General features: G+C 39.0%; 5 protein-coding genes across 5 annotated transcripts; all 5 read left to right on the top strand.

Annotated features, from left to right (window-relative positions):
• Positions 1-2,091: 2,091 nt before the first annotated feature.
• Positions 2,092-3,644, top strand: LOC147282620 (uncharacterized). The gene is made up of 4 exons (XM_086249033.1): positions 2,092-2,143; positions 2,274-2,400; positions 2,577-2,649; positions 3,294-3,644. Exons 1-4 carry the CDS (start codon positions 2,113-2,115, stop codon positions 3,540-3,542), a joined length of 480 nt encoding a protein of 159 aa, XP_086105159.1. The 5' UTR covers positions 2,092-2,112; the 3' UTR covers positions 3,543-3,644.
• Positions 3,645-5,724: 2,080 nt separating this feature from the next.
• Positions 5,725-9,748, top strand: LOC147282619 (phosphatidylinositol 4-phosphate 5-kinase 5-like). The gene is made up of 8 exons (XM_086247436.1): positions 5,725-6,905; positions 7,315-7,482; positions 7,775-7,940; positions 8,053-8,172; positions 8,352-8,545; positions 8,737-8,867; positions 8,978-9,050; positions 9,457-9,748. Exons 1-8 carry the CDS (start codon positions 5,725-5,727, stop codon positions 9,746-9,748), a joined length of 2,325 nt encoding a protein of 774 aa, XP_086103562.1.
• Positions 9,749-11,038: 1,290 nt separating this feature from the next.
• LOC147282618 (large ribosomal subunit protein eL13z) lies at positions 11,039-13,555 on the top strand. The gene is made up of 5 exons (XM_086246700.1): positions 11,039-11,147; positions 12,014-12,129; positions 12,260-12,393; positions 12,899-13,057; positions 13,163-13,555. Exons 2-5 carry the CDS (start codon positions 12,021-12,023, stop codon positions 13,382-13,384), a joined length of 624 nt encoding a protein of 207 aa, XP_086102826.1. The 5' UTR covers positions 11,039-11,147; positions 12,014-12,020; the 3' UTR covers positions 13,385-13,555.
• Positions 13,556-15,750: 2,195 nt separating this feature from the next.
• On the top strand, positions 15,751-46,026 carry LOC147282617 (ferredoxin-dependent glutamate synthase 1, chloroplastic/mitochondrial-like). The gene is made up of 33 exons (XM_086246703.1): positions 15,751-16,151; positions 18,859-19,171; positions 22,198-22,640; positions 22,745-22,876; positions 23,118-23,216; positions 23,791-23,861; positions 25,137-25,233; positions 28,371-28,463; positions 30,492-30,637; positions 32,123-32,282; positions 32,555-32,665; positions 32,795-33,010; positions 33,900-34,057; positions 34,698-34,827; positions 35,638-35,696; positions 35,911-36,016; positions 36,824-36,920; positions 37,237-37,352; positions 37,481-37,678; positions 37,786-37,896; positions 39,330-39,569; positions 39,663-39,761; positions 40,969-41,064; positions 41,170-41,367; positions 41,667-41,741; positions 41,932-42,060; positions 42,157-42,255; positions 43,062-43,204; positions 43,310-43,403; positions 43,860-44,098; positions 44,189-44,267; positions 45,126-45,209; positions 45,426-46,026. The coding sequence occupies exons 1-33, from the start codon at positions 15,876-15,878 to the stop codon at positions 45,585-45,587; spliced, it is 4,869 nt and encodes a 1,622-aa protein (XP_086102829.1). The 5' UTR covers positions 15,751-15,875; the 3' UTR covers positions 45,588-46,026.
• Positions 46,027-49,542: 3,516 nt separating this feature from the next.
• On the top strand, positions 49,543-55,364 carry LOC147282616 (uncharacterized). Its single transcript, XM_086248239.1, has 3 exons — positions 49,543-50,171; positions 50,243-53,218; positions 53,297-55,364. The coding sequence occupies exons 1-3, from the start codon at positions 49,543-49,545 to the stop codon at positions 55,362-55,364; spliced, it is 5,673 nt and encodes a 1,890-aa protein (XP_086104365.1).
• Positions 55,365-59,680: the final 4,316 nt, after the last annotated feature.

Here is a 59,680-nt window from a genome sequence, read left to right as displayed (position 1 = left end):
TGGGCGGAGCGGGGCTGAGGCTGGGGCTGGGCGGGGAGGGGCAGGGCTGGGCTGCGTGGAGTTGGGGATGGGTGGGGGCGTGGCTGGCATGTGCAGAGAGAGAGAGAGAAAGAGAGAGAGAGAGAGAGAGAGAGAGAGAGAGAGAGAGAGAGAGAGAGGAGGAGGAGGGAAATGGGAGTGGGTGGAGAGGGAGGGGTGGCCGGAATGTGCAGTGGGTGGGAAGAGAGGGTGGCCGGCCTGCGCAGTGGGTGGAGAGGGAAGGGTTTGGTTTGTTTTTTTTTTTTTTAATTTAATTGAATTTTAAAGATTTTATTTTTTAAATATTATTTTAATTTAAAGTTTTATTATTTTATTAATTTAAATATTATTTTAAATATATTTTACGGTTGAAATGACAAAATTACCCTTCCACGTCAGCATTTCTAACGGGGTTATTGACGGAGTTGACGGAATCGGGTAACGTGGGAAACGGCATAAAGGTTCAGGGGGTTATTATGTAACAAATAAATGTAAGGGGGTAAAGTGAGAAAACACCTAAAAGTCAAGGGGCAAATGTGCTAATAAGCCTATATATATAATCCGAAACTGACAATTTCTAGGAACCATTTTTTCTTTTCATCTATAAACATCACAATTAGCAGTCCAATCTTTGAACTCATAGAGGACTTGATTTTTTCAACAAGCAGAAAATCTCCTAGAGTTGTACCACATATTTTTTGTATCATCTATAATAATGTTACTAATGTATGCCACATTTATATAAGTGGATTTCGCTTCTATTAAAAATGAATGTAGTACAAATAATTTGATCCGTATACTATTAGTCCATTGCAAGGGTTTAAATTTCGATTTGAGAAGGGGTTGAAATCGAAACGTATAATCGTCGATTTTTCGTGATAATTTTTCCGAAATTATCGAAATCCTCGAAATTTCGCCAAAATCTTCAAAATTTCAGCGAAATTTTCGGAGGGTGAGATCGAGAAGGCGGCGGCAGAGGGGCCGGCATAGGGGAGATGAGGGAGAAAGAGATAGAGGGAGGAAGAGATGGTTCAAACTTTATGTGCATCATTCAGTGGGTTTCGGCGGCAGGGAGCGGTGGCAGGGGGGAGATGAGGGAGAAAGAGAGGAGGAAGAAAGAGATGAGGGTGAGGGTGAGGGTGGTGATGGAGAAGCAGAGAGAGAAATATAGAGGAATAAGAGTGAGTGTGAGAGAGAGAGAGAAAAAAAAAAAAAAAAGTCACAGGCAGCACTGCAGCAACGAAGAAGGAGAAGAAAGAGAAGAAGAACGGAAAGAGAAGAAAAAAAAACAATAAAAGATTTTTTTTTATTGGAGTTTGAGACTTTTGGGCAATTGGAAAAAAAAATAATTTGGGGTTTCGTTTGGCCATTTTGGGGTTTCGTTTAGTTGTATTTAAACCTTAAACTAATAAACTCTAATACATTTTTATATAAAAAATAATTAAAAATATCATAATGGGCCTAAACCCTAATATCCTATATTATATCTTAAATGATATAGAGTATAGATTATAAAATATATAGGATTTAGTATATAGATTATAAAATATAAAGAATATATTAATTTTATTTATTCATTATACTAATTTTATTTAACAGTATTTGTCTTCAGCGCGCATTATATTTATTTTATATCACATGAAACTTACTATATAATTTGCTTTCTTCAATATTTTTTTATCAATGTAGTAGATAATATGTTAAATAAACATATGGTAAAATTTCATTCAAAATTTCTGTATTTTGATAGTAATTTCCGTCGTTTCCATCTAATTTTTGTTGAAATTTAAAAAATCTTCGAAATTTCTGTCAAAATTTCCATCGAAATTTCCTCGAAACCCGAAATTTTATTCCTTGGTCCATTGCAATATTCGTTGCTTAATGATAATATATAATGCTTTGCTATTCCATCTATATATGTCGTCAAAATGAATACTTGTCAAAGGTTTGCTTCGTATGCCCAAAGAAGCATATATACTCTTTTCCACTCGGCAAGTCATCTTGATCCTTTGCATCACATTAAAACACGTACATAAACCTCCTTCATCACCATCACCATACTAATTTGCCAACTTTCCCAAGGAACAGATTAAGATGGGCCAAACCCTCAAGAAATTAACTCCCGGTTCTCTCTCTCTCTCTCTCTCTCTCTCTCTCTCTCTCTCTCTCTAGCTTATCATGAATCCAATTAAATATTTTCTTATAATTTAATGGGCCAAATAATTAAGTTAATTTTTATACATCTATATATGCAGGAACGGAGGAGAACAAGATGAAAGAAATTTGTCCGATAATAGAGAAGTGCTATGAAACCCATTTTGCAGACGCCATCAAGGAACCAACCCTAACTCACTTCTACCGAGCAGTATGCGAAACTGTCGAGTATATCCATATATAATTAATTCATTACCTCCCAATTATTTTACAGATCCAATTAAATATATCTTTGCATGCATATTTTATTTAAGTTAATTTCTTGCATGCCATGCATTGGATTGTAGCATCGGCAATTAGCCCCACTAATAGATCATGTGTTAATATTTATCCCATTGTGGCAGAGAAATCAACAAACAGCTTGGTAACACACAATTTTGTGTGCCACAGGAAAGCAAACTCGAGCAAGCATTCGCAGTACGTAAGAATATATTTATGATTTATTCTTTTGCACACCACCTATATATATATATCTCCTTTATGTGATGTTTCCTTTAGATTTTTTCTTCTTTTTCTCTCTTTTTAAGTTTTGGCTTGTATTATGAATACATCTCTAAAATGGGGTGAGACTCATTTTGGGTAAATTATATTTTTAGTTCATGTGTTTTGGTCCGAAATCATATTTGGTCTTTATGGTTTAAATTTTATCAATTTGGTCATTGTATTTTATGTTGTTTGAAACTTTAGAATATTTTCACCAAACATAAAATTTTTTCTCAAATAAGATCGAACTAATAAATTGTTCAAACTCGTGAGTTTTACTAGACCGAAAATCGTGTATGTAGTCTTAAATCTTAATAATTTTATGAGCCTCAATTTCTTTAGCAAAATAAACACGAAAATAGAAATTAAAATTAGTTTTGGAAAGTCCATAACATGTTTTCTTTCCTCAGCAAAATCATTCTTAAAAACAAATGAATAACTTATTCCCAAATTGAAAATTTAGTTTTAATTTAATTAAACTAGCTGACATAAAATGAGTAAAAGATGTATATCAAACCAACATCGACAAGAATTAATTATTCAACATAATTGTATATATATATATATATATGTTGCAGATTCACCACCAAAACAAAGGAAGATCATTGACGAGGGAAGAGTTCCAAAAGATTTTCCAAGATGTGATTATTGGTACAGGCTTTACTGGTGTTGGGGCAAAGGACACACTCATATACATCTATGGTGTTCCATTAACTGCACTTTTTATCAAGCAACGAATAATGCCACGTGCGATTGGTAATGAGATTTTCATTCCAGGCATCACTTCTGCTACAGTCTTCGTGCTTGCCAAACTTAACAAGATATGAATAACTTGGGCTCTTGCACATTATTATACATGGTCCACGATCAAAATCAATTATTTTAATTACCAATGTATCAATGATTTGTTTAATTACATGTATTTTTTAAACTTGTGTGAATTCACGCTTTCTAATTAGTCTTCAACTTAATTGTGTGAATTAATTAATATACATATCTTTCTATTTTAATTGAGTCTTGGGTTTTTCACCCCATTTAAAATTTGGAGGTCGACATTGCAACCCAAAAAACAAAATGAACTACATTGATTCCTTTCTAAGGGATATTTTTAGTTTTTTAGATACATTTTACAACTTTTTGCTTTATTTAAGTTTCGTTTTGCTGATTCTTTGAAGACGAAAATAGTTAATGGCTATCTAAAGCTGTTTACTTTGATATTGCATGAATAAAGTCACAGTTTCACCTCAAAAAAAAAAAAAAAAAAAGACAAAAATAGTTAGGCATTGGTCTCATTTTGCCACAAATATTTTTAATTTGAATGAAAATGTGATTTTTTTTTCCTAGGTGACACTGAAAATTTAGGTAGTATAATAAGCGTAAAAAACCTTTTTTAAGTCGTTAATTTGCGAAGCTAGCTTAGTACCTTTTATCAACAAAATCTCTAAACATAAGTTTTTACAATATATCCTGATGTGCAGAATATATGCATATTCATCTCCCAAGATCGAATACTTATCATGACCAATTGTATGAATTTGCATAACAATCAATCACGTATTTTCAACAAATTTCTTAAGGCGTGCCATCAATATCATATATATCCGGCCAATCAATATATGAGACGATCTTAACCCTAGAGACTGGAGGCCTATCAATACAATGTGATGCCCTCATTGCAGTTATATATGAGTGAATTCCTATTCCAGAATCCTATAAAATATACATCCACATCTCTAATAGTGTCAAAATATTTTTCTCTTTTGCCTATATTACACTTTTGGTACTTGTAGTCTTGATTTCATATTAGTCCTTATTGTTATAATTTTTTAAAAATTATACTTATATATAGTTTGTAATGTTCTCAATGTAATCCCAATTTACATTTTGGTCACATTAATTATGGAAATTTTTTTGGTCAGACATTAATTTATGGAAACGATTACCAAAACCTTGACCCCACATATATTGCTATCTCAACGTACATTTGACTTGTAAGTGGTTATGAGAATAGGAGAATGACTATATCTCCTCTTTTTTTTGACTCAAGGAGGACTATCTATCCCTCTCTTAGACAATTATTAGAAGAAAAACGGAGAGAGAGAGAGAGAGAGAGAGAGAGAGAGAGAGCTGAGCTATGTGACATGATCGATCGAGTAGTCTAAGGTTAATAATCCACATATATTATGCAAGGATTAGTGAAAGGCTTAGAATTAATGGCAATGATATATGGATCACATTGACCAAATGTGATATATGGTTCTTAGAGGTTGTAGGAGATCGTGAACATTGAACGAGACTCTCTCTCAACCACAAAGCAACAAAAAACATATATAGCAAAAACAGAAGTTGCACTCTGACCCATCGTTGAATGAAAGAAAATTCCCAAATGAAATTAATTACTACCAACCACAACAAAATTAATCAACTTCTTTTTATTCTTTTATTAATTAATGTAATTATCTAATTCTAACATTTAATCTGGACAAGAATAATATTAATTATAGGCTTTATAGCAACATATATAATCTGATAAAATTAATAATAACTACATCAACCATTTTTTGACAAAAAACCTAATAACACATACCATTTAGCAACCATTGTTTCCTTAATCACTTCTCTTGCGACAACCTCGCCCGTTTTTAGTGTTGATTTTAGGGAATTAATTTCACCCACTTGTCAAAAAAAAGCATAATTGACCTCAAATTATTGAAGAAAAAATAAAATTGACACACACTTAGTTTCAGAAAGAAAAGGGGCACTTCTTTTGTTTCAATCGCTCTTTTCGCTTTCTTCAGAAAAACAAAGAAACACAAATTCATTTCCTTATCATCATTTTTCATCATCATGTTGCTGCATGCATTGTTGATTTGATTCATTTTCTTCATCTGGGTATTGATGATTTTTCCTGCACAGCCATTATTTGATCATCTTGGTTCTTGTTAGTGTTATATGGAAACCTGAAATTAGAAAAAAAAAAAAAAAACATATAAAAGTTGTTGCTGCAGAATGAGCAAAGAGAGCAGTAGTGTAATTAAGGCATGGGAGGCCACAGTGCGCAAAACACAGGCTGCTAGAAAGCGAGCCAACAGCATCTTTGGGATTTCAGTGGACCATGCAGCAGACGAGGACGACCATGATCACAGTAGCGATGACAGTGACTGTGGCCCTGAAGAAATGATATACCATGCAGACAAGATTCTCCCCAATGGCGACTACTACACCGGCCAATGGTGCGAAAACTTCCCCCACGGCCAAGGCAAGTACTTGTGGACCGACGGGTGCATGTACGTGGGGGAGTGGTATAAAGGGAAGACAATGGGAAAGGGAAGGTTCAGTTGGCCTTCTGGGGCTACATATGAGGGAGAGTTCAAGAGTGGTTATATGGATGGCGCGGGCACGTACACGGGGTCTAATGGTGACACTTATAGGGGATCATGGGTCATGAACTTGAAACATGGCAATGGTACCAAGAATTACTCCAATGGGGATTGGTACGAAGGCGAATGGCGAAGAGGGTTGCAGGAAGGGCATGGGAAATATAAGTGGAAGGATGGGAATCATTACATTGGGGATTGGAAGAATGGAGTGATTTGTGGGAAAGGGTGTTTTGTTTGGAGCAATGGGAATAGGTATGATGGTAATTGGGAAGAAAATGTGCCTAAAGGGAATGGGACTTTCAAATGGCCTGATGGGAGTCTATATGTGGGGAATTGGAGTAAGGATCCAAGTGAGCAAAACGGGACTTATTACCCTTCCCGGTCCTCCCCAGATGCCAATCTTGAATGGGATCCTCAAGATGTGTACAATGTGGATTTGAAGGACTGTAAAATCTGTCCCGGCGAGAAGGTTTCGATTCTGCCATCACAGAAGAAGCTTGCAGTGTGGAGATCAGCAAAGGGGGAGAGCGTGAAGCCGAGGAGAATGTCTGTGGATGGGAGGGTGAGTGTAGGCCTGGAGAGACCATTTGATAGGATGCAAATGTGGGATGGTGGTGGTGGTGATGAAGCTTATCATGAGCATAGGGCTTCTACTGTTGGGGGAGAATTGGATGAAGATTCGATGGGTCTACATATTGAGGAAAGGGGATATCATCTGAAGATACCTAAGGCGGGTAGGAGACAAGGGGAAACAATCAGCAGGGGGCACAAAAATTATGAACTCATGCTCAATTTGCAGCTAGGAATCAGGTTTTAATTATTGACTTCATTAAGATTTTTTTTCTTCCTGTCATATATTTTTTTGTTTTTGGTTGAACTGCTTTTATAGGGTGACGGTCCATATATTTTCTTGTTTGTATGTCTTGGTAATTGAACAAATTAATAAACGGAGAAAAATAAGGAAGAAGAGTAGAAGTGTACAAAATAGGAGTGTGAAAATCGCTACCTAAATCGAAGTGTACAAAATAGGGAGAAGAGTAGAAGAAATTCATCTTTTACCTAAATCTATGCACAATGGTGAATAGGAGAACAAATAAATTGAGCAAAAAATTGCAATATGTGATTTGGAAACAGTTGTGTGATTTGTTTGATGTTTTGGATTTGATTCCTGTAGTTTTATGGCACTAATTTGATGTATGTGGAATGATTTCATGCACAGGCATTCTGTTGGAAGACCAGGTCCATCTGGATCCCTTGACCTGAAGCCTTCAGCTTTCGACCCCAGGGAGAAATATTGGACAAGATTTCCTCCAGAAGGGTCCAAATACACTCCCCCACACCAGTCCTGTGAATTTAAATGGAAGGATTACTGCCCATTAGTCTTCAGGTCTGCTCTTGTATATATATATATATAATATCTGTTGTTGTTGCTTGTTTGTTATGCTTCCAAATACAGCTAATAGGTAGTCTCTTAGCATTTCCACAAAGAATGGGGAATGTTTAAGTAGTACTCATTTTTATCTTGCTAGCCAGTGTTAGCTTGGTATACATTGTCGGTCCATTTTTGACAACTTAAGTTTTTAGGGTACATCGTTAGTCCATTCCCCAACAACTTAAGCTTTTGGAATTCAGTGATTGTCTAACAGTATGTACTGGTTATCATAATTTGCTCTCATCAGGACTCTTAGGAAGTTGTTCAAGGTCGACCCAGCTGACTACATGCTATCAATATGTGGGAATGATGCTCTCAGGGAGCTCTCCTCTCCTGGTAAAAGTGGCAGCTTCTTTTACTTAACCAATGATGACCGCTACATGATTAAAACAATGAAGAAGGCAGAAGTAAAAGTGAGTTAGTTCTGTTTTGTACTCTACTCATATATATTTTGTTTGAATTCAACACTGGTGGTTCTAACTATCTACTTGGTTTTATTTATTTATTTTTTTCATGGTGAATTAGGTGCTTATGAGGATGCTTTCAGCCTATTATAACCATGTTCGAGCATATGACAACACTCTAGTGACTAAATTTTATGGACTGCACTGTGTAAAGCTAACTGGCCAACCTATTCAAAAGAAGGTATTTGTCCAAGTATTGCTAACACCTATAACTTTGCATTAATGTGTCTGACAGTTGGAGCAAGATGTTATCCTATTGATTTTGAGTTTGAGACCTCGGTATATATAGTTATTAGTTAGTATTTGATTTTAGTAGAAATAGATAGTAAACATCTTTTCGATGACTGTGTTATGATCCAGGTGCGATTCATCATTATGGGGAACCTATTCTGTTCCGAATATACCATTCATAGACGTTTCGACTTGAAGGGATCTTCCCTTGGTCGCACAACAGATAAACCTGAGACAGAGATTGATGAAATGACTATCCTTAAAGACCTTGATCTTAACTTTATATTTCGACTTCAGAAGTCATGGTTTCAAGAGTTTTGCAGGTGAATTATTATTTTTGTTTCGCTTGTTTTGCTAACATATTAGAACAAATATTACGATCCCAAATCATGGTTTTATGAGTCCAATGGCCTTTTGTATTTGTCAAATAAGTTACACATTAATGTCTTTTTTGTTGTTTTCTTTTCCTTTGTTGGCCTTTGTTAAATGTGCATATGTGTGTATGATTTTGCAGGCAAATTGATAGAGATTGTGAGTTTCTTGAACAAGAGAGAATAATGGATTATAGTCTGTTAGTTGGCCTTCATTTCAGAAATACATCAGCTGCTGGGGATCTCATTCTCTCTGGAGCCCATACTCCTACTGGTTATTAATCTTTATTGTCCTAAAAGATTTTGTCTGCTCTTTTCTTCATTTTGGATTTACAATTTGCTCACCATGCCAGAGGCTGCTATGTTTTTTTTTTTTTCTCACAGGCGAGCAAGAGAACGAGGGAGCTCCACGTCTTTCAAGAGCAGACATGGATCAGCTTCTTTTAGACCCATCCAGGTGAAATCTCTCTCTGCATTAAATCATTACTTGGTGCTTGGTTCAATGTTCAGTCTGTTATACCATGTAGTTTTTTGCTTTAAGTTCAACTATGTGGTATGAAAATGTAACCCGTGTATCTTGATCTGAATTTCATAGTGAACAGCCATTGAATTTGAAACAGAGATAACTTGTTTTGCTTATGATTTATAATTTGGTTCTATGTGATTAAAATAAAGCTAGAGGTTGAAAATGATAGTACTTCAGGTGTTCACTTTAGCAACCATTACTATCTTCTCAAGGAAATGTTTTCATCTTTTACAATCTTTCAACAAGGTAGGAAGTGATTACTATTAAATACCATCAAAACATCCTTCTATCAATACCATTTTAAATGAAGATTTTCTGTTAAATTACATTATTGCAGGTGGGCTAGTATTAAATTGGGGTTGAACATGCCAGCACGCGTTGAAAAGACAGAGAGAAAAGGTGAAAGTGAATTTCAGCTTGTCGGAGACCCAACTGGGGAATATTATGAAGTTATAATGTTTTTTGGCGTCATAGACATACTTCAAGACTATGACATTAGCAAGAAGCTTGAGCATGCATACAAGTCCATCCAATATGACCCAACTTTGATATCAGCCGTTGATCCGAGACAATATTCAAGGCGCTTCCGCGATTTCATATATAGAGTATTTGCTGAAGACACTACTTGAAAGCATACTTCTGGTCACAGTACCTCTGTAATGTTGTATTTCACAGCAATTCCTTGTTTCTAATCAGCAGGGTCTTATGTAGAGTAGTTTGTTGTGAGCATAAACTTTGGGGAGCTCTATGTGGTTGCCAGTGTTGAGCTCCACATAACTTTCATTTCCCTTCAACTTTTTGTTTTTAATTCCTTCACCATACATACAAGGCAATATAGGTAGATATATTACATATTTCATTAAATTATAGAAGAGGCTGTGAGCAGGAGCAGCAGTAGTGCATTCAATTGTAAACTGTATGTATGAGAATCTATGATTTTTCTAATCAGTCTATTCCTTTTTTTCTTCTTTCCTTGGGCTTGACAGATAGAGAGAGAGGTGTCTTGGATTTCTAGCATCTGTATTGTATTGAATTGTATACAGGAAAAATGGAATTAGATATGATGTTTGTTATTTCATTTGTCTTCTAACCTCTTCTTCCTCTTTTTAATTTTTTTATTTTTTATGTGAACTCTTTTATTAATCCTAAGTTTCTAACCAATTTTTCTACTTATCCAGGTTATCCTAACATTTTTGTTGGTGCTCATAATATAGATTTTGGTTATAGTCCCTAGGTGAAAGATTTCTATTTTTATTTTCAATAATAATGCTACCAAGTCGACATCTCACATATAGAATCTCCTCGATCAAATTAACTTTTCGTTTGTTTGGTGTGATTCGATTATACCAACACCAATATCTCAAATTTCATCATAATTATACAATTAAGTGTGTTTGGATAACCTTTTTAAAAGTTGTTATGCAACGATGACAATCAAAAATTGCATAAAAATAAAATATCTTTATGTCTTTTTCTTATATAAACATATCAAAAATAAACAAACCAACAACATTTCCGGTTTAAAGCCGTTTTTTTTTTCCGTCTCATAAAAACTATATTAAAATAAATCTATCAAAAGTTGATCCAATGAGATTTCGTTTTTGCAAAACGAAAAACGCACTTGCTAAACATTACTAAAAATGACTTCGGAAGTAGAGGCAATGTCTAAAAAACTTTGGCACCAAGAATAAAATCCAAAACGTAAATTTGGACTTAAATCTTAAAAGATCTACTGAAAACAGGAATAAAAGCTAGAAACAAGAACTAGAGATGTGGAGAAAAATTGATGTAAATAAGTAAATAACACACCCAATGGGTCATAATATCTAAGGGCATGGCATCCATGCCCGAGGCCAAACATAGGGCGGGCATGCAAGGCAAACTCAAGAAAAAAAAGAAAATTATGATGGGGCAATCAAAGCCGTCCGAATGGTAAGCGCAGATCATTTAAAAGAAACCCTAACGCATCAGCTAGCCAACGAGTCAGTAGGTGCTCTCTCTTCTCACTAGCGTTCTACGGCACAGCAGGTATCGTCCCCTCCTTCCATTCTCTCTCTCTCTCTCTCTCTCTCAGATTCCGCAGTTCAGTATGATTCGTTTTCCCCATGTTCTCTTGTTCGTTGGATTTATGAGCAAATGGTAGTAACTAGGCTTCTAAACTATTTAGCAAAGCCAAGTGGGTCTTGTAGAAGCTTTTACATTGATTTTCATGTATAAGTGATAATATCTGGTTTGCCTGGTTGATTCGTCGTCTACTGCCATTGTTAAATTTCCCTCTACTTGTTGATGAAATTCAAGTTTGAGTTTGGCTTGTCAATTTTCTTGGGTGCAGTAGATTCAAGTTTAACCTTGGCTTGTCAATTTTCATTCTGATTACTATTGTGGCATCATAGGTCTTTGAACTTGAACCTTGCAAATCATTTTTATTATTGAAATTTGTGTTCTGTAACTGATGTTTCTGGTTCCAAAAACAAGAACAGCATACCTTTAAATGTAGGATTTCTAATTGCTATTCTATTTTTTAGGGGTAAGGTGCAAAAAAAATGTGCAAGCTGAGTGCATTTGTTGTCAAATGACTCAAATGTTAAGCATTTGTCTGGTTAACCACTCAAAATTGCAAAACCCATTTTCTCTTTTAACTGTATCGTTTCAATTTCACCTCTTAAAGCTTGTCTCTGACCATTTCAGTTAGCTTCTGAATGGGTAATGTGTTAATGAAAAATGCTTTCTTATTGATGCTGGGGCTAGTTCTTTTATTATATGTTGGCAAAAACATTTTATCCTGATCATTGTGCTGTTTCGTATTCTTTGTGCATATTTGAGATAATATGTCAAAGAACTTGGAAAATGTGCATTGCCTTACATTTATGTTCTTTGTTTAATGGCAATTGCAGGTAAGCCATGGTTAAGCACAACAATGTTATACCTAGTGCGCACTTCAGAAAGCACTGGCAGAATTATGTGAAAACATGGTTTAATCAGCCAGCGCGTAAGACTCGAAGAAGAAAAGGTGGGAAATTAGATATTCAAGTGATAATTCCTTGATTACTCAATCTTCGTTAATTTTGTATGGGTTATTTTAATCAAATAGCTTATTATATTTTCTTCTCTATGGTCATGTTGAATGATTCCACCCCCAGCCCGTCAAGAGAAAGCTGTGAAGATTTTTCCTCGGCCTACATCTGGACCACTGCGACCTGTAGTTCATGGCCAAACCTTGAAGTACAATATGAAAGTAAGATCTGGCAGAGGATTTACTCTTGAAGAACTGAAGGTGAGATGATTTTTGTTGTTAGTTGTACATTGTACAAGAAATGAAATGTGTTTATTATCATTTTTTGGTTTAAGGTTTTATAACTCCAAGTGTACATGGTTCTGCGTATTTAAGTGTTTGTGTTTATAGTGCATCCCTCAAGGTGGTCTATTTCTGGAGAGTCCAGTCATTAATTTTACCCATCCCGCTTATAAGCAACTCTTTCTACTCCCTATTGTATTGAGTTTGTATCTTTTCTATAGAATGACTGGAATTAGCTGCAGTTTTTCTGGACATTGTCAATATTAACTGCTACTCTGAACGATGTACCTATCTTTTGATACTAGGAACTAGATTAAAGTGCACAGGACAGTTGAGTGTTATGGTGTGTCTATGTAATCAGGAATTTTGATGCCCATGACTTTCATTCCTATTGTGTTCCTAATGTATGAGGAAAGCAGCATGGCTAAGAATGATGGAATATGTTCACTTATCTTTTGTTTGGATTATTACTTGTTTATTACAGGCTGCTGGTATCCCTAAGAAACTTGCTCCAACCATAGGCATTGCCGTTGATCATCGCCGCAAGAATCGATCACTGGAAGGTCTTCAAGCTAATGTTCAGAGGTTGAAAACCTACAAGGCCAAGCTAGTTGTCTTCCCAAGACGTGCACGAAAATTCAAGGTAAGAAATTTCTGTCATATATTAGACATGGATGTTGAGTTTGATATTCTTGGTTTTGCTATCCTTGTGCAAGTTTTAACGTTGTTGCATAAACTTACTGTGTAGGCTGGCGATTCAAGTGCTGAGGAACTTGCCAATGCTACACAACTTCAAGGTCCTTACATGCCCATTGTAAGGGAGAAGCCAACTGTGGAGCTTGTGAAGGTTACAAGTGATATGAAGGCCTTTAGGGCTTATGACAAGCTGCGTGTAGAGCGTACGAATGAACGTCATGTTGGTGCCAGGATGAAAAAGGCGGCCGAGGCAGAGAAGGAAGAGAAGAAATAAGAAGTACTAAAAGTATATTAGTCTGCTAATTTTGTTCAGATATTAAGATATTTTTTTTTATGGCCATGAATATTAAGATCTTTTATCTATCCATCTAGCATTGGATTTTTAAGCATCATCTGTCAGACTGCTGTTATTTTCAGACCTTAATTGAATTTGTGTCTTGAAACATGCGATGCTCTTATTTTTTGGAGCCCGAGTTGATTTTCTTTCATCAATCATCGTAATGCTATTGGATAATGTGTTGTGGCCTCTTCTAATCATTGAAGTTGTTTAATCACTATCAGTGTCTTAAAATTTTAAGTCTTTCTTATCGGTTTTTCTAATTGGGTGCCACTTGAAAATGAGCTTTGTATTCAGTGGGGCTGGCTGCTTGTTAGGAGTGTTTGTAATGTTGTTTAAACTAGATCACCTCTCAAGTTCTTACTACGTTGAGAGAGGTCTTGCCGCTCTGTTGCTGGGTGTTTTCTGGTGCAGTATTTGAGGTTCGAAATTCTCTAGCATAATGCTTTCCAAATCTGGTTGTAGATTGCAGTTGGCTTACTGTTGTGCAAGGAGTACTCAACTTTTCACCTGAGTCATATTTGGAATCAGAAGAGGAGAGAAATGCTCTCGTGGGCTCCTCTCTGAGTTCCCAGGAGCAAGTTGCTTGGTTTTGAAATATTTACTTGGAATTCAATATGTATTTTGGGTTCTTAAAAATATTTTTGTTGGTTTTGAAGGTTAATATGAATACTATTTTTTCTTCAAAAGCAAGAAACTGTACTTCGAAATTGTTTCAAATAAGTACTTCTAAGATACTAGCCAAACGATGCCTTGGGACATCCATAGTGCTTTATTGTTTTTGGCCTTGTTTCTTAGGCCAAAGTCCGAGAACTTGTAGGTTTCATAGCAAAAAATCGGAGCAGTGCTCCAAAGAATGTATCATGTATGTAGGAATGAATTATAACTAGAGTGTCATCTGTTTAATACCAACAAAATTGGATTCCTTGAAAATCAGTGACAACTGTTTAATACCAACAAAAGATCTGGCTAAAGTACTGTCATTTTTAGACTCCGGGAGGTTCTTGGTGACAATTTCTCCTTCCAAAGGAGCTTCTGTGTAAGGTAGGAAAATATTGGATGCAGCGTTGGTGGCTAATGAGGTGGTGTGATTGCAAGTGTACAACTACTCGGCTTGGAATGGTCAGAGTTAAGAATTGGCTTAAGAGGTTGGGTGTACAGAGTAAATTATAAGGTTTTGTTTGAAATTCTTTGAGAATTTAATCCTTTGTTCTTGCTGGGTTTGATTTAAAACTTTTGTACTTGGTTAAATGGTTGTAAAGCTTGAACAAAAGATGAAAAGTGATTGAAAAACGAAGTTGAAAAAAATATGAAACTGGGATTAGAAGCTTAGGTGTACTCATCATATTTCAGAGCATTTGGTTGGTATTTTTGTTTTGATTCTTATGAGTTCTTATTATTTGATTTTGAGGAACATAATTAGTATCAATTTATAAGTTTAATTTATGATTTTGAAGCTTTAAAACTAGTTGAAATAGAGTAAGAATTCAATTATAAAAGTTTGAAATTTTTCTGAAAAAATATGAAGAATAATTTTAGGTATCCTATTTTAGGATCGAATATCTTCAAATATCAATATACCACTATATGGTATAAATAATTCACGTATTATAATATTGGTGGATTACAAATATATGCTTATAGAGTTTTGTACGGTATAATATTAATGGCGTTCACCTATATTATAACATATCACATAAGTAATTTCAGTTTCTTGTTATATTTTGTATACATTTTACTAGTAAGTGAAAATAGGAACAGTATTTTTGGCCAAAAAGAAAATAGGAACAATATTTGATTTGACTTAATAATTAAAACTATTTTGTTTTGGACGTACCAAAGGTCCAAAACCATAGGACTAAATCTTGTATGGGGCGTGTCCAGTGCACACGCACTGGACACGCCCCCATCGAAGAGTCTCTCAAACCACCAGCCACTCAAAAATCGTACTTTTATCATATGATGTTGAGACCTCACAGCTCCCATCTCATTTTTATATTCTTTTTCGAATGGTCCGCCACAGCTTGCCCACTCAGACCCTCCCAAATAACGGGATTTACGGAAAGTTGGAAACCCGAGTCAAGAACAAGAGCAACAGCAGCAACAAAAGGATGAACATCGAACGGCGATGGTGGACAGGTGGCACAGCGTAAGATGGTACACCGCGACACAGGGGATAAAGTCAGAGAGACTGAGCGAGAGGCCCAGTTAGAAGTGAAAAAGAAAGCCAAGTGACAAAGAACGAAGACGAGGAAGTAGACAGTGTCCATAGAGGTGAGGCGGGTGTGGTTGGCTCGAAATCCCTCTCCCTTTTATCTCACTCTCATCCAATTCCTCACCACATTTCTCATTCTCCACAAACTCCTCTCTCTCTATCTCTCTCTCTCTCTCTCTTCCTTTTCTTTCTTCTTCTTCTTCTCTTTCAATAATGGCTTTGCAGTCACTCACTCCCATTACTCAGCTGCTTCACCACTCCAATGGTCGTTCGCCCGCTCATCAGCCCCTTCGCAACGGCAATGGTCTCTTTCTCGTCGATTTCGTCGGGTTGTACTGCAAATCCAAGCGGACCCGCAGGAAGTTTGGAGCCTTCGAAAGGTCTTTCCCTCAATTTGCTTCCAGAAACTACTCGGTCAAAGCTGTGCTTGACCTTGGACGTACCACCGATGTCGCCTTGGATCAGTCAACTGCTCCTCCTCCTCCGCAGGTATGCTTTCAGACGACGTGTTTGGTTGCGATCCCAACTAACCATTTCTTGGGGAAATGGATAATGGGTTTTGACAATAGAACCAAACGTGTTCTATTGTATCTGTTTTGGTTGTTTTAGTTGGCAGTGATTTTCAACTACTGTTAACGAAGCCTTGTTTTGTGTTAGTGACCTAGAGCTTAATTTATTTGATTTCAGTAAGGTGCTGTTTGTTTGGCATTTTGGACTGTTTTTCCTGTCTTTTAAGCTTATCTTACTTTTGCTAAAAGCAATACTTACTTGGAATTCAATATGTATTTTGGGTTCTTAAAAATATTTTTGTTGGTTTTGAAGGTTAATATGAATACCAATTTTTCTTCAAAAGCAAGAAACTGTACTTCTAAATTGTTTCAAAGAAGAACTTCTAAGATACTAGCCAAACAATGCCTTGGGACATCGATAGTGCTTTTATTGTTTTTGAGGCCCAAGTCCGAGAACTTGTAGGTTTCATAGCAAACAAATCAGAGCAGTGCTCCAAAGAATGTATCATGTATGTAGGAATGAATTATAACTAGGAGTGTCATCTGTTTGATACCAAGAAAATTGGATTCTTGAAAATCAGTGACTACCTGCCTATTAGCCTAGTTTTAAGTCTACACAAAGATCTGGCTAAAGTACTGTCATTTAGACTCCGGGAGGTTCTTGATGACAATTTCTCCTTCCAAAGGAGCTTCTGTGCAAGGTAGGAAAATATTGGATGCAGCGTTGGTGGCTAATGAGGTGGTGGAAGAGTACAGATCATCTGGAAAAGAGGGTCTAGGTTTTAAGATTGACTTTCGAAAGGCTTATGATTGTGTGGAATGAGAATTTTTGGATCTAGTTTTGGAAGCAAAAGGATTTGGACAGAGATGAAGAAGGGGTGGATGAAGGGTTTCTTGTCATTAGGTAATTTTTTCGGTCTTAAATCGGGCCTTCAAACTTATTATCTCTCCTTATTTTGGATGCCAGCCAAGAGGGGGAATAGGATTGAGAAGCCAATGAGGGACTTCTTGTGAGAAGGAGTAGGCAAAGGAAAGAAGTACAACCTGGTCAGTTGGGTCTCGGCCCAGGGCAATAGGTGGATTGGAGTGGGACATATAAGGAAAATAAACAGGCTTTTTTAGGGAAGTGGTTGTGCTGATTTCCTTTGGAGGTTGATTCTATTTGGCATTTGGTCATTCAAAGTATAAATGGGTTACATGCTAATGGTTGCAACTCCATTGTGGTGGTTAGAGGATCTAGCTGGAGTCTCTGGAAATCATCAAGGGCATTTTGTGTGTTCTTCCAATATCCGTCCATTAGTGGGCATGGGTGAGAGGATACATTTATAGGTGGATGCTTGGGTTGGGGATTCCCCTCTTAGCGTGTATTTTCCTCGTCTTTACAGGATTTCCTTGTCTCATAATGTTTCTATTGTAAGCCTGTATCTTTTGTCTCCTTTCCTTTGTGGTGGAACTTTAATTTCCGCAGGAATTTGAGAGATTCGGATGTTGCAAGGCTTTCCTCTCTCCTATCCGTAATTGAGAACATTTTCTTTTCACCTTTTAGAATTGACAAGAGGTCTTGGCGTCTTCAGGCATCGGGTTTTTTCTCATGTAAGTTCTATTTCAGTTCCTTAATTGAGGATCACACTATCCCCATTTTCAGTTCATCTTTTATGATTTGGAAGGCAAAGGTTCCCCCTAGGTTCAGTTTTTTCTTGGGTTGTTGCTCATGGAAGGGTGAATACTTGTGAGGTCCTTGACCAGAAGAGGCCGTTTATTTGTTTGTCCCCCAATTGGTGAAATGTGCAAAGGGCCAGCAGAGAGAGTTGACCACCTATTCCTTCATTGTCCAGTGGCTTTGAGATTGTGTTATAATTTGGTTCAGGGTGCTAAGTTGAATTGGGTGCTGCCTTCATCCCATAACTCTTTATTTTTTGAGAGTTTTTGTGCTTTTGGTGGTGGTGAAAAGGCAAAGGTTTTCTGGTTTTTGGAGATGCAGTGTGCTAGCAACTTTTTGGGTAGTTTGATTGGAAAGGAAACACATAATTTTCGAAGGCAAGGAATAACATAACTGTGGAGTGTCTTTGGGCCAAGGTTAGATTTTGGGCCTCAGTTTAGGCTTCGGTTTCATGTGCATTTAGTGACTGCCCTTTCTTTCTCCTTTTAATGAACTGGGAAGCTGAAGTGTCTTAGTTTTATTGCAGTGTGATTTAGTGGGAAAGAAACAAGAGAATTTTTGAAGATTATAATGGGTTGGAGGCTGAGGAGTTGTGGGAGAATGTTCCGTACTGGTCAGCTCTTTGGGCTACTGTATCAGGGGAATTTGAAGATGTTTTCTGGTCGCAAATATTATTAGATTGGAAGGCAGTTGTTTGTTAGCTTTTTGAATTGTGTTTGTATTGATAGGAACAGGCAGCTGCTATTGTCTTTACTTTGTAAATTAGTGCTGGATATCTTATCCACTATTTTTCTATTGTTTTTGTGTTGTCAATAAAAATATCTTTCCTTTTTAAAAAATAAAAGATATGATCGATGCAAAATCTATTTTGTCTCTCATATATGTTTGTCAGAAAATTGGAGTTTCTATTGTCTTTCACATTTTTTTTTTGGTGTAATAGTTATTTGTTATGCATCTGGAATGAGATATTGCAAGCAGTTCTGTTTTTATTTTATTTTTCTTAAAATCTGAATTCCATGCTCAACAGGTTGCAAATTTGAATGATATAATAGCAGAAAGAGGAGCTTGTGGAGTTGGATTCATTGCCAATTTGGAAAACAAAGCATCCCATGGGATTATTGAGGATGCTCTTACAGCTCTTGGCTGCATGGAACATCGTGGGGGCTGTGGAGCAGATAATGACTCTGGTGATGGTTCGGGATTGATGAGTTCTATCCCGTGGGATCTATTTGACAATTGGGCTAACAAGCAAGGGATTTCTTCCTTTGACAAGTTGCACACTGGTGTTGGAATGGTTTTCCTCCCCAAAGATGAGAACCTTATGAAAGAAGCCAAAAAAGGTGATTGTTTAAAGATCCTTGAATTAATAACTTATTTTTGTTTTCACTGATACAAGAATTTGCTTAATTCTTGAATTTTGCATAAGGTATGCATGAATTGTGTATCTGTCCTAATATTTTATATTTGATAAGACAAATAATCTCATGTAATACTCTGATTTCTCATATGTCCATATTCTTTATTTATTTCTGATAAGAACACAAATTTTATTATTGAAAAATGAAGAAAAATACAAGTAAAATGGACAAGAAGTCAGGTGTCTTTTCATGCAAGTCATTCTTCTTATTTCTGAATGATGCAGCAGGGATTGCAGACTTTCATCAAGCTGGGGTAATTTGGGTAGCTAGGCTACCTACTAAGATTAAGATTTTGGGAGGGTCAGTGACACATGGGAGGGTAAACATGTGTGATTTGCTTTAGGAAAGGAGACCAAACTGCTATTATCCACCTCATTGGTGCGTTATGTGCAAGTTGCACGGGAAAGTGTCCAATAGATTTAAGCTTAAGGAATAAGCTCTATAGGGAATGGGTTGAGCTGGGTGATTGCAGCAGGGTGTCACTCTCTGCTATGTGAAAAACATTCTGTGTTTGTTAGAGGGAAGAAGGCTAAGGTTCTATGGGGTTGAAGTATGATGACGGTATTTCGGGTTCTTTGGATGGAGATGAATAAGTGATTCTATGCAGATTACACGGGCTAGGAGTGGAGGATCTTTGGAAGAGAGTGAGATTTTGCTCTTCATTGTGGGCATATATTTGAGCGGAATTTAGGGATTTATCTTTTGTTCTTTTCTGTTTGGTTATAAGGTAGGCATAGGATAACTTCAGTTTTGTTTTGGTTCGAGTTGAGAATTATTTTAGAGTCTACAGTTTTGTTATGTGGATTTCTTGTCCACAGTTGTACCATTTTAACAAATGGAGAAGTTTGTTTCTTTCCAAAAAAAAAAAAAAAAAAACTCAAGATACACCTACAAAGCAAAACACAGATTGACTCAATCAACCTTCCCCTCCTCCCCTATCAAGATGAATTAGGTATTATCTCTAGAATTCTTTGATAAAGCTAAAAATTTTAACCTACCCAAAGAAGCTCCACTTTCTCTTTGTTGTCATAAAAAAACTGATGTTTTTTTCCAACCAAACAACCCTCAATGTGGCCACAATTGCATACTGCAAAGAGTGGTTGCCTTCTTGTTGGCCCCTAAATTCAAGATCCTTCCTACCATCAACTAACAACTCTGAGCACAAACCCACACCACTCCAAACACATCTAATAATTGGGATCAAATTTGCTTTGTGAAATTGCAATGTGAAAATATGGGATTAGCACTCCCCTCCTTTTTACACAAAGCACTCCTCTGTGGGGATAAACATGCATAACGCTTTGGATCATGTCACAAGTATTTAGCATCCTGTGAACCACCAACCGAGTAAAGATTTGCACTTTAGTTTCTTGGTACATCAGCTAGCCCCAAGGGGAAATATTTTTTAATGGGTACACCCACCTTCCAAATTCAAGAACCTGTCCATATTATTATTTCTTTGGCAATCCTATTTGTTATACACTAGTTTAATGAGTTTGGATAGTCTCTGTTTTTATGAAAAGAAATAAACTACGAGTTCGGATTGTCTATTAGCTTCAAGCTAGCCAATCACGAGCCAGCTTCAAAATTTTGTGCTGATCTTCTAGCAAGAGGGGTAAAAAAGGAAGAGACTGTGCTAACCTTTTTTTGTTTTTTTGGAAAGACATAATTTATTGAGCTTGCAAAAAGTTTGGCTATCAAAACCGCCAAATATTTTATTAGCTAAAAAATAAAGTCTTATTTTTTTATTTATTTTTATGGAAGAAACACAGATTTATTGCTAAGCACAAATACAATACATGGTAGTGGACAAGAAGTCCACACCTACGTTACAGAACAAAGCAAAATACAGCATAATTACCTCCCAATCTACAAACTGAAAACAGGGATTAGACTTATAACACAGCTCTCCAATCTGATCAGATGGAGGAAAAAGAAATGAACCTAAATTCTGAAGAAACTGAAGCCCAAGGGGAAGACCAGAATCTGACTTTGTCTCAAAGCTCCTCTACCCCTACCCCGCCATAGTCTTTGAAAATCCTTTTATTCCTTTGTGACCAGATCACCCAAAACACAACCCCACAGAACTTTGGCCTCCTTGCAGCCCCCTAGCACCTTATGCTTTTCACACAGAAAAGAAAAGCTGCTCCCTGGAATAACCCAGTTCACATTAGCCTCCCTAAACAATTTCTACCACAAACTTAAAGCTACTTTGCAATGAAGAAAACATGATCTACGCTTCCCCATCTTCCTTACACAGAATGAAAAAAAGAAACAGTCTATTCTAAAACCACGAATAGTTTAGCCATCGAAGCTGAATTCAGGGTTGACGATGAATTCTCAGAACCTTTCTAGGATTAGAGAGAGTACAAATAACTGTACATCTGTATGTTCTGTTAGGTGCATTGGATGGGTAACGTCTCATGATTCTCACAGCCCCTTTGAGGCTCTATTTCTATGTTCCTTGGCTATCAAACATTTTGATTTGATTAGAGATGAAGCTCTGCTCTTTTTATTTAACTTTTTTTATTCTTTTCCCGTCATCGTTGCATTAATCAAATGAGTATGACCAATATTGATCTATGAATTAAAATCTGCCAAACTCTATAACGAGAGGTAGGAAAAAGGGTTCTCATCCTATCTTATAATTTGTTTCTAGCAATGATTAAAAATAATCTTAGTTGCCTACTATAAGAAATATAAATTTTATATGATTGAGCTCTTATTTCTTTCAAAAATACTACTATCCCAATTTTGAAGAATACATGTAGTACTTATTTCTATCTGTATCTAGCATTTCTATCTTCACCTTTGTCTAATTATCTATCAGTTGCTGTCACTGCAGTTTGTCATACTTTCTGAGATAAGTTCAATTTTGTTCATATAATCTGTTGTTTGACCAAAAATTATATATATATATATATATATATATATTTTTTTTTTTGCAGTTATTGTGAATATTTTTAATCAAGAGGGTCTTGAAGTGCTCGGATGGAGACCTGTTCCTGTGAATACTTCTATAGTTGGCTACTATGCAAAAGAAACAATGCCCAGCATACAACAGGTATTTGTCAAAGTTGTTAAAGAGGAAAATGTTGAAAACATTGAACGAGAACTGTACATATGCCGGAAGTTAATTGAGAGAGCAGCAAACTCCGAAATTTGGGGAAATGAGCTTTATATCTGTTCTTTATCCAATCAAACAATAGTTTACAAGGGAATGCTACGCTCAGAAGTTCTTGGTTTATTTTATTCTGACCTCCAAAGTGACCTGTATAAATCCCCTTTCGCCATCTATCATCGAAGGTATAGCACAAATACCAATCCCAGATGGCCCCTTGCACAGCCAATGAGGTTACTTGGTCACAACGGAGAGATTAATACCATACAGGTTTTCTTACCTTTAACTTGATAAGTTCTCTGAATGATAAGGTCTAAATTGGTTGTATGAGTTACACTTACATCTTTATAAGATGACACCACACTTATGTTCAGGGAAACTTAAACTGGATGCAATCTCGTGAAGCCTCATTGAAGTCACCTGTATGGAATGGTCGTGAAAATGAAATTCGCCCATACGGCAATCCGAAGGGATCAGACTCTGCAAATCTTGACAGTGCAGCTGAAGTATGAACTAAACATATGTAGTTATCATAATTTTACAGAGCTTTTTTATGATGTACATTGCCACCCAAATACTTCTTTCAAACTTTTGTGCGCCTCCATTTATTTTTGTTTTTTTTTTCAAAACATGCATTCCTTTGTGGCTGACTAGAACTTGTTTATACTTATTTTTATTTCTACTGATTAAATTTCTTGCAAGTTGACTATTTTTTATTTTCATTCTTTCTTCTTTATCTGTGTTTAGTTCTTACTAAGAAGTGGCCGAACTGCTGAGGAGGCTTTAATGATTCTTGTCCCAGAGGGATACAAAAATCACCCGACTTTGATGATCAAATATCCTGAGGTACTCTAAGTTGATGTTTCACCATTCTGTGCCTTTATTATTGTTGGTCTTTCCTTTCCCAGATGTGGTGCATGTATCTAAGCCCCATTTAGAATCCATGGCTTCACTCTATTATGAATTGACCAAAATGTCAATTCATCTATAGTTTGTCTCCTCCTTTCCTAGATGTGGTGCTTGTGGTTGCATCATTGTATTTTGTCTTTTAACACCTTTGACCCTTTTAAATTTTGTGATGTAGTCATTGCAAGTTTTGCTGGTTGTTTGTTTGGCTGCCAGTGCAGTTAGTTACTTTTACAAGGGTAGTTTAGTCTTCTTTGTTTTCTTTGTTAATAGGATAAATATGGCTTGCCAAAGTATTACGAATCAGTTGTTGAATTGGACAATACAGTAACAGGAGAAGTTTGCTCTCTTACTCCCAAATTTCTGGATTTGTCCTAAATCTGGCAATATTCCAGAATTCTTGTACTTTTAGCTAAACATATTGTGTCCTTAACGAAACAGGTTGCATCATGAAGTTATCCCACATTTTGGTTATATTAAATCTATATACTCAATTTATTTCTTTTTCTTTTAGGTGGTTGATTTTTATGACTATTACAAGGGTCAGATGGAGGCTTGGGATGGACCTGCTTTACTGTTATTCAGGTAAAGCTTCCTAGGTCAACTCTTGCTGTATTAAAGAACAATTAAATGTAATCTTAGTGTCTGCATAACTAAAAGAACATGTTGGCTTTTGGCATTGTCTCATTTGTATTTTTAACTGAAAAGGTATATGTTTAATGATTTTGATTTCATTGTTGTGCCTAAAAACAGTATAACACTGTCCCTGTTTTCAGTTTTGCATCTGGTTAGCTACTGCTTTAAATATCATTTTCCCTAATTGTATACAAACTCTTATTACATACTTCTGGATCTGCAGCTAGTGGCAAATGATCCAATTTTATTTTGATGTGCATGGTGAGAGCATTAGGGTTTCAGGCATTGGCTAGCAGACTAGACGGTCTTATAGTGTTAGTTTTGGTTTGAGAACTATATTCTATTCTCACCAGGATGAAAAATCAGCCGATATTTCGATTTGTTTGAGACCAGTAACACTGAAAATGGGGTGGAAGGGTTTTCTTCCACCATTTCTGTCTCAGTGGAAATTGAATCTTTCTACCTCATTTTCGTGACATATATTGAAAGTTCCACTGGCACTGAAATTGTGGTGGAAATTTTTTGAAATCTTCAAATCCAGCCAACAGCTTGATTTGAACCAATAAGCTGCAAAAATTAGCTAAGTCTGCTGCTAAAGTTACATAGACTACTGCTTTTTTTGCCAGGGTTTGACATGGGCAACAGCCAGATGCCCTTTATTTATAATGAATTTATTATTTTATGAAGTTAATATGTTCAATTGGTTCATTGTTGATTGGTTTGGTATATCTTACAATGCCCTTCAAAATTTCTATGCTTGTAAACAAATTTCCGTCACCTTCATAATTTTACGGATAATTCCATTGATATTTCCGTAAATCCGGACTATTGATATTTCCACGGACACTGATTCTTTCATCCTTGGGTAGTTGACTACCATAAATGAGGTGAAAGTAGGTCTTCTTTTCTTTGTTTCCCTATTGCTTTGTACAATCTCTTGTGGCTAAAAGGCTAGAAAAACCAAGTTTGTGATGAAATTTTATCGTTCTTACAGTATTATAGTTGTGTGTCAAATACATGTCTCTGGATCATTGATATTTGCCCTATTGCTTTGCGATTTCTTTTAAGCCCTTTCAACTGTGCACTTTTTTAAAAAAAATTCTAGATGACTGATTTCTGTGCAGAATGTCCTATTGTTGAGTCACATTTGCTTTCCAAATTTTTATTCTTGTCAATATACAGTTATTCTTTCTGATTGTTGCTATTCTAAATCATATGGCACAGTGATGGAAAAACAGTTGGGGCCTGTCTTGATCGCAATGGACTTCGCCCAGCTAGGTATTGGCGGACATCTGATAATGTTGTCTATGTTGCATCTGAGGTGCGTTCTGTTTCTTTTATTTTTGAAAATTCTTAATGTTTGATAAAATATCAGTGTTTGGACAGTTGGAGAACTTTGGCTCGTGCCACTGTCTCACTGCTGAGGGTTGAGCTTAACTTGGGCTTTTGACAATGATACAGATAGTTTTTAAAGCTTTTTAATGGTATCTAGTTGTTAGTGATTGTCTAAGAGTCAGGCATTAATAGTAGTGAAAGAGTGAGTTCAGAATCTGCAAGAATTATTAATGATCTCTCGAAATGCTAAGAGGTTGCCTAAAAAAGGAGAAAAGTTATTAATGCTGTTTGAGAAGGCTAGAGGAAGGAGGAACAATGCTTTAAGATTTGAGCTTTGGAATCAAAAATGTTTTTTTAGACTCCAAGTTTGCTTTACTTCAGGTATCTGGTGTACTTCATTTTGTGTTGGGATAATGTATTTTCGACATGGGTTGGTTAAGATTTGGCTTCTTTAAAAAAAGTTTAATGCTGTCTGGAATACTAAAACTCTACTTAGGGTTAGGGAGTAGAAGAATATTACAATTGATGTCTTATGAAAGGGCTAGCACCTAGCCTGTAGTATATAGTTCTGCAGTAATACTTCAGTATGTTCTGAAGATTTTGGTTTGTTGCTCATGGGAGAGTGAATACTTGTGAAGGCCTTCAATGGTAAAGGGCTTATGTTTGCCTTGCCCCCCAGTGGTGTACTATGTGCAAAAGTGCATCTGAGAGGATCGATCACCTTATCCTTCATTGTCCAGTGGTGTTAAGATTCTGGTATTAGCTTTTTCACATTGCTAGACTGAGTTGAGTGGTGCCATCCTCTACTTTTTTATGAGAAACATAACTTTCATTAATAAAAAGAAAGGGTACAAAACAGTGAACAAGGAGTCCACTGCAATACAAAGCTATACAAGACACCTACAACTACAAGAGCAACTCTACATCAGGTAGGATACAACATCTCATCAACAATAAAACCTCTAACCACGAAACACTAAAGTAGAACTGCTTGCCAATCTGATAAAATAACCAAAAAAGAAGAATTCCTGAACTCCGATACAGATGTCCATAAAGAATCCCAAAATCAAACCCTTTCATATTTAGGATGGTGCCATTCTCGTCATTCTTTATTTGTTGAAAGGTTTTATGCTTTTGGAGGTGGGGTGAGTCCTAAGGTGTTCTGTGCTGGAAATTTCCTGGTTGGTTTGGTCTGAAATAAACTGTTTTACTTTTAACAGTAAAGATGGGGGAGGTGGTGGGTTTCTTTTGGGACAAGGCTAGATTCTGGGTCTTGCTTTGGGTGTCAGTCTCTTCTGAATTTAGACTTGTCTTTTCTTCAGTCTAAACTTGGATTGGGAAACTACTCTCTTAGGATGTTGTATTCTGCTTGGATATTTTTTGATTTTCTAGTTTCTTGGTTCCTTGTGGCTTTGGCTGTTCTTGTCCGAGTGTTTTTGCTAAAATGGACATCTGGTTCACTTTATTTGTGAAGGTTCTTTCTCTAGTTTGGAGTATTAGAGCATGTACAATGGAAAAAAAGCTAAAAGCTTTGCTAAATGCTATATTTAGCCTTATTTTTAGCTTTTTGTTATAGCTTTTGTGGATTTTGCTCCAATGGTACAAAAGCTTTAACCTTGTGTTCAACCAATGAAAGCAAGCCACGTGTATTGAAGATTGACTCCAACACCCACATGAAGCATCATTTCTCTCTCTTGCGGGACCTGCATGTTCAACAACCTCTCTCTTCTCTCTCCTCCCAACCAATCAACTTCCACCAAACAACACCAATTCTCTCTCTCCTCACATGCTTTTCCTGATGTGGGGCCACAAGTTTCTTGGCATCCACTATAGCATTTGCTATATTTTCCATTATATGTGGTGGATTATTTAGCTTTAGCATAGCCAAAGCTAAATTTAGCCATGCCATTGTAGTGAGTTTTTTCTCCATTCCACTATATATGGCTTTTAGCATAGCCTTTAGCAAGGCCATTGTACATGCTCTTATATTGTGTTCAAGACTTCTCCTAGATTTCCCATTAGAAACCTGGGCTCCAGTGGTGGTTGGAGTAATCACATTCCTATACTTTTGTAAGTGGGACTAGATTCTTTTTTGCTTACATCAAATGCTATTAGAGCTGAATAGAGGGTTGTGGGTCTATGGCTGGGCATGGGAATTCAATCACTGCGCATGGGAATTTCTATAAAAAAAACAAAAGGCTGGGCATGGAAATTTTTATAAAAAAAAAGGCTGGGAATGGAATAAATCAAAGCCAAATGAAAAGAATCCTGAGCCACCCGGTGACCAAATTAACACAGAGCAGCTCTCCAGAATATATCTGAAAAAGATCAATCCTAAGCTCTGAAGAAACCAAAGCCCACTACTGCTGTCCAGAATCGGACTTTGTCCTATAACTTCTCCACCCCATCTCCATTGTAAATTTCAAAGTTCTTTTGTTTCTTTCCACAATATTAATTGCAGCCAAAATCTTAGATGCACTGGATAGGGTGAGAAGCTTTCTAAAGCTTTTGAAACATATGGTCTGATTCAAGGAACTGAATGTCTTATTTCATTGATTTGGGAAGTCAAGGCAATTTGTTTCTCAAGATTTAGTTTCAGCTTTAAAGTTAGAAGTTGAGGATTTTTGTGGACCATTTTAGGTTTCATAGTTGAGCTAAGGACATTCTACAAGGGTAAGTAAGAATTGTCTTGTGGAATTCTCAATAGGAAAACAAGGGGAAGATAAAGTTTGGAGTGATGGGGTTCAGATAGATAGATGACATGTCTTGTTGGGTCGTCCTTGGAAGTGATATAGAACTCACATATAGGGGACGAGAAAATATATATGAATTGAAAACCCATAACATTACTTCCAAGAAAGAGAAATGCGGTTCTTGTTTCATTACAATTCAACACTGTTTGTTCAATGGGCATTATACAGTGGTGAATTATTATCTACATGAAAAAGGATTTGAATAGACAGCTAATTGGTATCTTTCTTTCTCCATTATTGCATAATAAAAGATATGTTGTGTTCCACTGCTGTATACATAATGTTTTTGATGTGATTAAACATTTGAAGCTGTTGACTCTGGTTTACGATTGATGTACTTAAGAAATTTGATGTGCCTTGTCTTGTTCAGGTTGGTGTTCTACCCGTGGATGATTCAAAAGTTACGATGAAAGGCCGTCTAGGTCCTGGAATGATGATAGCTGTTGATTTATTAAGTGGTCAGGTTTGTACAGTGCTTATTATTATTATTATTTTCTGTTCATTTATTCCTGTATACGATTCTTTGGATTTTTTTGTAATGAACATTTAGTTCCAACTTCCAAAAATGGTAGTAACTGTGGATTTATTGATCGGTCAAGTTTGTATAGAATTGTTTTGGTTTTGCTTGGTGCTGTAATTAGATGGATGGTTTTGAATAATTGTGATGGATTTTTTTATCCTAACTAAATTACAGCAAATAAAAGGATCTTACCTATTTATGTGCTCATGAATTTTGGAAAAAGTTCAGTTTCGCCTTCACTTTGGGCATCTATTTCCACAGGATTTAGGGGTTCATCTTCTACAGACATTTGGTTAGATTGGCAAGCTGCTGTGTGTTAGGTGTTGTGTTTTACTGATCTATTTTAGCAGTAACTAAACTTTGTAATTTTGCTCTGTTTTTCTTTCTTTTAAGTGGCCGTCTTGTCCACTTTCTATGTAATTTTATTGTTTTTGATCAATAGTTTTTTTTTTTTTTTTTAAATAACCAGCTTTTTTTATAAGAACCACAATTTTACTAACCAACTTTTTTTTGAAGTAACCAACTTTGTCCCAATTTGTTGGAAATGGGGAAAGGGCAAGGTTTTAGGAAGAGAGGTGGGTGTGGGAAACAGCTTTGTGGCATTCTTATCCTCGCTGATATACATTATCATAATTCTTCCATTGCAAGTATGTGTGTAATCCTTAACTTTCTCCTTAGAGTTGGGATTTTGGGTTTAGGAGAGACTTGAACGATAAGGAAGTTGGGGAACTCACATCTTTGTTATCCCGGTTAGAGGGTGTTATGTTCGTTTTATCTAGGCAGGATAGGCGAAGGTGGATGGTGGAGTCATTAGGGATTGTTTCTTGTATATCTTATTTGAGTTGAGGCTGTTGATAGATAATCCCTCTCTTTCTCATTTCCTTTCCTCTTCCGCAATATGGAAGACTAAGGTACCTCCAAAGCTAAGGGTGTTAACTTGGATTATCGCTTATGGGAAGGATAATACTAGTGATATGGTTCGGAGGAGAAGACATACTTGTGTAAGGGTTTTAGCTTGGATTTTTGTCTTTCTCCCCATTGGTGTGTGATGTGCTGGAAAGCTGCCGAGAGTGTGGATCACTTGATTTTACATTGCCCGATAGCATGATCTCTTTGGTTAAGATTATTCAGGGAGGCCAATATGTGGTGGGTGATTCCAGCTGCATGTGTGGCATTATTTTGCGAGAAGCACAAGTTTTTTTCTTCTGCAGGAAGAAACAGGGGGCTGGTGTTGGAAATATGTGAGGTAATGGCTGTTTGGCTAGAAAGGAAATAGAAGGATATTCGAGGATGTGAAGGTGAGGAGGAGGATTAATTGTGGGATAGGGTTTGTTTTTCGGGCTTCTCTCTGGGCATTGCTGTCATCAGAGTTTAGGGAGATTTCATTTTCTGTTATTTTTCCAGATTGGAATGTTGTTGTTTCTTAATGCCTAGTTGATGTCTTCGATATATATTGCAGTGCTTTTGTTGTAGGTAGATTCCGGTTATTAACTTATAGGATTGTGTTTTTAGCCTTCAGTTGATGTCTTTGATATATATTGTAGTTGCTTTTGTTCTAGGTAGATGCTGGTTATAGGATTGTGTTTTCCTTCAGAGGACATCTTGTCCTCTGTGTTGTAAACTGAGTTGTCTCAAGTATTTTCTGAACACTTCCCAGGTTGAGCTGGATTGTTATGCTCAATGATGTTTGAGGTTGATATGCAGTTAAGTGGGGCATGATATGTTTTCTCTTGGCAAATGCACTAGACACTCAGTTATTGAAAGTGGGGTACTTTTAAGAATATCAGGACAGGGTGTTTTGATATTGCATTTTAAGTGGCTTAAGAAGTCCTTGACTGACCGGTTTAGCTACACCAATTTCTTCTTTCAAATCTTTTAAGTGAATACATGTTGCATAGATAAAGTTCCTTTACGCTCATGTTTCAACCTGAGCATACAGAGGTTGATGCATTTGCTTTTTTTCTATTCCAGGTTTATGAGAACACAGAAGTTAAAAAGCGAGTAGCCTTGTCAAATCCATATGGAAAGTGGGTCCAGGAAAACATGCGATCCTTAAAGGCTGTGAACTTCCTTTCAGCCACAGTTGCGGACAATGATGCAATACTAAGGCGGCAACAGTGAGTCTTCTATTTCATTTGCTATTTGTAAATGTCAAGATATGTTAGCACTCTCATAGAAGTGCATTTGTTTCTTTCTTATCGCTATTATAGTCATGCTATTCGGCTGGAATAGTGCAGATGAATGATGATCCTACTTAATTGCTATAGTATGTGTACTTTTTTGCTGATAACTGTAACTTCTTTAGTATGCTCTGATCAAAAGCAAATATGGGCTACATGTGAATGGTTGGGATTCCAACATTGTGATTGGATGCTCGAGTCGATGCCCTTGAAAAGATATTTCTCAAGGCCTTCATTCAATTTCTTCTTATTGTCGGTTTGGGGTGGGGAATGGGCAGTGGGGAAAGGGTGAGGTTTTGAGAAGAGTGTTCGGTTGGGGAAACAGCTTTCTGCACTCTTTTTCCTCGTCTATACAGGTTGTCTCAATTAGATATTGTTGGTCCCTCATGGGGAGGATGAGAGAATCTGGAGGTTAAAGTCTTCTAGGGTATTTTTATGCAAGTCATTTTCAAGGGAGTTAATGGATAATTCTTCTTTTTCTCGTTTTCCCCCTCATGTAATCTGGAAGGCTAAAGTATCTCCCATGGTATGGGTGCTAGCTTGGATTATTGCTCATGGAAGGTTGAATACTTGTGATGTGGTTAAGAGGAGATGACCTTTTTGTCTATCTCCTCATTGGTGTGTTATGTGTAGAACTGGGGCTAAAAGTTTGGACCATCTGCTTCTACATTGACCAATTGCGTTACCTTTATGCTGTAGGCTGTTTAGGGAGGGTGGGTTGAGTTGGTTGATTCTGGCTTCTTGTGCTGCTTTGCTGCCTGAGAGATATCAGTTTTTTGGAGGGAAGAAGAGGGGTGGGGTGTTGGGGAGGTGTTCTGTGATGGTTGGCTTTTGGGTAGTTTGGATGGGAAGATATAGAAGGATATTTTATGATGTTAGGGGGGAAGTGGATAATTTGTAGGAGAGAGTCTGGTTTTGGGCATTATTATGGGTGTCACTCTCTCTAGAATTCAGGGACTTCTCTTTTTGTGTCTTTACATCTAATTGGAAGGCAATTTTGTCTTAGAGCCTGGCTCTTGTTGACTATGCTACATTGATGTATTCTCTTTGCTGGCTTTTCTAACAGCTTTGAGCTTGTTATCTAGGATATATTAGGATAGTGGACATCTTGTTCACTGTAATGTACTCATTTATTTTCATTTAATGAAAGTAAGTTTCGTATTTAAAAAAATTACATTGAATAATTGTGCATCGAAACTTCAGAGCAAATATTTAGTTTTAATTTCTAGGAACTGAAGCTAAAGTATCTTTTGGTGTCTACTTATTCAGGCTGACTGTTTTACATGATTTGACTGGGTCTATTTGATTGTTGTCTCCAGTATTATGTGATGGCTAAGGTTTTAATTTGAATATGGTTATCAACTTATCACATAATCACTTTCTTGAATAAGGATTGTATATTTTGTACTTTCATGGGAGCAGGGCATTTGGCTACTCCAGTGAGGATGTCCAAATGGTTATTGAGACTATGGCTGCACAAGGGAAGGAGCCTACATTTTGCATGGGAGATGATATTCCATTGGCAATATTATCTCAGAAGCCGCATATGCTTTATGACTATTTCAAGCAACGCTTTGCACAGGTCTGTTAATTTACTTACCATTTTATTTGAACTTGTAAGCAGCTTCCTACCTTACCTATTCTGATAACACTCTCCTTTGTAATATGAGCTGTCTTTTTTATTTTATATGCCAGCCTTTTTATGTCTCCTCTGTAAATCCATTGAAGTTACATACACTTTGGTTTTTGGTGTTGTACTTATTTATTATTTTTTCATTAGAGTTTTCTGATGTTATAGTGATGTCAATTTCATATTTGTTTGTTTTCCCATTGGTTACTCATTTTTCTTTTCAGGTTACAAATCCAGCCATTGATCCTCTTAGAGAAGGGTTGGTGATGTCTCTTGAAGTCAACATTGGAAAGCGTCGTAATATTTTGGAGGTTCGACCTGAAAATGCATCGCAGGTTTGTTAGATTGTACCACCCACCCTCGGTTATACTTGATGGCAACTATAATATTCTTGAAATGAAAATTATGTATTATTTTTTTTAACATAGATCTCAAGAATTAAAATTAGTTAAGTGTTTTGGCAGGTTATCTTGTCTAGTCCTGTACTGAATGAAGGGGAACTTGAGTTGTTGCTAAAGGATGCTCATTTGAGACCCCAAGTTTTACCTACATTTTTTGATATACGTAAGGGGGTTGATGGTTCCTTGGAAAAGACGCTATATAAGCTTTGTGAAGCTGCTGATGAAGCTGTTCGAAATGGTTGCCAATTGCTTGTGCTGTCTGACCGGTCTGATGAACTGGTAATGATTCAATTTAGCCTCTTTATATATTCATGTAAAACTTGTTCTTTGCTCAACTTCAACTAGTTTGAACTCGATGTGACATCTTTCCTGTATGGTGAGAATAAATTGAGATTTTGATTGATAATATGTTCATTAGAGAGCAACTATTTGAGTATCCTCTTTCCGGAGGACGATTGCACTAAAGCCTTTTTTTATTTTTTATTTGTTAATATTTTTTTCCCCAGCACTTTGCTCCATTAATTTTTGTTTGTAGGGTGTAAGACCTAGCTGTCTTTTTTTTGTTTTGTTTGAGGAATAGAAAATTTTATTGCTGATAAACAATAAGGTTACAAAGTACAAAAACAGTGAACAAGAGGTCCACTACAGGAAAAGCCAAGACAAAATAGGAAACAAGAAGCTTATCTGTTCTAATACATAATGACCCTACAACAGGTAACAGAAGCTTGCCAATCTGGCCATAAATTTGAGAAAGAAAAACCCCTAAATTCTGTAAAAACAGATGCCCAAAGTGCTGACCAAAATCGAACTTCTTCCCACAACTCCTTAATCCCTTCACCTGCATTATCTTCAAAAACACTTAAAGCACAGTCAATAGGAAACATCCCCACATGACTTTGGTCTTCTTGCCCACAATGAAAAGAGCTGTCATTTGGTAGTCTTGCTTGAAATGTCAAACCAAGTGGTCAAAAGTATCAATTGTTCTATTGTCTAAGACATGATAAGGTTGAATAGCTCGTTGAATGCAAAAATTTTACAAACAAATAGGCTTTTATTATTGTGCCTGCTTATTTCTTTTTCTTTTAGCAGATTGGCATTTCTTTCCGTGGATGATAAAATTTTTAACAATTCAGTGATGCTCTTTTATTTTTTCTCCTCTTTACTTCAGGAAGCAACTCGCCCTGCAATTCCAATTCTTCTTGCTGTTGGTGCTGTTCATCAACATCTTATTCAAAATGGCTTGCGAATGTCGGCTTCTATAATAGTAGATACTGCTCAGTGCTTTAGCACTCATCAGTTTGCATGTTTGATTGGATATGGTGCAAGGTCAATTTTCCTTCATGTGAATTATTTCTGAAAGAACACTTTGGTGTCTTTGTTTCTTTCTTCTTTGCTGTTTTTATGCTGATTAACATTTAAAGTAATTGTCATTAAAGTGTTGTGTACTTTTATACTGCGTCTAATGCCAATTAGTCTGAGTTGCTCGTCTTTGTGTAAAAATGAGATTACTGATGTCTTGAAACATTTTCTTCATCTTAGTAACACCACCTCAAGACTATACCATATTATTAATTTACATTAGACTATACCATATTATTAATTTACATTACATCTTGACTATCATAAAAGTTTGTACCATAAACATAAAACACATTATAGTGCACCGGTTACAGATGTGGGAAATTTTCCTAATAACTGTGTTGGCGACTAATCCATATTTTAAGAAAACATATAAAGCAAGGATCTATTATGTTTTTAAGGATCTCCATAATTCATCCATTATAGCTTGTCTGGTATTTCATATATTTCAATCAACTTTTCTCTTCTCATCTTGTTGTCACTGCTTCCATTCCTTAAGTTCACTGTGTGAATTTGGCAAGATTTGTAATTCTACTTGATTACCTTAACGTTTTAACCATTTCATTCTCAAAATGCATAACATTACACATTTTAATGATCTATTCAGTGCTGTGTGCCCATACTTGGCATTGGAGACGTGTCGGCAGTGGCGTCTGAGTAATAAAACAGTAAATTTAATGCGGAACGGGAAGATGCCTACTGTAACGATTGAACAGGCTCAAAAGAACTTCTGCAAGGTCAGTACAGTAGTATAAGAAGTAAAATTTTTGAGAAGTATATTTGTAGTTCAAGTGAAGCCTTTGTTTGTGTTGTTGGTTGTTTACTTTGCATAGGGCAGCAGATCATATTAAGGTAATTATATTCTACTCTAACTTTTAATTGTTTTGGGTGGGATTTCTTTTGTATACTTCCTGTGTAGTGGGCTGTGCCCCTGGTGGTTTTGTTGAATTATCTTGCTGAAAGTAAAAGCAGTTGGAGAATTGAGATAACTCTTAAATCAAAGTTTTGTTCTTGTGTTTTCATATCAGATGATCTCTAATAGAATTGTAACGGTGATTTCAACATGTGATGTTATTGGAGAGAATGTGGAAGAGATTCCAGTTTACTTGCATTATATTTATATCTAATTAATTGTTTGTTGTCATTGTTTTCCTCCACGTATTCTTAAATTCTTAGGAAGCATTCATGTTCAAAGTAGATGTATTTCTATTGATTTGCATAACAATTTGTCTGTACTTGGTACTCTTCTCTATAAAGCTTTTATCATCTGAAAATGTTCATGATCGTCCTAGTCTCATATCATCTGTTTCCAATGAAATTTATAATGCCCGCTTTACATGGATAATGATATATGCAATAACTTTTGCAGCCCATACTTAGCCATGTTGTTAATGTAAATTATGTTGGGAATAGTTTCTTTTTCTCTTAATATGTTCTTTCTTGCCTTTCTCAATACACTTTAATTATGATGGACAAAGTTTACTGCTTGTCTGTTGCACATTTTGAATAAATTATACTCAGAAACTGATTGCTCCTCACTATTTTAGGCTGTTACGGCTGGTCTTCTTAAAATTCTTTCCAAAATGGGCATTTCGTTGCTTTCAAGGTACAAATTCTGATTTGTTATTTTTAAATATTTTTTATTTTTTTTTATCTTCATTTGAAGGTATGAATTCTGAATTTTTATTTTTTTATTTTCATTCGCTCCAAGTCATTTTTAGCATTTTTTTTTCTTTAATTAAGTAGTTTACAATCATACTACTCTAGGTTTATTACTCGTATCTGGCTAACTGGCAATTTTACCACTTTCCTGTACATAGTTATTGCGGTGCACAGATTTTTGAGATTTATGGATTAGGCAAGGAAGTTGTTGATCTTGCATTTTGTGGAAGTATATCAAGTATTGGTGGATTAACTTTTGATGAGGTAAGAATTGTGGAAAAGTTGAAAATTTTGGTTGCATATTGAACAACACTACCATCATCATGCACATAAATATTATATATATCGATGTTTGGATTATATAAAATGTATATTTCAGTAAAATGTTGATCAATAAAATTAGGTTTTAAATATTTAATTCAAATTGCACTGTAATGACTCATCCACATATCATGTATTTTTTTACTTTGGCTCATTTTTTTTTTTTTTTTAATCGGGTCCGAGTGTTTAACTTTATACTTCATGTCTGAATGATAATATAATGCACTTAGAAGAATTAAAAGAGCATCAGCGGTGTAAAAATAAAATTTTAAACCTTAGCTACTGTGAGTATGCACTCAGGTTGTATTTTTAAAGCATGAATTTCTCAGACAATCATTTATTTTGAACTTGAAGTGGATCTCTTGTCCACTGATATGTTGTGCATAGCAATAAAAGTTTTGTTTCTTCTCAGGAAAAAAAAAAAAAAAAGTTTTGAACTTGAGAAAAAGAAGACCTGTTAAAAGTGCTATCTGTAATTAGGGGTTATGTACTTGTATAGGTTTGATTTATTATGATGAATTTTATTATCTTCCAAAGGAGTTTAACTGGAAGGGAATTTCTGCTTTAAAAAAATTGGCATTCCATTTGCTCCACGTGGTAGATAAAGAACATACAATAATTGAATCCAAGTGTGCAGCCAATCTTGGGTTGTTGGCAGGAGACTTTCTTAACAACATTGTGTTTAAATTATCACTCTTCTGACTTACATATCCAGTGATTTCACTTTTCGATTTTTTTTTTTTTCCACAGCTGGCAAGGGAGACTTTGTCCTTCTGGGTGAAGGCTTTCTCTGAGGATACAGCTAAAAGACTAGAAAATTTTGGATTTATACAATTCAGACCAGGAGGTAACTGTTCTTATCAAACATGTTGATTTCTTCGAGGAATTGTGACTGTACCTCATTATAAGTGTAGAATTATATGAATAAATCAATTGCAAAATTTTGGTAATTAAACCTGTTTGAAGTTTCAGCAAGCACTACAGGTAGAAGCTAATAGATATGCTGGCTTTAGTTTTGCCAAATGCAAATTATTTCGAACTCAGAGCATTTATCTTTTCTTCAAATCCTTTCATACTTGATGTCATTAGCTTGATTTTGTTGATCAATTTTTTATCTGCCTGAAGTCCTGAAGACTACTCCTTATTTATTTGTTAATTATTAGGTGAGTATCATGGAAACAACCCAGAGATGTCAAAATTGCTCCACAAAGCTGTTCGCCAAAAAAATGAAAGTGCTTTTTCAGTTTATCAGCAGCATTTAGCTAACCGACCTGTGAATGTGAGTGCTCAAACATATATTTCTTTCTTCTATGGCTTTTCCGATAATTCATTACAGATTTTTAGAGGAAAACTTCAGAATTTGATTATCATTTGATATTGATGTTTACCTTGTTAATTTAACCTTAGGTTCTTCGCGATCTTATCGAGTTCAAAAGTGATCGTGCTCCAATTCCTGTGGGAAAGGTTGAACCTGCTGTATCCATTGTTGAACGGTTCTGCACTGGTGGGATGTCACTTGGAGCTATTTCAAGAGAAACTCATGAGGCTATAGCCATTGCAATGAATAGAATAGGTGGGAAATCAAATTCTGGAGAAGGTGGTGAGGTAAGAATCCACCAGTTTTTTTTTTTAGTGTATCGTTTTGGTCCATCAACTCATTGTTTCAATGATGATTGTATTTTGGAAATTAATATTGTGTGGTCATTGTTCAGGATCCTATTCGCTGGAAACCACTTACCGATGTCGTTGATGGGTACTCTCCAACCCTTCCACATCTCAAAGGTCTTCAAAATGGAGATACTGCTACAAGTGCTATCAAGCAGGTCACCACATTGAACTTTTTCTTAAACTTAAGATGGATTCCCTTGTGCATCTCTTTAAGCAATCCATTATGGAACTTTTTCCATACAGCTGTTACTACCTTGTTCCAATATATAGTGTTGGCAATATAGCTGTTTACACTTTACAGCCTGTTAGATTTGCTTAATTCAAGGCTAATTTGTTAGGTTTCCTCTTGTCTGTTAGCATGATTAAAGGCTGATTTCTAGAGCATAATAATAGGACAATTGATGTACTGGTGTTCTATAGAAACACCTATGTACTCTATTCATTAGTATTGGAATACAAGGATCTTCCTCTTATTTGCTAATTTTTATTGGCTGCCGCTATTCGGACCCATTTTTTTTTATTTCTATCCCCAACACTATAATAAAAATATAATTTTCAATTCTACCCTAATGTAAATTGACCTTCAAGGACTTCAAAATTTAATTAAAATTTAATTAAATTAACTTGAAAGTATACCCAACATTTCTTAATACCCAACATCAATTCTCTACTCACATCGTCACTCAATTCTCTATCAAAACCGTAAACACACTATAACACTCTCCATATTGATGCAAACAAGTTTAATATTGACGAATGGATGGTTAAATTGTGGTTTGGGAGTCTTTAAATGAAGTATTTTCATCATTCTTTTGAGTTTTAATAGACCAAGTGCTTATTTTCAAAAACTAAAATTGCAACATGTTCGACACACTAGAGCCGAACACGTTATGAGTCATTCGGTGATAAAGCACCCTACATAGTGTTGTCCTTCGGCCATAGACTATTGAACACCTCTAACAAATATAGAAAAAAGGTGTTCGGTGGTTGCTAACCGAACATCCTTCTACCTGTTTGGTTGTGTGTCGCCGAACATTCTTTTCCCCTTCGGTTGTTTGCCGCCGAACATCCTTATACTTGTTTAGTTAACTAGTGCCGAACAAAATCCGAAATTTTTTTTTTTTTTTTTCAAAACTCTCCCTTTTGTGTTCAAGTTCAACATTAAATAACTAGGATTCAAACTATTGCAGTCCAAAAATAAATTTTTTGATGTAGAGGGCAATGGTTGATGGGTGGTGAGGTATTGTTGTTGGTTATAAAGAGCAGGAATAGGTTAAGTTTGTTTGTTGGGTTTTAGTAAGGGTATTTTTGGAAAAAATGTTGGGTGTACTAATAAGTTTTTAAACTTTTTAAATTGAAGGTGGGTGTAAAAAGTGTGTTGGGGCTACAGATAAAAAAGTTGGGTCCGAATAGCGGCACCCAATTTTATTTGAACAGATAGGAAAATATTTGAGAAGATAAGTCAAAAGTGGTCAACTTTCAATCATAAATTAGCAGGGTGTGCGTTTCTATATAATTGTTATTGAAATAGTAGTTGATTATGCAATTCCAATAAGCAATGCATCACAAGAAATTACGACATCTTCAGGTTGCTTCAGGACGTTTTGGTGTCACTCCAACCTTCTTGGTCAATGCCGATCAGCTTGAAATCAAAATTGCACAAGGTGCGAAGCCTGGTGAAGGTGGCCAATTGCCTGGTAAAAAAGTTAGTGCATATATTGCAAGGTTGAGAAATTCCAAACCTGGGGTTCCACTTATATCTCCACCTCCACACCATGACATTTATTCTATTGAAGATCTTGCCCAATTGATCTTTGACCTTCATCAGGTGATTATTTGATGTAAACTGGGTGTGTTTAATTTCTACTGAGATATCTACAGATTGCTGATAAATAGAGACCAATGTCCACTGAATGAATAGGTGAACCCTAAAGCTAAGGTGTCAGTAAAACTTGTGGCAGAAGCTGGAATCGGAACTGTTGCTTCTGGAGTTGCAAAGGGTAATGCTGATGTCATACAGGTACTTATTCTTGACATATCATCTATATGTACTGAGTATATTACTCATTAAAAATAAATAAATCTTTATGTACTGAGTAGGATGATATATTTTGGTGTTTCACCTTCTCTGTGCTCTTTCTGCATCTATCAATTCTGATGAATTCATTTTTGTGTGTAACTAGGAAGAGAATACTTTGTGCCATCAGGATCACTTTCTTTTGCTAAATGGTATTCATTTTTCTTTTTAGAAAGAAAAGAAAAAAAAAACCTTCCTCTGCCTTTTCTGCTCTCTCCTAGGTTCAAAGCAGTTTATTAAGTTGTCATGCAATACCTATCATCAGAGCACATTTTTAAACTAGTCACATTGATACCATTAGTGTAACAAGGTTTTTGGCATTTACATGATAAGAAGACAGTTGTTGCGTTCACAATTTGATCCTATAGTAAAGCATTGGATTGAATATGCACATGGCCCCCATATTAACAGACAACCTTAAGGAGCAGCTTCGGGTTTATTCTGTCTGGTTCCATGATATCATATTTTGGTCATTTTGAAAGAGAAGTACATGGAGTGTCCTTTGATTATCAGCTGGCTTTTCTTTCTACTTCAAGGTTAATTCACCCTAGGATAACATATAATTTTTTAATAAACAATGTTTGTTACTTGTTATTAATAGATAAATAACATTAGGAAATAATATAACGTTTTTCTCAAGCACTTTCTCAGTTGTGAAGGATTCAATTACTGATCATTTGATTAAACTGGATATCGCTACATACTTTTGTTCTTTTCTGGTGATTGAGGTCATAAGACTACCATAAAAATTGCCAAATAAGAAAAAGGCCTTCTGCTATAAGAGGTTGCTACTAGAATAAAAGGGATAAAATATCCCAAAAGATTAATAAGTTATCCTTGTTTTTTTCTTTTTTTATAATTTATGGAAATCTCGCATAAGGTATTAATATATGCCTACTTTTTGTTCTGCCTTTTAGGTCATGTAATATTAAACTACGTATTCATGGTTTTTTTCATTGGGTGCATCTGTTTTCACGTTCAAAAATTTATTGATATAATTTTCTTGATAATGTCTTGGTTATATTAAGCATGTACTTGCATAGTCCAATAATCAGTGCAATGGGGAAGAAACTTTCAGAAGTTGTGACTAATCTCTTTTTGGTCTTTTTCTTTTTCGCGTGAACAATAAACTCTTTATTATACTATGCAGATATCAGGGCATGATGGTGGAACTGGAGCCAGTCCTATAAGTTCCATTAAGCATGCTGGTGGTCCCTGGGAACTAGGACTCACAGAAACACACCAGGTGATTCGATTGAACTTAAAAACTAAATAGTGGTTACTGCTGCTTGGAAATGATGTTCTTTAAAGATGCTTTAAGGGCTATTTGGTTAATGGAAATTTTTTACAGACACTCATTGAAAACGGACTTAGAGAACGAGTCGTTCTTAGAGTTGATGGCGGCTTCAAAAGTGGAGTTGATGTCCTAATGGCTGCAGTGATTGGTGCCGATGAGTATGGGTTTGGTTCTGTGGCAATGATTGCTACTGGATGTGTTATGGCCCGCATTTGCCACACAAATAATTGTCCTGTTGGTGTAGCCAGTCAGGTATCAAGACTATTTTTCTTTTGTATTTTGTCCAGAGTAATGATACACTTCCAGTTTTTACATGGCACACCATGTGGCTTGCCATTTGGTTTCGTTTTGTGCTACATGTGACATATGCCTGGGGTGGGTTTGAGCAATACACATGGCAAGCAACATCAACAGCCACATTATGAGGAAAAAAAAAATTCTTAGTTGGGAGTATGTTTACCCAATTCCATTTTGTTATTGTTTCATCTTTTTTCTTTCTAACGGAGTTTGTGGTTGCATTTTGTTATTCCGTTCTTGCTATTTATCTTCAGAGAGAAGAACTGCGTGCTCGATTTCCTGGAGTGCCTGGTGATCTTGTCAACTTTTTCTTATATGTTGCTGAGGAGGTAACCTTCTGTCTGCTTTTTTAATGTATGACAGGATTAGTGCTTTCATTTAATCATCCACAGTTTGATTTTACTTAGTTTACAGTTGGTACTTTTTAACCACCTATATGCTTGAGCCTTTCAAGGTTCATCTTCAAATATACATATGTAATATTGTTTTTTTTTTTTTTTCTAAAATTAATTTTCCCAGGTAAGAGGCATGTTGGCACAGTTGGGATATGAGAAGTTAGACGATGTAATTGGACGGACAGATTTATTAAGATCACGAGATATATCTCTAATGAAAACACAGCATCTTGATCTCAGTTATATTCTCTCAGTATGTAGCTGAATAATACATTATTTTCCTACTCTTTGCAGTTAATATTCTTGACCTAATTTTTTCCTGTGGTATAACTTCTCCTTTTAATTTCAGAATGTCGGATTACCAAAATGGAGCAGTACCATGATCAGGAATCAGGATGTTCATACTAATGGTCCTGTTCTGGATGATATTTTACTAGCAGATCAAGAGGTAACACTTGGAATCCAATCAATCTCTAGTTTCAACTCCTCTAACAAACAATTTTATGAGCATTCAGAGAGGATGGGATTTTAATATAGGTTTGATCTGAATGTTTGAAGTACTAAATGCTCCATTGCACTAGTAGCTGAAGAAAAAGAAGGATTTATTATGTCTATTGTGATTTGCGACATAGTTGATTGTCACAGGGTATAATTATATTACATTAATGTGCATGGTTTTTAGTTTTGGTATATGTGTATATCCAAGGTTAAAAATTTGATTGTTGGTGTATATGTGTATTCTGTATAGTTTAGGGGCAGTTCTTTCTTTTCTATATTTTCGGGTTAGAGTGCTGCTGTTTCCTAAAACCTTGTTCTGATGCACTGGATATATTTTTGATGTGTTTATTTTTTCTAGCTACTGTTAAGAGGAGCTTTTGTTAGTGCAGTGGGCTTCTTGTCCTCTTTTTTAGTACATTTTCCTTTTAATCAATGACATTGTTTCTTATATAAAAAAAACAAAAAAGAAAAAAAGAAAAAGAAAAGAGAGCTCATAGATGCAATCAAAGAGCGAACAAATTGAGCTTCTGAAGGGGGACCTCAAAACTCCCCCAGCTGAGGCATAAGGATGGTACTAACTTCACTTAAAAACATCAAAAAGTTACTCCTCCAGGGTAGCCTGTCTTGTACCATTTGCTGAAGTAAAAGGCTGTTATCTTTTAGAATATTTACAAAAAGGATTTATTCGTTCTGCCATTTTACCTGCAAGCATTTGCTACATGTAACAGAAATTTGAGGAAATATATTTGTGTACAGATATCAGATGCAATTGAGAACGAAAAAGTGGTGCATAAGACCATAAAGATATACAATGTTGACCGTGCTGTTTGTGGGCGTATAGCAGGGGTAGTTGCAAAAAAATATGGTGACACTGGTTTTGCTGGCCAGCTGAACATAACGTAAGATGTAGTTTTGTCATAGCATATATAGATATTGTAAGGGGCCTGCTCAACATTTCTGTTTATTTGGATGCAAGCTAAATAAGTTTTCTTCACTGTGTTCAGCTTTACAGGGAGCGCTGGGCAGTCATTTGGCTGCTTTTTGACGCCTGGGATGAACATTCGGCTTGTTGGGGAGGCAAATGATTATGTGGGAAAGGTATCTATCTCTCAATGCACTCTTCAAAATTTCAAAGGTTCAACTAAACTAGAGATATAGTTCAACTATTATTTAAGTTGGCTAGTTGAAAATTTTGCATTGCTACGAATCTGTCAAGTACAGGAGTTGTGTGATAATTACACTATTGGCTTAGTAGTTGGGTATCACCATATAGACTTCTCACATGAAACAAAGGAAAAATTGTCATTGAAAGTGATTCCTTTGCTCAAGAGCTAGTCTCAAGTGATTGGCTGCATTTTATCTTAGGAACATGTTTTCGAGGTTTGATAATACGACAACTAACATAATAAAAAATAGGGTTATATCAAGTTCGGCTAATTTGATTGCTAACTCTACCGGCCAACTATTTTCTCTAGTCTAAGGTGTGAGCAGCCATTTCATATGTCAATCAATTTGCTCATAAAAGTCTGACATTGGCAATATCATTTCTACAAGAGTATTTCTGGAGGCGAGTTGGTTGTCACTCCAGTTGAGAATACTGGCTTTTGCCCTGAGGATGCAACTATTGTTGGGAATACCTGCTTGTATGGCGCAACTGGGGGTCAAATCTTTGTTAGAGGGAAAGCTGGGGAACGATTTGCTGTAAGAAACTCACTTGCACAAGCAGTGGTTGAAGGCACCGGAGACCACTGTTGCGAATACATGACTGGAGGTTGTGTAGTTGTACTTGGGAAGTGAGTAGCATCTCTTCACATATTTATGGGACAAGAAAATTAGAACATAGAGTTAATGTTTAAGCAACTTATGTGTTTGATTTGTGACAGAGTGGGTAGAAATGTTGCTGCTGGAATGACTGGAGGTTTGGCATACATTCTTGATGAGGACGATACTTTCATCCCCAAGGTTTGCAGTGATGCCCTTTTCTTTTCATTTCTTTCAGCTGTCCTCTACCTCTTTGTATGGTCCTACTGTCCTTAGAGACATTGTATTCTTCATTACAATCTGATATCTAATAAATTAGTATATAAAGTGCATCCTTCGGGTTTACAAATGTTCTGGTAACATTTCTGTAGCTCATATTCATTTTTGTGCAGGTCCATTAATTTGCTCTGCATTTTTCTTCATATTTAAATAAATTGTTATGTGGAGTCACACTAGTAACTTGTCCTTTTGGGGTATTGGGGCCAATGTGGTGAGCGCATCTTTGGGTCTAGAAAAAAGGGATTAGAGTTAACTTAGTATGGTCATAAGGGCTCGAGGGCACTGCAACATAACAAGTTGGTGCTCTTTTTTCCCTTTTTTTTGGTTGAACTAACAAGTTTGTGTTCTAGTTAAGTCATAGAGAGTGGATTGCATTAACTATTGGTTAACTGATCTCTAAAGCTGACATCAAATTCATGTAAATGTTCTGCAACATAAATAAATAATGCTGCTTTTCTCCTAGGTATTTTGACTATTATCTTTTTCATTTGTGGTCTAGATATAAGATATATGATACTTCTATGATTTTACTGTCGTACCTATTGAAGACGGCACCTCAACTTTCATTACTGGAAACTATAAGAGCACTGGAGCATTGTTCTCTATGTTTCTCTACTTAATCCCCTACCTCCCCTTCTGATTTTAAAGCCATTGTCATATTTTCACTACATAATATTCATGGTAATAAGTGTAATACCATTTCAAAACTACTATAGTTGGTTGCGTTCCATTTATTTACATAGTATCAGCTTCAATAACATATTGGAAACCACTGAACAGGTAAATAGGGAGATTGTGAAGATCCAAAGAGTGAATGCTCCTGTTGGCCAGATGCAGCTGAAGAGCCTTATTGAGGCCCATGTTGTAAGTTGAACGAATCAAACTGCATGAGAATGCATTTATTTTCATAACATGCATGCAAAGAGGCATGCCTTATAATGATTGTGATCAATTTGGAACTAGTACTAAACTTCCAACCTTGTCACTATTCCCTCTTAGAATCCTTAGTTTATGTAATGCCCACATCACAATTCCAATACTCAAAAGCAATGTTCTAATGTAACTAATTTTTTGGTTAAGGAAAAAACTGGAAGTGGAAAGGGCTCTGCTATCCTGAAGGACTGGGACAAATATTTACCACTCTTTTGGCAGCTGGTTCCACCGAGTGAAGAAGACACCCCAGAGGCTTGTGCAGATTATGTGAGAACAGCTGCTGGTGAGGTGACTTTGCAGTCTGCATAGAGTGATGTTGGCATAGATGAGGTCAATATAGAAAAAAAAAAAAAAGCCCAAAAGCTCCAACCCACCCTGTATAGATCATAGAAGAAACACAATTGTTGTATTGGAAAGCTCTTTGCTAATTACTGGGATTTAGGAGGTCCTTGGCACCATTGGTGAGAAAAAGCAACAAGTAGAAGAACATTGTCATTGCCTGGAGTCTAAGAACCTGATCATAACATTTTTTCCACTAGTCACTAGTGCAGTTTGTATAGTGAGTGATTGTGGCAGAAATAGTAATTTCAAGCGTGTTCATATAGTTCCAGTCGTGTTAGAGCTGCTGCTGTTGATAATTCAAGCTTAGTTGAGAGTTCACTCTTGTGAAAGCTTTGATAACACTACATTGGTTGCCATTCCTGTCCCTTGCTTTCTATTAATAAAATGGAATTCACTTTGAGCTCTAGTTCAGATTAGCAAATTTCAATCTTGAATCGAATTGTCTTACTTATTGCATTTGATTCAGTTGTAATTTACAAATTTGAATAAATCTCTTTTAGGTTTTTAAAATGTTTTCAGTGAATACTTGGATGCTCAATGTTCACTGATTATTAATGCCGGTTAAATTCTGTCCTAAACATCATAATTCCTTGAGTGTGAGGATGAATAAGGGAATATTATTTAAACCCAATTTATCCTTTTTTGGCATATTTGTGGTACAACTTCTCAAGTACCTTGGTGCATACATACTCTTTATATGTGATTACGTAAACAGTCAATGAAATTAGATCCTAACGGACTAAACTGAACCAGAATGTAAATGATTTGTTTCTAAATAAAAATTACTCGACGATGAAATTCTGTATATTTTCATTAATGCTTACGTAGGATAATAATGAAGAACTCAGCAAAGAGGCAGGGCAACAATCGAATTCACGAGTGTGGAGGATAAAAGTGGTATTATTTTTTGTATTAGTTGTATTAGTGGTTTATACAGCGTAGACTACAACTTGCACTTATAATTAAAAGATAAGTTAAAATAGAATAAAAAATCGAAAAGGCTGATCAAAATTAAATACAAAGAAGTAATACGAAAAGATTTTGGAAATTTACCTTAATAAGAGACATTGCATGTAATAGAAAGGATTAATGGAAGACGAGAATGTATATACGTTATATATGGGTTTCAAATGATTAGGATAAAGATTTGAAGATGATGATGGTATGATAAAATGACTACTACACGCCATACCAAAAATATAAATAAAATGACTACTACACCATTTCAAATACAAATTACAAAACAAGTGATTGCATCACTGCAGGTTAATCTTCCTACTATGACTGCGGTTGGAGTATGCGCATAAGTGTCCTAGGAGGCTTAATTAATGGTCATTAGGCGACAATTGTATTGTAATAAGCCAACCACAAAATAATTAATTTAGGGAGACGATTTTCACACTCCATTTTTCTTCTCTTGCACTCTCTTTATTTCTTTAGTGCTTTTTTATATAATTTTATTACTTATGTTTCCAAATCTACCCCTTCATAGCTTTTATCTTTCAGAATGTTTTTTTTTTTAAAAAAAAAAACTGTTGTGCTCCTTCGCAGCCGCCAAGAAGTTATACATCCTTTGTTGGATCTCTTTTTTCTAAAAATGTTGTCCAACTCTCTAAATTAGAGAAGAAAATAATGAATGTTGGATCTTATGTTGTAAGAAAAATAGAAATCTTGGATCTTGAATTGATGTTAATTTGTTTCTGAAATTAAAAGGCTCTGGTATGTTGTTGCCATAATTTTATTTTTTTATGTTATTGGTTTAAAGGTATCATATTCCACTGGTAAGGTTGTTCCATTACAACCATGAGACTGAGAATTTGAAATGGGAAACAACCTCTCTATAAGTAGGGATAAGACGAACTTGCATTCATATTTCAATGATGGGAGCCTCATGGACACAAATTAAAATATATTAAAAATCAAGAGCTAGCTATAAAGGGTAAACTTAGAATACAAATTATAAAAAAATTATAAAAACAAGCTTAAAAAAAAAAGGAGAAAAGTAGAGTGCAATAATCGCCTCCCTTAATTTATGAGTTAATTAATGTATGCTTTAATAATTAATTTATGAGTTAATTAATCAAAAAATAATATATGCTTTAATAAATTAAAGTTCAAACTAGGTTGCTCATAAATTAGGTATGCATGCAAGGCGTGCAGGCGGCTAGAGAAGGTGCCAAAGGATCCTGAGGTTTATGAAAGTTCCTTGGTCTTTCTGGACTCATAAAATATGATTAGCAGACAAATTTCTAGCAATGACCCTCCAACTTCCATACTTTGAATCTGTGATATATGCATTGTATATGCTTTTTATGTTTTGTTATTGCGTGCTAAGACTGTTTGTTGACTGCTCCTGTGTTTTCCATGTGCCTTTATATGTACACTCTTTGTGTGTATAACAAAGGATGTATACATCTATTCTCATATGAACATCATGCGACCATTCATTGTGAAAGAGTGTGTGTATACCTATTACATGCAAGTTTTTCTCTTTCTGCTTATATTACATACAAAGTACTATTACATGCAAGTTTTTCTCTTTCTACTTATATTACATACAAAGTACATATGCACAGTTCATACCATTTATTTATACTATAACAAAGGGAACTAAATTTGTCAATGGGAGAAATGAAAAGAACTGAACTTTAAAAACTTAAACTCTCAAGAAATTGGTTGGCTAACAATATATAAATTAAGTTAACATTCTCTCTCACGTGTAACCTCAGTATGTGCATGAAGAGATCGACAAATATATAAATGCAAATAATATATTTAGTTTACATGACAATATAGAGGGCGATGAAATTGGAGATTTCGAACCCGAGCAAATTATCTCTTAGTACCAAATCACTAATAAACTTAACAAAAAAGACATTGAATTACTAACTTATAAAAGGACAATTTTATCACTACCTGAATCTGCTACACACCCAACGGTTCTGATCCTAACCAAACAGCCCCATCCCCTTCATCCGTCTCTCTCTATCTGCTCTCTCTTCTCTCGCACTCTATGTCTGAGCTGATTGTCCTTCATGCCAATATTATTAATGGTCCAGCTCTAAAATCTAATGGACCCTAATTATTGGACCATAAAAACTTAAACTATTAATAAATTAACCAACAATGCATATTGTTCATACGACTAATCATCTCGGCGTAACGACAAGTCACACAAAGCCTAACACCATGCTGTTTGGGCTTAGATCCAAAAGACTAAGCCCTTCCTGGGCTCCTAGCCCATGACCTCCTAGGCTCCGGCCTCGTGGGCTCCGGCCCCCTGGGCCCCGGCCTCTTAGGCTCCGGCCTCCCAAGCTCAAGCCTCCCGGGCCCCCGGCCCGTGTCAATTCACTCGGATCCTCGAGACCGGTGCCACGTGGCGCTCCTACAGTACAAGTCACCACAAAGGACACGTGTCGTCACCGGATTGGTTGACACTCTTCCAAAGGTACTATAAAAGAGGTACCTTCTTGTCACAAAAGGACAACTGAAATCATTATTATACTATTCACTCACTCTGCTCTCAGATCTCTCTGAACACTGACTTGAGCGTCGGAGGAGCTTTGGCCGGCACCACACCGGTGCCCTTCCCGCTCACTTTTGTGTACTTGCGCAGGGTGCTTTGGATATCATTCTCTCTCATTACTCACCAGTCGGACCCAGCTACCCGTTCCTGCCCCACTTCGACGTGTCATCCACTCAGTGGTGGGTCAACGGGCCTACGTGGTTCGACTCGACGTTGACTGCTTTATCATTTTTGAGTATCAACAGTTTGGCGCCGTCTGTGGGAAACTTACAACTTTTCCCCATTGAATTCTCTACCCTCAGTTGAGGTGCAAAAACCTTCCGAGCTTCCGAGCTCCCGAGCTTCCGAGCTCCCTAGCTTCCGAGCTTCCTAGCTTCCGAGCTACCGACCCTCACAATGTCTGACGGAGGTCCTATCCTCGACCAAGTCGACAACACCCCGCTGGTTGACAAGCGAGGTAAGAAGACTGCCGAATCTGATCAGGAAGAGTACATCCAACGATTGGAGGCTCAGCTCCAACGAACCCAGGAACAGCTCGACCTCCAAAAAGGTGCAACACAGCTTTATGAGCGACTCCTCCGTGACAGGGAAGGACATACCACTCCCCGGAGTGGTGAGAGGAGGAACCCCCATGACAGGGACGAACACACCACTCTCCGGAGTGGTGAGATGAGGGATCCCCCCCGAAGGGACCAAAATGTTCCCCGCCAATTGGATGTAGGGCAAGGTAGCCATCCGCCCCCAGGTTTCCAAAAGAGACTTATCCACCCGGTCAGCCGGGCTCGATCTGGCGAGCATCCCACCCGCTCTGAAGAGTTCCACATTTACCGGGACTGTCGTCATCTGCTCGACGACAACCGCTCTCCACATTTACCGGGACTGTCGTCATTTAGCGGACGAACCGGGGCGAATCCAACCCGCGTCCCCGAGACTTGGAGGAGGAGCAGGGGCGATCCAACCCGCGCCCCCGAGACTTGGAGGAGGAACAGGCCCCCCGTCCCAAGCGACGACGGGGAGAAGAGCAGGTCCTCTCGGCTGGGCGCCGCGCAGAAAGTAACACTTACATAAGTGAACAAGTCGCTGACTCCGGTAACAGCGGCTCTCTTCCACCAGACCAGCTCCAGCAACTTCTCATGGACATCAGTGAGCGCCTGAAAAGAGTGGAAGGAGGAAGTCGGGGTGGGCACCCATCTTTAGAAACAAGGGAACTGCCTGGACCTTTCACAGCTCGCATCCTATCTACTCCTCCGGTTGGCGACGTCCGACCTCCCAAAATCACTCCATACACAGGGAAGGAAGACCCATATGACCACCTCATGAGTTTCCGATCCGCTCTGGAATCTAAGGGTGCTGATGACATTACGAAGTGTCGAATCTTCCCTTCCACCCTCTCTGGCAGTGCAAGGGACTGGTTCTACCAACTTCCTCCGGGCTCGGTTGATTGCTTCAACGAGCTCCGAGAGCTCTTCCTGGGCCAGTATATCATCCAAACCGATAGAATTTACACCACGGATGACCTGACGCGGGTCCGCCAGGGCAGCAGGGAATCCCTCCGGGAATACATCACTCGATTTCAGCTAGAACGATCTCGGTGTCGCGATTGTGATGAGAAGGTAGCCTTCGCTGCTTTCAAGGGTGGTCTCCTAGAGGGGGACTTCTTGTTTGAACTCAACCGCCGCAACCCGCGCACCTACAAAGAACTTATGCAAGAGGCCATTGCCTATGCTACTGCGGAATTCAAAACATATGGGAAGAAGCCGCCCACCATGGATCGCCCAAGTACCGACCAGGCCATCATAGTGCCACCCCAGCCCAAGCCCTACTCAGGTAACCAGCATGGGGGGTCCGGGAAAAAGTTCAGTAAATTCACCAAGAAGCAATTTGGTGATGGTAGAGGTGGAGGACAACGAAGGGAGGAAACTTATCAGACATCCTACGCCTCCAGGTTCAAAGTCTATACAATTCTCACTGTTACTTATACAGAATTGTATCCTCAGATCAAGGACATCCTTCCCAAGCTCCCACCCCGCCCACCACAAACACGGTACCGGGCCAACAAGAACTTCTTTTGCCTTTATCATAATGACCATGGCCATGACACCGAGGCATGCAGAGCCTTTAAAGAGGCAATAGAAACTTTGGTACAGGAAGGAAAATTGGATGGCTTTATAGACAAGGAGGCCACCGAGAAGGCCAAGGCCGAAGGACAACGACGGGGGCGGGTCAATACCATCTGTGGGGGCCCGACCCTCGCTGGCAACTCCAACAGGGCTAGGAAGGAATACGCCCGAAGTGCTCAGCAATGCTCCGGCGTTATGGCTGTAGACCTCCACCGTGGAAAAAAGACTCCTAAGATCGGGTGGTCGCCCATTTCCTTTGCTGAGGAAGAGAAACGTGATTTGATCTTCCCACACGATGACCCCTTGGTCATCGAAGCCACCATAGCTAATTTTGATGTGGCTCGGATCCTTGTCGATTGTGGTAGCTCCGTCAACATCCTCTTCGCCTCCGCCTTCACAGCTCTTGGGATTGACCAAGAGAGGCTTGACCGGTCGGTCGCTCCTTTACTTAGCTTTTCGGGATTTATGGTCACCCCTCTTGGCGGGATCTACCTTCCACTCACCCTTGGGAGGTATCCTTCGTCCGCTACCACAACCACTCAGTTTTTGGTGGTCGACTGCCCCACAGCGTACAACGTCATCCTGGGACGACCAGCCCTTAACCAACTGAAGGTTATGATTTCCACTCACTTGCTTCTGATTAAGTTCCCGACCCCATGTGGCACGGGGGTAGTCAAAGGCAACCAAGTGTCAGCCAGGTCCTGCCATACGACTTCCGTCAAGAAGAAGAAAGAGGCCATGCCCTCTATGGCTGTTTCTGTCTCCCCTACCTGCCCTACCCCGGACCCTCCCGAAGATCCCCGTGATTCATCTTTCAGAGCTATCGCCCAACCAGATGACAATCATGTGGAAGAAGTTCTAATCTCACCTGCCTACCCGGACCGCAGGGTACGGGTCGGAACCCAACTCAGTGTTGCTCTCCGAGATGAACTCATCAACTTCCTTCGTGCCAATGCTGAAGTCTTTGCCTGGTCCTATGATGACATGCCTGGGATCTCTCCGGAGGTGATCTCCCATCGCCTAAGTCTTAATCCGCGGCACCGCCCCGTCCGCCAAAAGCGCAGGCAGTACAAGCCCGAAATCTATGCTGCTATGAAGGAAGAAGTCGACAAGTTACAGAAAATTGGTTTCATCCGCGAGGTTTCCTACCCGGATTGGCTGGCCAATGTTGTGATGGTCAAAAAATCAAATGGCAAGTGGCAGATGTGCGTCGACTTCACTGACCTCAACAAGGCCTGCCCCAAGGATAGCTTTCCTCTTCCTCGAATTGACCAACTGGTTGATGCCACAGCAGGCCATGCACTCCTTAGTTTCATGGACGCCTACTCCGGCTATAACCAAATCCTTATGCACAGCTCCGACCAGGACAATACGGCCTTCATTACTGACAGGGGCCTATATTGTTACAAAGTCATGCCTTTCGGACTCAAAAATGCCGGGGCCACCTACCAGCGTTTGGTCAATTCCATTTTTTCAGAATACATTGGTAAGTCCATGGAGGTCTATGTGGACGACATGCTTGTCAAGAGTGTCCGGGCAGAGGACCACGTCCACAAACTTTCTGAGATGTTTTCCGTGCTCAAGAAGTACCAAATGCGCCTGAACCCTGCCAAGTGCACGTTCGGCGTATTTTCGGGAAAATTCCTTGGCTTCATGGTGAGCCAAAGGGGGATCGAGGCCAACCCTGAAAAAATCAAAGCCTTGATCGATATGCAATCTCCCAGGACTCAGAAGGAAGTGCAGAGCCTAACGGGCAGGGTCGCCGCCTTGACACGATTCATATCCAAGGCCACTGACCGTTGCGCCCCATTCTTCAAAACCCTTAAGGCTCGGACAAAATACATTGACTGGACTCCGGAGTGTGAGAAGGCCTTCCAAGATCTAAAAGAGTACATGGGCAAATCACCTCTACTTTCTAAACCCGAGCCAGGGGAAGAGCTACTCCTCTACTTGTCTGTTTCCCTGACAGCCACCAGCTCAGTTCTAATTCGACTTGAGGACAGGGTTGAGCACCCGGTGTGATATACCAGCAAGGCCCTGCAAGATGCTGAGACCAGATATCCAGAGATAGAAAAATTAGCCCTTGCCTTGGTTACATCAGCCCGGCGCCTCCGCCCATACTTCCAGGCTCATCCTATCGTGGTTCTCACCAATCAACCACTTAGGCAAGTATTGCAGCGCCCTGAGGTCTCTGGCCGACTTATCAAATGGTCCATCGAGTTGAGCGAATTTGACATTTCCTACCGCCCACGGCCCGCAATCAAGGGACAAGCCATCGCAGACTTCATTTCAGAGTCTACATTCCTACCCGAGACTGAGCCCTCCTCCGCCATTGTGTCGACCACCGATCCACCAACTTCTTCTACTCCGGCAATCAGGCCGGATCGCCCAATCTGGTCTTTATATGTTGATGGGTCTTCTAATCAACAGGGCAGTGGAGCCGGACTTGTTTTGATCGCCCCTGACCAGACCACCATTGAGTATGCTCTTCGCTTCGGCTTCGGCTTCCAGGCATCCAACAATGAGGCTGAATATGAGGCCCTCATTGCCGGCTTATCTTTGGCACTACATATGGACGTGGAGCAACTCCGAATCTACAGCGATTCTCAACTTGTGGTGAACCAGGTCACACAGGAATACCAGACCAAGGGTGAGCGCATGACCGCCTACTTCACCAAAGTTCAAAGCTTACTCAATCAATTCTCAGCATACCAGCTCATACAAATCCCTAGGGCGGACAATGAAAGGGCGGATGCCTTAGCTCGCCTTGCCTCGGCAGTCGACCATGAACCTGGGAGGTCTGTCCCAGTTGAGTTCTTACCTCAGCGCAGCATTGATGTTATGGAAGTCTGCCAATCTGCGCAACAAGCTAGTTGGATGGACCCTCTTCTTGCATTTCTTAAGCATGGGAACCCACCCGCGGACAAGGCTGAGGCTCGGCGCCTTCGCCATAGAGCTTCCCGGTACACCATTATTAACGACAAGTTATACAAGCGGGGCTTCTCCCTGCCATACTTGCGCTGCCTTACCCCCGAACAAGGCGACTACATCCTCCGGGAGATCCATGAAGGGGTATGTGGCAATCATGCAGGAGCCCACTCTTTAGCCCACAAGGCCATTCGCCAAGGCTATTATTGGCCGACCCTCTGCGCTGATGCAAGGAAGCTCACCCAGAAATGCATCAAGTGCCAAAAATTTGCAACTTTTCCGCACCAACCACCCGAGCCCCTAACTACCATGAATAGTCCTTGGCCCTTTGCCCAATGGGGCATTGACTTAATCGGACCAATGACCGAAGGGAAGGGCAAGGTCAAAATGGCAGTAGTCGCGGTGGACTACTTCACTAAGTGGGCAGAGGCCGAGCCCTTGGCAAAGGCAACCACCCAGACCATCAAGAGCTTTGTATGGAAGAATATAATTTGCCGCTTTGGTCTCCCTTACGCCATTATCACTGACAATGGCAAGCAGTTCGACAACAAAGAGTTCAAGTCATTTTGCTCCGCCTTCAACATCAAGGTTTTCTTTGCCTCTCCTAGTCATCCTCAGGCCAACGGGCAGGTCGAGGCAGTCAACAAGACCATTAAACATACCTTGAAGACCAAGCTTGATGCAAAGAAGGGCAAGTGGCCTGACCTCCTACCCGAAGTCTTATGGTCCTACCGGACGACTTGTCGATCCTCGACCGGGGAAACCCCCTTTTCTTTGGCCTTTGCTTCTGAAGCCGTCATCCCAGTTGAGGTTGGGCTTGCCTCTTACCGCCTCGACACATTTCAGCCTGAGCACAATGCTGACCAGCTAGCCCTCAGTCTCGACCTCGCTGAAGAGCATCGGGCCCAGGCTGAGCTACACAAGTACGCCTACCAGCAACGGGCTACTCGATACTACAATTCTAAAGTTAAGCCTCGCCACTTCCGAGTGGGGGACTGGGTCCTGCGCAGCACTACCTTGGCCAAAACAGGTGCTCTGAAACCTAATTGGGAAGGACCGTATGAGATTATTGAAGTCATCCGCCCAGGCACATATCGGCTCCGCGCCACAACCGGCAAGGAACTCGGCCACCCTTGGCACGCCGAGCACCTCCGCTACTTTTACAAGTAGACAAATGTTGTACCCCCCGGGGACTTTTTTCAATTTTATCTATGTTATCACTTCCAATAAATACAAGTCCTACCACGGACACATTTTTCTTCATTTTTATTTAAAGTGTTAATTGGCTGTATGGCCCCCGGGCCATCAGACATCCGACCCTGCCCATATCCGCCCATGCATTCAAGGGAAGCTAAGTACCATGCATTCAGGGCGCGGCTATGGCAAATGCATTCAAGGGAAACTAAGTACCATGCATTCACGAAAGTCCTACCACGGACACGTTCTTCTTCATTTTTATTCAAAGTGTTAATTGGCTGTATGGACCCCCGGGCCATCAGACAGCCGACCCTGCCCATATCCGCCCCATGCATTCAAGGGAAGCTAAGTACCATGCATTCAGGGCGCGGCTATGACAAATGCATTCAAGGGAAACTAAGTACCATGCGTTCACGGGAAAATCAATTTCATGCATCCAAGGGAAACTAAGTACCATGCATTCGATAAAAATCTGCAATACCATGTATTCAAAAGAAGGGCATCCTACCCCATAACGGGTCGGACACCCTCCAAATCATCCAAATAACAATAAGTACAAAACTTAATAATCAAAAGAGTTTGCAAGTTGGCACGGGCCACATCCGACCCGACCATACAACTCAAATCAAAATAGGGTAATGGTCCGCCCACCCCTGCCCCCGGGCCATAAGTGCAACAGATGCCTATTTGGGATCCTCTCCTATATCACGCTCTCCAACTGGGGATGCTATATCCTCATGCTCTACCTCCTGGGCACCTTCCTCCGGGACGTTGCCAGGCACTTCGTTGCCAGCCCCTAGCAGACCACGCACGCGGTCCCAGTCAAAGTCAGGGCACATCTCCTCGAGCTCCAATTTGCAATCGCCAAAGCCCATGGCATAGCCGCTGTTGTACTCATTGTCCAACTCCTGCCTAGCCTGGTCCGCCTCTTGCTTAGCTTGGCTCAGCTCCTGCCCGCTCTGCTCCAACTCCTGCCTAGCCTGGTCTGCCTCCTTCCTGGCCTGCAGCAGCTCGGCCTGCAACGCCTGGTTCTGGGCAACCAGGGTACCGACCCTCTCCTCAGCTGAGAGCGCTCTGTCCTTCCACACCACGAAGCTCGACATCTCGTCCTTCATCTTCTCCACCGTGGCCAGGACCCTAACATGTGCCTGATAAGTGAAGAACAGTGCCTGCCAGGTCGGATGCCACGAAAATGTTATCACAAGCTATAAAGTTTAAACTTTGGACATCTCGTCATACTATACCACTTCCCCTTACCTGGGACTGCTCAGTAAAGGCCCGCTGCAAGACGGATAGTGGCTCAACCTCATCGCCAATCACCCGGTCATCCCTCCCCTTCTTCAGGGATCCTCCAAAGTCTGTCACTGCCTGTTGTGCCAGACGATCCTCCTCTGGGACTGGATCAGACGCAGTGGCTGTGGCTGCCCTCTTGCCCTCTCTCCCGGGCTCGGCCGCATCTAATACCGTCTTCCTTTTCCTCCCGGGAGAAGCCGCCTTCGGAACCTGGGTGTTGGTAGACCCACCATGCCTCATACCCCCGGGCACCGTTGCGCCTCTACTTGCATTCCCCTGGGACGAGCCACCTCCGACCAACAGCGCCCCCATCATCATCCTCCTCTGAGCGGGCGGGGCATGACCAACCGGTCTACTTGTTTTCTTCGTGTTGGCCATCTTCACTGAAAGACCAAAATAAAATTCAATGAGCACAAATTATTATCTCATCAACTACTACTCCAAGAGGGGAAGTACAGAAGCTCACCTGGGACTCCGAAGCCGTACTTGGCCAACTTTTCAGGAGACAAGAGGTAGGCAGCGCTCAACTTTCGAGCAGGTCGGCTAAGCACTCTTCGCACCTCTTCCGCGCTATCCTCCGACAATGGAAGCTTCTCCCACTCACCCCCTGCAAAATCAAACAACAAAAGACGACTATCAGTATAAGCAGAACATCAGCTAATAATCCAAGTGTACATAGACCAATGCATCGGCTCAGCCAGGCAACCTATTATGTGGAAATTTGTTGGCACCCTATTCATGGTCCTCCTCTCACTCCGGCCAAACTCCCAGGCTCCGCTCGCAAAGAACCATTTTTTCTTCCACTCCTTGTGAGCGTCTGGGTGGCCTACCTGTATTTGGCGAGTCGCCCCATCGGTGAACTGCCCGTTCGCCAACTGCGAGCAGTACACCCAACCCCGCAATTTGGGACTCGACTTAATTTCAAACAAGTGTGAAAATTGAGCCATACTCGGGGCACCATACCCCTCATCCCGGAACATCACATACAACCCAATTAATGTTCTCCAACTATTGGGCGTCAGCTGAGCTGGTGCAATCCCTAACTTCCTCAACATATACTGGAAATAGGGGTGGAGAGGAAGTCTAAACCCATGGTGGAAACTCTTGGCAAAACACAAAATATGCCCCTCCGGCGGGTCACTCAAGACATCATCCTCTCCCGGGAGGCTCAGGTGGATATAATCGGGAATGTGGAACTCTACCCTCAATTTTTCAAGGTCCTCCTCCGTCATCCTATTCTCACACAACCCATCCACGGACCAGTAAGGCACACTGCGCCCACCCACATCATCACAACTAGTGGGTGTCTCTCCATCATCGCTGTCCTCACTACCAGTGCCTTTTCCCTCACTTCCCATCACCATGGACAAGCTCTCCTGGACGGTCTTGAGCACTTTGCCCACCCCCATATTTTCACACCCCATCCGGGGTCGAGGCATATTTGGCCTCATCGGCGTCCCATCACTTGTGGACACCCGATCAGACTCCATAGAACTGTTATCATCTGAGGAAGCCATGGAATGTCCGACCTCAGCACACCTGCTCATCCAAGACAACACCATGGACATATCAGATCAATACTGGTTTACCACCCCCCCATATGTGCTCTTCTACCCCCAATTTGGGACCATTCACCCAATCACCTTTTCACATGCTCAGCCACCAATCATTTATCAAAGCAAATATTCACAATATCAATTCAAGCAGACAGGCCATAAAAACACAAGCCTTTACCTGTATTGCGCGGCTCCAACGGCTCAGACGGGTTCCGACCCACTTATCTTGTCTCCTCCGTACTTAGCCACAAACCACAACAATCAATAAATTACAAAGTCAAAAAATGAAGGCATGTTGCCTACCCAGTGCTCGGCAAGGCTCCGACCCACTTGCACCTCCACCTGCCCCTACTCACATCATCCACAAAATTCACAAACAGAATTTCAAGGTCCGCCTCAGGCTGGACGACCACAACTTCTCAAGGTTCTCAATTTTCAAAGGCAAAATCAATATATCAAGTGGGTCAAAAAAATTTTTTTTATTTGAATTGCCTACCTCAAAGTGTGAAAATCAAGCAGCACCACCTCCAGCCCATGCACACCAACCCGAACCAAGCAAGGCAGCCCACCACCCCCGCGCCAAGGCACACAGCCGCCCTCTCCAACGTCCGCGTACACGGATCCGGCCCGCCCAGCCAGCTGCGCCACCAGCCTCCCTTCGCACAGCAGCCGCCCCGAGCTGCGCTCCCTTCGCACAGCAGCCGCCTCGAGCTGCACTCCCTTCGCACAGCAGCCACCCGCGCACCCGAGCCGCGACAGCTACTCGCGTTCAGCCGCGACAGAGCCCGAGCCCGAGCCCCCTGCTCGTCCACCCACCGCGCCAAAAACTCCGGCCCGAGCCTCCCCTGCACAACGCCTCGACGAGACAGCCCGACCCGCGCCTCCACTGCAGACCCGAGCTCGGCGTGAAACACTCCGACCCGAGCAGAGCCGCTTCGACGAGACAGCCCGACCCGCGCACTCCCTCACCCACCCGAGCAGAGCCTCTGACCCGCGCGCTCCCTCCCTCCGCCCCGAGCACAGATCCGGCCCGGCCTCTCCTTTCTTCCGACCCGAGCTCCGCTGCTCCGCCCCCCACAAAGGCTCCGACCTGCTCTCCCTTCTTCCGACCCGCAGCCCTCGGATCCTATGCCACCGACCCGGGCTCTCCCTTATTCCGAGCCCTCCCCTCACAAATCCCACCCGAGCAGCTCTTCCTTTTTTTTTTTTCCTATTTCGAAAACACACTGCTCTTTGATTGGTTTTTGATAACACCCACTCTCTCTCTCTCCAAAAGCCTTCTACAGTAACAAATGTGAGATTTGGGGTGGGTCTTTTATATCTGAGCTCTACACTGTAATTCTACCATCTTCCTTACAGACGGGAACATCCCACCATTAAAATCGGACGAAGTTTACTGGGATTACATCAAGTGTCTACTGCTCGGAATACAGGGTGACC

The sequence above is a fragment of the Dryas octopetala genome, chromosome 6 (assembly GCF_963921425.1).
Source record: "Dryas octopetala chromosome 6, drDryOcto1.1, whole genome shotgun sequence".
In the NCBI taxonomy this organism is placed as follows: domain Eukaryota; kingdom Viridiplantae; phylum Streptophyta; class Magnoliopsida; order Rosales; family Rosaceae; genus Dryas; species Dryas octopetala.
This window is presented reverse-complemented; position numbering and strand designations above follow the sequence as displayed.

Excerpts from the sequence above, each read along its gene's own strand:
- LOC147282616 (XM_086248239.1), top strand. The coding sequence starts at position 49,543 with ATGTCTGACGGAGGTCCTATCCTCGACCAAGTCGACAACACCCCGCTG. Across the intron at positions 50,172-50,242 it reads GACGACGGGGAGAAGAGCAG|CGGCTCTCTTCCACCAGACC; the intron begins GTCCTCTCGGCT and ends CTCCGGTAACAG. Across the intron at positions 53,219-53,296 it reads GAAGAGCTACTCCTCTACTT|CAAGGCCCTGCAAGATGCTG; the intron begins GTCTGTTTCCCT and ends GTGATATACCAG.
- LOC147282618 (XM_086246700.1), top strand. The coding sequence starts at position 12,021 with ATGGTTAAGCACAACAATGTTATACCTAGTGCGCACTTCAGAAAGCAC. Across the intron at positions 12,130-12,259 it reads TAAGACTCGAAGAAGAAAAG|CCCGTCAAGAGAAAGCTGTG; the intron begins GTGGGAAATTAG and ends TTCCACCCCCAG. Across the intron at positions 13,058-13,162 it reads GACGTGCACGAAAATTCAAG|GCTGGCGATTCAAGTGCTGA; the intron begins GTAAGAAATTTC and ends CTTACTGTGTAG.
- LOC147282619 (XM_086247436.1), top strand. The coding sequence starts at position 5,725 with ATGAGCAAAGAGAGCAGTAGTGTAATTAAGGCATGGGAGGCCACAGTG. Across the intron at positions 6,906-7,314 it reads AATTTGCAGCTAGGAATCAG|GCATTCTGTTGGAAGACCAG; the intron begins GTTTTAATTATT and ends TTTCATGCACAG. Across the intron at positions 9,051-9,456 it reads CTTCTTTTAGACCCATCCAG|GTGGGCTAGTATTAAATTGG; the intron begins GTGAAATCTCTC and ends ACATTATTGCAG.
- LOC147282617 (XM_086246703.1), top strand. The coding sequence starts at position 15,876 with ATGGCTTTGCAGTCACTCACTCCCATTACTCAGCTGCTTCACCACTCC. Across the intron at positions 23,217-23,790 it reads TGATGATCAAATATCCTGAG|GTGGTTGATTTTTATGACTA; the intron begins GTACTCTAAGTT and ends TTTTTCTTTTAG. Across the intron at positions 32,283-32,554 it reads TCAAGCAACGCTTTGCACAG|GTTACAAATCCAGCCATTGA; the intron begins GTCTGTTAATTT and ends TTTTCTTTTCAG.
- LOC147282620 (XM_086249033.1), top strand. The coding sequence starts at position 2,113 with ATGGGCCAAACCCTCAAGAAATTAACTCCCG. Across the intron at positions 2,144-2,273 it reads CCTCAAGAAATTAACTCCCG|GAACGGAGGAGAACAAGATG; the intron begins GTTCTCTCTCTC and ends CTATATATGCAG. Across the intron at positions 2,650-3,293 it reads AACTCGAGCAAGCATTCGCA|ATTCACCACCAAAACAAAGG; the intron begins GTACGTAAGAAT and ends TATATGTTGCAG.